At 45.5% G+C, this 71,353-nt stretch overlaps 3 protein-coding genes across 3 annotated transcripts; 1 reads left to right on the top strand and 2 right to left on the bottom strand.

Moving 5' to 3' along the window:
* Positions 1–20,691: 20,691 nt before the first annotated feature.
* On the bottom strand, positions 20,692–22,058 carry LOC128899477 (vesicular, overexpressed in cancer, prosurvival protein 1-like). Its single transcript, XM_054178784.1, is given in 3 exon segments — positions 20,692–20,965; positions 20,967–21,178; positions 21,909–22,058. Coding segments are annotated over 3 exon segments (636 nt in total).
* A 3,363-nt stretch (positions 22,059–25,421) lies between these two features.
* LOC128899476 (inositol 1,4,5-trisphosphate receptor-interacting protein-like 1) lies at positions 25,422–47,874 on the bottom strand. Its single transcript, XM_054178778.1, has 4 exons — positions 47,708–47,874; positions 27,296–27,320; positions 26,842–27,008; positions 25,422–26,703 (listed from the first exon to the last, which is right to left on the bottom strand). Exons 1-4 carry the CDS (start codon positions 47,872–47,874, stop codon positions 25,422–25,424), a joined length of 1,641 nt encoding a protein of 546 aa, XP_054034753.1.
* Positions 47,875–53,640: 5,766 nt separating this feature from the next.
* On the top strand, positions 53,641–55,224 carry LOC128899475 (inositol 1,4,5-trisphosphate receptor-interacting protein-like 1). The gene is made up of 2 exons (XM_054178772.1): positions 53,641–53,846; positions 53,943–55,224. The coding sequence occupies exons 1-2, from the start codon at positions 53,641–53,643 to the stop codon at positions 55,222–55,224; spliced, it is 1,488 nt and encodes a 495-aa protein (XP_054034747.1).
* Positions 55,225–71,353: the final 16,129 nt, after the last annotated feature.

The raw sequence follows: 71,353 nt of genomic DNA, 5'->3' as shown, positions 1-71,353 counted from the left end.
ATGCCCTTCTGGACAAAATAGCCAACACACAGATAGACAAGTCCAGAAACCCTTGGGTGATGATACTAACCAAGAAGGAGCTTTGGACTCTCCTCAGGGTACAGAGGCCTTACAGAGACATCCACTCAGACTGGAGAGCTGGTCAGTCACCAACGACATGAAATTTAATGAGTGCCATTTTCTCTACCTGGCACAGGGTAATCCTGATTGTACATACCAGCTGGGGGATGAGGGGCTAGAAAGCAGCCACATGGAAAGAGATCACAGTATCACAGTACATGAGAGGTTGGAAGGGACCTCAAGAGATCACTGAGTCCAACCCCCCTGCCAAAGCAGGACCACCCAGGGTAGTCCGCACAGGAATGCATCCAGGTGGGTTTGGAAAATCTCCATAAAAGGAGACTCCACAACCTCTCTGGGCAGCCTGCTCCAGGGCTCTGTCACCCTCACTGTAAAGAAGTTTCTCCTCGTGTCGAGGTGAAGTCCTCTATCTTCAAGCTTGAACCTGTTGTTCCTTGTCTTATTACTGCACACCACCGAAGAGAGCTTGGCCCCCTCCACTTGACACCCACCCTTCAGCTATTGATAGACATTGATCAGAACCCCTCTCAGTCTTCTCAAGACTAAACAGCCCCAAGGCTCTCAGTCTCTCTTCACAGGGCAGATGCTCAAGTCCCCTAACAATCCTTGTACCTCTCCACTGGATTCTTTCCAGCAGTTCTCTCTCTTGAATTGGGGAGCCCAAAACTGGACACAATACTCCAGGTGTGGTCTCAACAAGGCATAGTAGAGGGGGAGAGGAACCACCCTAGACCTGCCGGACACACTTTCCTTGATGCATCCCAGGATGCCATTGGATCTCCTGGCCGTAAGGGCACCTTGCTGACCCATGCAGAACTTTCTGTGCCACCAGCACTGCACGGTCTTTCTCCATCGAGCTGCTTTCCAGTAGGGCAGCCCCTAACCTGTGTTGATGCCTGTTTTTCCTCCCAGATGCAGGACCCTGTACTTGTCCTTATTGAACTTCATGAAGTTCACGTTCACCCAGCTCTCAGCCTGATCCAGATCTCACTGGATGGCTGCACAGCCTGAGGGGTGTCAGCCAACCCCCAGTTTTGTGTCACCAGTGAACTTGCTGAGGGTACTCTCAATCTCTTCATCCAGGACATTGATAAAGGCATTGAGCCAAACTGCAATCAGTACTGATCCCTGGGGAACACCACTGGCCACAAGCCTCCAAGATGACTCTGTGCCACTGATGGCAACCCTCTGAACTCTGTTGTGGAGCCAGTTTGCAATCCACCTCATGGACCAGCTGTCTGTGTCGCATTTCCCGAGCTTTTCTATGAGGATGTTATGGCAAACAGTATCAAAAGCCTTGCTGAAGTCAGGGTCTGGGGACTTGAGTTGATGGCCCTCCAAGAGGGCCTAGAGGCAGAGGTGTTGATCGCCACTCTCTGGTGAGCAGTGACAGGACATGAGAAAATGAAATTCAGGGGAAGATCTGAGTGGCCCTTAGGAAAAGGTTCTTCACTGAGAGGGTGTGAGAGGGTGGTCAGTTGCTGTAACAGGTGGAAGAGGTGCGTTGCAGAAGTGGTCATGGCAGCAAGCCTGTCCGAGTTCAAGAAGTGTCTGGACATTGCTGTCAGTGATATGGCTTAAATTTAGTTAGCTCTGCACTGAGAGGGGAGTTGGACTCAGTGATCCTCCTTATAGGTCTCTTCCAACCTGAGATATTCTAGAACTCTCTTTGTCTGCCCTGAGGATCGGGGAAAGGGAGCAAGCACTGAGGTGAGAGCACTCAGCCAGGATGACATCTGTGCTTCTCTGCTATCAATAATTCACATTCATGGTTGGGCAAGTTATTGTGAAGTCCTGTCTGGGCAGTCTGGATCTGTCAGCGGTGAAGAAAAGATTGTGAGGATCTTATTAGGGGCAACTTGGAGGCCTTGACTGTAGTGGGTTTTCATTTACAATGCCTTTTTCAGCCTATGTCTGTTAGACTGAGACCAGTCTAACGGTTTGTATTACCAGGACTTTGTTGGTCCATAAGAAATTCAATTTCTCTTGCCCCTAACACACAGCATGCCCTGTACACTATAGTGAGACTGTCTTTGGCAGCTCACTTCTGTCCTCATCTATAAAGACACCTAGAAAATCAGGCAGTTATAAAAGGGCCTCCCTTAGAGGACTACTAAATAAAGAAAATATATGAAAAGATGAAGAATTTATATCATTTCCTAGCCTGAAAACTCAAAGTCAGATCCTTTCAGCATTAAATTATCATTGTCTGTTTAGTCATCACTCCTACTACTCTTTACCAGAAGTCTGAATTTACTCCTTGAGCTTCCAGTTTTCCCATCTGATTCCTAAAAATGATTGCTAAACAATATTCTCATCATTCCATGCTGCTTATCTCAGTGGCATCATGTTATCAACTCCAAAACTTTATAAGCTATTCTTCACTTCAGTCAAACTATCTTTGTTGAAAATGGTTTTCTCAATACCTTCCTATCTGAGCTGTAAAATTACGTTCTCCCAAGGAGGATGTGGTAGGTTGAGAGAGGGCCTAGGCTACTGGAAGGAGACACTTCTGTGTTGTGGGACTTTGCCATCGGCTGTGAGAGCCTCTGCTCCGGGGATGCTGTTTAACTGTGTCTTACCTCATTATGTCTCTTGATTATGGCAAGGTTAGAAAGTCCTTTGCTTCCAATCAGATGAGCTGTTGAGGAGACCTCAGAGAATAAACACATCTTCAACCACCCAGATACAAAATGTCCAGCAGATAAGCTTTGAAACAGAAATCATCTAGAGCTCATCTTTGGAGGCCATGCAAAACATAGCTACACACACAGCACCAATTTTTTTCTGAAACAGGTCTAGAGATAACTGAGCTTTGAAATGTTTAAAACTTTCTATTTCATTTCACTTTAATTATTCTTTGTATTTTCTTCTTTTTCATTTTTTTTCCTTCTATTTCTTTTTTCCTTTTATTTTCTTTTTATTTTTTCCTTCTTCTTCCTCTTTTCCTTCTTCTTCCTATTTGCTTTCTTTTTCTTCTTTTTCTTTCTTCATCTTCTTCTTCTTCCTCTTCTTCATTCCCTTTTCCTTTTCCTTTTTTTCTTTTTTGCCCTCCGTTTCTAGAGGGACCTGGGCCGTGGAGGCCCGCATCACGGTGGCGTTCGTGGGTTTGGTGTCCCGGGTTCCGGTGTTCCGGCAGCGGGTCCGGCGCTGCGAAAGGACGTAGCATTTGTCTTGTGGTAACCGGGAGATCCTGGTGCTTTAGCGTCTAGTGGCTGGGAGCCGGCGTTTCCACCTGCCGCGGCTCGGAGCCAGCGCTTCACTGCCGCGGCTCGGTTTTGATCCCCGGGCAGTGATTAGTGATCAGGAGAATGGGACAAAAGAAAAGCAAGTCATCGGAACTCCCTCCCATTCCCCCCGCCCCGAGCGCCTTAGGGATGATGGTACAGTATTGCGATGATGAGGAGCTGAGAAAAGGAAAACCAAAGGAAAAAATGGTTTAGTACTGTGTGCAAGTATGGCCAAAAAACCCATTAAGACCTTACGTGTTTTGGCCCATACTTGGATCTTTTGATGATTGGATTTGCCGAGCTCTGAAGCATCATGTGAATTCTAAGAAGTGTTTTAGTAGGGAAGAAGCTGAATATGTTGCTGTTTGGATTAGGGCTTCATGCCCTACCCCTGTTCCCATATTTACATTAACAACTGAGGAGAAGGAGAAGGATAAGGACAAAGACAAGGAAAGGGAGAAGTGTGAATCTTTGGAGAACTCAGCACCACCTTCCCAGAACCTGAACAGGGGTCCCCTGCAACCAACAGCCCCCCTTCCTGCTCATTCACCACCTCAAAGAAGCAGGGTTAGGAATGAACAAGAAGAAGGTAATATAGGTTTGCATCCACTTAGGGAAGTGCCTATGGGGGGGGCATCGGGGAGGAATAGGATTTGTCACTCTCCCTCTGAATACATCAGATGTCCAGAGTTTCAAGAAAGAGACGGGCACCCTCTTAGATGATCCCCTAGGTGTAGCTGGGAGGCTGGACCAATTTTTTGATCCCAATATATATACCTGGAAAGAGATGCAGTCTATTTTGAGGATCCCATTCACTGCAGAGGAAAGAAACATGATCAGACAGGCTGGCATGAGAATATGGGAGAGGCAGAATCAAGGGGGGCCACCAGGAGACCAGAATCAAGATCCTCAGTGGCACCATCAGCAGCCCCGAGGGAGACAGAATATGGGAGACCTGAGAACTATAATAATACAAGGAATTAAAGAAGCTGTGCCCAGAAATTTTGATAAAGCCTCTAGTGAGCATCAGAGGAAGCCTCCTACAGAGTGGAGGGTAAGATTAAAGAGAAGCTTGCAGATGTATTCTGGAATAGATCCCCATTCTGCAGCTGGAGTGATAATTCTCAGGACACAGTTTGTGGCAAAACCATGGGAAGATATTAGAAAGAAGTTGGAAAAGATAGAGAATTGGCAAGACAGAGGTTTGGAGGAATGACTACGTGACGCTCAGAAGGGGTTTGTAAGGAGGGATGAAGAGCAACAGAAGGCAAAAGCTGGAATGTTGGTAACTGCTGTCAGGGAAAGTCAGAAACCAGGCAGCTGCTCGGATTTCTGGGGTACTGTCGATCATGGACAGAGAGGTTAGAGAAGGTAAAATTCCTATCTGAGAAATTAGCCCTCAATAATAACAACATTAAATGGTGTCCAGAAGATGATGAGTGATTGGATTAACTAAAAAGAATGTTGGTTGATGCCCTGTTTTAAATTTGTCTGACATGGACAAACCATTTGACCTTTTTGTAAGTACATCTAACCAAACAGCATATGGGGTGTTTACCCAGGACTGGGCTGGAAGTGAAAATCCTGTTGGGCATTGTTCCAAGTGATTAGATGCTGTAAGTAGGTGAGGGCCAATTTGTTTCTAAGCTTTAGTGGCAGCGGCCTTATTAGTAGAGGAGGCCCAGAAAGTAACGTTTTCTCTTTGTTCTTGTCCCAGATCCCACCTTCGGGATTCCCCATCCATGAAATTCAAGCTGGGGGTAAAGTGTTAATAAAAACTGGGAAAGGAGAGTCGCTAATTTCCCTCTGGGAAGGATCTTTTCTTGGTTTTGTTAACAACAGGTACAGCTCTCCGTACTGCAGAAAAAGGGGGGGACACATATTTCGTGAGTAGAAGGAAATGGGCCTCTGAACCTGACTGACTGCACAGAAAGAGCAAAACCTGCTTCAGCGTGAATTCCACACTACTTACGCAGATGGTCTGAAGGACCTCCGAGCCTGCAGTTAGTGCTGACAGATCAGACAGGTACTCAAATAAATGTAACAGCTCAGTCTGAAGGCTCTGGAGCTCACCAGACCAAGCCACCTTTTGAAATATCTGATATTGTGTGACATCGAATCTGCACTGCAAGAAACCATCAAGGAAAGCCCCCGTTTCGTTCTGTGTACGAAACATCCTGGGACTTGATGTCACTGGGGATGGGTACCTTGTAAATGTTTTAGATTGTTAGATTGTTGTAAGAAATGTTGTAAGAAATGGTCTTTGTTATAATCGAGGAGTATTTTACCCTGAGTGCTGGGAAGAGACTCCAACTGAAATCTGAAGTCTTAAAGGGATCTGTAGGCTTCCTGGAGAATGTAACTGCTGCCAAGAAGATCCCATACCCGGCTGCTGGTTGCAACCCGGTAGGCTGAGGAGGCAAAGTTAACATATACCGGTGGAGCCTAATCTTGATCCTAACCCTAGTTTTGTATAAGGAGTCCAATCAAAATCTAAGACCATGTCCCCAGGTGTGGATAAATTCTTCTCCAGCACTAGTAATGGTAAATGGGTTGAATTAGTAATTAGGCCTACTAAAACTTAGAAAAGCGATGGTAATTTTTTTCTGCTGCACTATGATTTTCTGCTATGTATTTTTGCTAGATTATAATGAAAGTAAGCATAGGTGTGAGAAAAGCTGAACAACTATTCACTCGAAACGGGTTAGCTTTAAATTTCTTACGTGCTGGGAGTGTGTGTGGCCATAAATGTAAGCTATTGTAGTTACATAAATAGGTTTTTTGGACGATGTTTCCTGTGGGTTCAAAAATGTTAACTTCTTGATTACCCCGCCCGAGCCCCGCGCTCCCCTGTGCCTCGCCTCGCCTCGCCGCGGCGCTGCCCGGCCGGCTCCGGCCGTTGCTGAGGGGATCGGAGGGGCTCGGCGGCTCAGCCCGCCCTCGCCCCGCTCCTGCGCGTCCCCGCCTCTGTTCCCTTTATTTACTCCGCCTCGCCCCTTTGCCCCTGGAGCTGGTTTTTCGCCGCCCCTGCCTCTGGGCTGCCTGTTCAGCTCGCCCTGCTCGCTGCCCCTCCGCGCCTGTGGCCGTGTCCCCTCTCGCTACCGGCGGGGATGGCGCCGGTGACAGCCTGAGCTGGCAGGGGCCAGCCCCCCGCCGCCGCGGGAAGAGGAGGAGGAGGAGGAGGAGGAGGAGAGAGGAACCGTTCCCAGCCCGGGATCGCGCTGCTGCTGTCGCTGCTGTGGGAGTGCACGGAGGCCAAAAAGCATTGCTGGTACTTTGAAGGATTCCATCCTACATGTTATATATGTCGCTCCTGTGAGGATTGCTGTGGCTCAAGATGCTGTGTAAGCTCTCTCTATCCAGCGGCTCTGGTATTTCTGGTTCCTTTTGATGATGGGAGTTCTGTTCTGCTGCGGAGCCGGTTTCTTCATCCGACGGCGGATGTACCCTCCTCCACTAGTAGAAGAACCTACTTTTAACGTGTCTTACACCAGACAACGAGTCAACGCTGCATCAGGGTCACAACAGCCTGGAGTGCCGTATTACACAGATCCAGGGGGCCCTGTGAGGAATCCCATGGCGATGGCTTTCCACGTCCAGACCAATAGAAAGAGAAGTTAGGATGTGTAAGTTGCTTTTTGGCAGAGACTGGAGGTATCTGTGGGGGGAAGTCTCCGCGGCCCAGCGCATTGTCTCGCTCTCCTTTCTTTCCCTGCTGCTTGCTCACTTCTTTTTTTCATAAACAGCTCTCAGAAGAAACTTGGAAATTTTCTTCTGCAGTCCGTAATCTCAAAGAACTAATTCTTGAGCTTATAAAGTCAGTTAACAGATGAAGACCCACAAAGATTCTAACAGTGGGGAAAAGACAAGCAAGGTAGGTTTATTCATTACTTCACCCAATGGAAGAAGGATGAACCACAAACTGTTACAAGACAGCTAACACTGAACAAATCCACGGGAATTTTCTTCTCCTTCCAGCCCTATCATCTACAGATGCAATGGAAGACTCTGCTCCAGGAGCTGCAGGGTCAAGAAATAGAAACAAGTTCAGAAAGTCATTATACAAAATCATGGAGAATAGATCTCCTGAACGCTATCATAAATAACAGCCCAGTGCAGCCAAGAAGACCCAAAACTCACTGTTGCTGGGAAAAGCATGACCTATTTCCCTTCTCATTCACTAACTGCTACCAGTAGGGATGGGCTACAGCTGAAATTGTTTTCATTGAACTGGTATGTTAATTCTTAGGAACTTTTCAGAGGTACTAACCACCTGCTGGTTTCAATTGTTTCTGTGGGGAAAAAAATGTTTTGGAAAAAGCACATTTTTAAAACCATAGGAATTCTCAGGTATTGTTTCATTTCTAAAGTGATCATGATTTAGTGTATCAGTACTGACAGAATGAAAGCTCTCACCACATGTCGCTCTGTCTGCTTTCTTGGGGTTTAAAACAAATCATTAATAGTTTCCAGCATGTATAATTGAGAATGAAAATTTGTAGACAGGCAGTCAAAACAATCAGGCATGCTGAGAATTTTGAAACCTTGAGAGGGCTGGCTTAACAACCAACAAACACTATGAAAAAAACCCCGAGATAATTACTGAAATCAAAGCTTGATGATCCAGAAAACTATTTACCGACCACATTAAAGAAGAATAAACATTCTTATTTAGTTGATAATGCAACAGTAAAATTGCACAAATCTGAAGTGGGTGTGGGTCATCAAAATGAATCAGTTGCTTGGGTTACCAGACATAACATTCAATCTTCCATTTGTTACATCTACTAGGAGAAAACAAACACTTGTGTAATAACAGCAGAACACCTTTTCCAGAAAACTACCTTCCCCTTTCTCCTTAGGAAGATGTTCCTGCATTGACCTACTTATATCCCAGCTGTAGTGGGTTTACCTTGGCTGACAGCCACTAGATCAGGTTGCTCAAGGCCTCACCCAACCTGGCCTGGAACACTCCCCCGGGAGGGGGCATCCACAGCCTCCCTGGGCAACTTGTTCCAGCATCTCACAGTTCTCACTGTAAAGAATTTCTTCCTGATATCTAATCTAAATCAACCCTTCTCAAGCTTCAATCCATTCCCTCTCATCCTTCTGATAAACTTGAATCTTTAGAATAGAATACATAGAATAAACCAGGTTGGAAGAGACCTTCAAGATCATCGCGTCCAACCCATCAACCAATCCAACACCGCCCAAGCAACTAACCCACGGCACCAAGCACCCCGTCAAGTCTTCTCCTAAAAACCTCCAGTGATGGCGACTCCACCACCTCCCCAGGCAGCCCATTCCATCCTATCACTATCCTATGTATTTGTTTAACATAAAGACCATTCCCCTCCCCGCCCTGCTTCATTTGTAGTTATTTTTTATAGTTAGGCTGAAATAAATCAGCTGCAGTTGGTCACACAGGGGACAGTTCAAGGACACTGACATCTCTTGACAGCTGAAGGATTCAGAAGGAGAAGTTGTGCAGAGTGCTTGCCCACATGCTGAGTATGTCAGATCCTAGATGTCAGTATCAGTTATGTTGCTGCTCTTTGTGCAACACTTGGCAAGCTATTTTGGTGCTATGTTTTATGCTAGTTTTAACTCCTGACTCTTTAAATTATAGATGTTTGGGCATATTCTATGCATAGATCTGCCACTCTGGATATTAAACAGCATTTCCATTCCCAGTTTTAAGGGCTTGTGCAGGAGAGACTGACAGATAGGAAGGCTCCTTACCTACTAGATTGTAAGGAAGTGATGCGTAAGCAAAGGAAAAAGGAGATTCGTACTCCACCTGAGGTGCATTTAAAGCTGTGTTGCTAACTTCTGCAACTACTTCCCAGTCATTCATTCCAGTATATGGTTGAACTGGAACGATAATTTTACCCTTTGTTGCAGTTTACCTGTCCCTCCAGGTAGTTTTGTGCCTACAGAACTGAGTCAACCTGAAATCACTGAAACCTCACTCATGGTCGCTCAGGCTGCTTGTCTACAGCGATGAGGAATCATACAGCCTTCTCCTCGTTAGATTATTAGCAGTTTTGTCAGTCAGCAATTGATGTCCATATTAAGTACAATGTACACAGGGAGTACAAGCTTGCTTTCAGATGATTCCTGAGTTTATGGTAAAAAATTCACAATTATAATGTGAATTTCCATGTCATTCTTAGTCTCCCTACTGTTCTGTTGAGCATATTGTGGTGGCAACAGGATCGTTCTCCTTTAAATCACCGCTTGTGGAATTCTAAGACCCTGCTCACTGTGCAGCGAGTGCATGTCACCTCATCCAGATAAAAAGGCAGCAATGTGGTTTATTGAGGCAGATTAATAATTAAAATATTTGTGTGAGTATAGAATCACAGCACCATAGAATCATAGACTAGTTTGGGTTAAAAGGGACCTTAATGATCATCTAATTCCAATTCTCCTGCCATTTGCAAGGACAACTCCTTCTGGACCAGATTTCTTAAGGCTTTGAACTTCCAGGGTCGGAACCTCCACAACTTTAGGCAACACTTTCCAGTGTCTTACCACCCTTGTGGGAAAGTATTTCTTATTAACTTCTAATCTGAATTAAGCTTTTTCCAGTTTGAAGCCATTCCCCCTTGTCCTGTCAGTACATACCCTTTCAAAAAGTCCCTCATCAGCTGTCCTGTAGCCCCCTTCAAACACTGGCAGACTGCTATGAGCTGTTGCCAGAGCCTTCTCTTCTCATGGCTGAACAGACTTAACTCTACCAGACTTGAGAGGAGAGGTGCACCAGCCCTCTGACCATTTTTGTGTCCCTCTTCTGGACACGCTCGAACAGTTCCATTTCCTTCTTTCTTTGGGGGCTGCAGAAGGGCAAACTGTAGTCCAGGTGGAGTGTCATAAGAATGGAGTAGAGGGGCAGAATCACCTCTCTGAATCATGCTGGCCATGTTTCTTTTGATGCAGTAGAGGATGCAGTTTGCTTTCCAGGATGCAAGTGCGCATTGCTGGCTCATGCTGAGCATCTCATTAACCAGCGCTCCCAAATCCTTCTCCTGATGACCATTCTCCACCCATTCTCCACTCTGCCTGTAGTTTTGCTTGGGATTATCGTGAACCAGGTGAAAAACCTTGCATTTGACTTTGTTGAACTTCAGGAGCTTGGCATTGGCCCACCTCTCCAGACTGTCAAGGTCCTTCTGTAGGGAATCTTTTCCTCTGATAACCAGCCCACACAGCTTGGTGTCATTGGCAGACTTGCTAAGAGTTGCATTCAACAAAGATATTAACCAGCACCAGTCCCCACTGCCAACCCCTGAGGAGCACCGCTCATCCCTTGTCTTCACTTAGCTATTGAGCCATTCATCATCACTCTTCGAGTACGATTATCAAGCCAGTTCCTTGTCCACAGAGTATTCTGCCTATCAATCCATGTCTTTCCATGTCTGTATGTTTATACAGAGTGGAAGTGATTTAAAATTGAGTGATTTTCATGGAGCTTGGGAGTAGAAGGGGGTAAGAGTGGCCCTCACATTGAGTTAGCAGGTTTTCAGAATTGACTCCCTTGCTCTCTAAAATTCTTCTTAAAGGGGACCCTCAGGGTGGCTAGATCAGTCTCAGACCATACCAGCTGTTTATGACTAAGAGTATCAGGAGAATCTGGAATATAAAATTCAAAGTAAATCCTTCTGTTTCTTAGGAGGTTCAGACTTCGGTCAGTTCAGACGTTGGTCAGTTCTAGAGCTGGTGCTTTTCACAGTGACCTTTAGTCTCCTCAGACATGATTCTTGTTTGGGGTGCTATCTTCCTTTGTTGGCACCTTTGTTGGTTGTTTCTTCCTCATGGATGCCAACCAACTGTAGTCATGATGCATGGCTTTGTGATATGTGGAACTGTAAATGCTGGCTAGAAAAGCAGGAAATAGCATAGCCTGGGCCCATTCAACTCTACTGCTAAGAGGTCACTGTGATGTAAAGCACATGTGGGAGAATGATAATTTTTACTCCGCTTTGGTGCACTGATGGAAGTAAACAGAGCCGTTCTGCTTACCAAGGGAAATGAGCACACTCCAGGACTTTTCAAATAAATGATGTGAATGAGACTCTGTTTTGCCAGAAAGCAGAATGAACGAACAACTGAACTATTCTCTTCTGTCATCTCCTTGGGTATTTTGCTGTTAAACCCCAGAAGCCTTACTCAGCTATTATGAAGAAGAATATGGAAATACCTCAGACAGCGGTTGCTGAATTTCTTGCTGTGTAGGGGAGAAGAGTAGAAGAGCTCTCATTTAAATAGAATCTTGGCCGTTCTTGCAATTTTCAGGTACTTTCAGCTGGAATCTTCCCCTTTATTTCTGTGCTATAAAGCTTTATTAAGCCTTTATAAATCGATTATTATTTCAATTGTTCTCAAAATTTCTGAATCTCCATTTTATGCTAATCCAATTCTAATACTTGTTGTAATGATAACAGTGAAATAGGAACCTTAGGAGCAGAAATGACTTTCTCCATCAAGCTTGCAAACTGAAGCAGAAAACTTCAGCAAACGAGTTAGGGCTGTGACATGTGTAGCACATACGTGCCAGAAGTGAGACTTCACCTGAAGTTCAAAGCCTCTTTAGGCGCCCTTCATTTTGTGGTGGGTTGAAATTAACGCCCCAAACATTCACTTTGCCAGACCAGCTCAGCTGGAAGCAAATGAAAGCTGTATTTCCAGGCCAACCTACAATCTCCAGTGGAATGCAATTAATATATACAAATATACAATATTTACAATATTTTACAGACATTTACAATTAACAAACAACACGAGAAGCCTGTGGTCAAGGGACCAGGGAAGCTGTCTCTCTGTCCCTCCCACCCCCTGTCCAAGAGAATAGAATAGAAAGTAGAATAGAATAAACCAGGTTGGAAGAGACCTTCAAGATCATCGCGTCCCACCCATCAACCAATCCAACACCACCTAAACGACTAAACCATGGCACCGAGCACCCCATCAAGTCTCCTCCTGAACACCTCCAATGATGGCGACTCCAGCACCTCCCCACGCAGCCCATTCCAATGGGCAATCACTCTCGCTGTATAGAACTTCTTCCTGACATCCAGCCTAAACCTCCCCTGGTGCAGCCTGAGACTGTGTCCTCTTCTTCTGGTGCTGGTTGCCTGGGAGAAGAGACCAACCTCCACCTGTCCACAACCTCCCTTCAGGTAGTTGTAGCTGAGCCTCCTCTTCTCCATGGTAAGCAACCCCAGCTCCCTCAGCATCTCCTCATAGGGTTTGCGTTCCAAGCCCCTCACCAACTTTGTTGCCCTTCTCTGGACACGTTCCAGCAAGTCAACATCCTTCCTAAACAGAGGGGCCCAGAACTGGACACAGGACTCAAGGTGGGGCCTAACCAGTGCAGAGTACAGGGGCACAATGACTTCCCTGCTCCTGCTGGCCACACTATTTCTGATATAGGCCAGGATGCCATTGGCCTTCTTGGCCACCTGGGCACACTACTGGCTCCTGTTCAGCCAGCTGTCAATCAGTACCCCCAGGTCCCTTTCTGCCAGGCTGCTTTCTGACCCCAGCCTGTAGCACTGCATGGGGTTGTGGCCAAAGTGCAGCACCCGCCACTTGGACTTACTGAATGTCACCCTGTTGAATTCTGCCCATCTGTCCAGCCTGTCAAGGTCCCTCTGCAGAGCTCTTCCACCCTCTAACAGATCAGCTCCTGCCCCCAGCTTGGTGTCATCTGCAAATTTACTGATGATGCACTCAATCCCCTCATCTAGATCATCAATAAAGATATTGAACAGGACGGGGCCCAGCACTGGTCCCCGGGGGACACCACTAGTGACTGGCCTCCAGCTGGATGTGGCACCATTCACCACTACTCTCTGGGCTCAGCCCTCCAGCCAGTACTATACACAGTTCTGAAATCTAGGAAAATTCATCTGAACAGGGTTTATATTTGTTTAGACTCCTTGGGACTGCATTCAACACTTTTCTGGCAAGCAATCTCCTGAACTCCTATGCTATTCATTAGAAAGACGAGAAGCCTGAGAGTATTCCAAATCATCACCAGGGTTACTACAAAAAATGACTGAAAGTTCAATCTACCCTGCCTGTAGTTCCAATGTCAGGCATCCATCCCAACGTGCTACAGGCAGATAAGTAGTAACAATTCCATGTGGGGGAGGGGCAAGCTTGGGGGGTGGTGGTCTCCTGATTCAGAGTCCGTTGGGTGATCAATGAAGGCATGAACCCCGTTGCAGCAGTGTTCCAGAAAAGCAGAGAGCAGAGAACCTGAGAAGTCCTCCCAGAAGACCTTTATTGCTGTGTTGTAGAATCCCTTGCATTACATATTCTTAGAGTCCCACTTACAGAAGTCCCAGAAGCCCTTAACAGATGAAGCAGCTAACAGAAGTCCTGAGTATACGCTTAGCAGCATCCTTACACCAAAGCCCTAGGCAGAAGAAGTAGCTAACAGAAACAGAAGCCCCCAGCAGCCCTACCCACCCCCCCCCCCGCCCAGCCCCCTTATATCTCAGAGTGGCTGTTTTTATAGTCTTTGCTATCAACCAAGCAGTAAAATCCAACCAGATATAGAAGCTAAAATCTTTTCCCAGTAAGAGGTGTCAGCACGTCAAGGAGGTGGCTTCTGCAGCATGTTCCAATGCAGGGGTGACAACGTGAGGATGCTGTTCTTGGCACACATGGGTGTTCTTGTTCTGCTCTAGGCAGCGTGCAATTGGTCAGCTAAGAACTCCTGCACTCTGCACATACCCAGCAGCTGCCCTCAGAACAGTGGCTTCAACAGGGTGGAAGGAACTCACAGCACCTTATAAATCATATGGCTTGAAAATGCAGGAACCCCATTTTTTCCCAGAACTGTGAACTCTGTTTATGGATCCCTGATAGTTTCTATTTAAATTTCTGCAGACTTCTCCACCTTTCTCATGCATTCTAAACCAGATTACAATTCTTTCTTGTTCTATTCAACCCTTTTTTTCTGGATGTGTGGTAGTTTTAGGCTATATCTTTACAATTATGTTACAGATTTTGATCAGAAAAGTAGGAAAATGTCAATAAATTGACAATTGAAAAGGGAAATAAAGATAATTCTAAATTTAAGAAGGACACTGAGACTCTTGAACGTTTCCAGAGAAGGGCAATGAGGCTGGGGAGAGGCCTCGAGCACAAGCCCTATGAGGAGAGGCTGAGGGAGCTGGGATGGTTTAGCCTGGAGAAGAGAAGGCTCAGGAGAGACCTTATTGCTCTCTACAACTACCTGAAGGGAGGTTGTAGCCCGGAGGGGGTGGGAGGGGCAGAGAGACAGCTTCCCTGGTCTCTTGACCACAGGCTTCTCGTGTTGTTTGTTAATTGTAAATGTCTGTAAAATATTGTAAATATTGTATATTTGTATATATTAATTGCATTCCGTGGGAGATTGTAGGTTGGCCTGGAAATACAGCTTTCATTTGCTTCCAGCTGAGCTGGTCTGGCAAAGTGAATGTTTGGGGCGTTAATTTCAACCCACCACAAAATGAAGGGCGCCTAAAGAGGCTTTGAACTTCAGGTGAAGTCTCACTTCTAGGCACATATGTGCTACACATGTCACAGCCCTAACTCGTTTGCTGAAGTTTTCTGCTTCATTTTGCAAGCTTGATGGAGAAAGTCATTTCTGCTCCTAAGGTTCCTATTTCACTGTTATCATTACAACAAGTATTAGAATTGGATTAGCATAAAATAGAGATTCAGAAATACTTTGGAAAGGTGCCAACAAAGGAAGATAGCACCCCAAACAAGAATCATGTCTGAGGAGACTAAAGGTCACTGTGAAAAGCACCAGCTCTAGAACTGACCAACGTCTGAACTGACCGAAGTCTGAACCTCCTAAGAAACAGAAGGATTTACTTTGAATTTTATATTCCAGATTCTCCTGATACTCTTAGTCATAAACAGCTGGTATGGTCTGAGAGTGATCTAGCCACCCTGAGGGTCCCCTTTAAGAAGAATTTTAGAGAGCAAGGGAGTCAATTCTGAAAACCTGCTAACTCAATGTGAGGGCCACTCTTACCCCCTTCTACTCCCAAGCTCCATGAAAATCACTCAATTTTAAATCACTTCCACTCTGTATAAGCATACAGACATGGAAAGACATGGATTGATAGGCAGAATACTCTGTGGACAAGGAACTGGCTAGATAATCATACTCGAAGAGTGATGATGAATGGCTCAATAGCTAAGTGAAGACAAGGGATGAGCGGTGCTCCTCAGGGGTTGGCAGTGGGGACTGGTACTGGTTAATATCTTTGTTGAATGCAACTCTTAGCAAGTCTGCCAATGACACCAAGCTGTGTGGGCTGGTTATCAGAGGAAAAGATTCCCTACAGAAGGACCTTGACAGTCTGGAGAGGTGGGCCAATGCCAAGCTCCTGAAGTTCAACAAAGTCAAATGCAAGGTTTTTCACCTGGTTCACGATAATCCCAAGCAAAACTACAGGCAGAGTGGAGAATGGGTGGAGAATGGTCATCAGGAGAAGGATTTGGGAGCGCTGGTTAATGAGATGCTCAGCATGAGCCAGCAATGCGCACTTGCATCCTGGAAAGCAAACTGCATCCTCTACTGCATCAAAAGAAACATGGCCAGCATGATTCAGAGAGGTGATTCTGCCCCTCTACTCCATTCTTATGACACTCCACCTGGACTACAGTTTGCCCTTCTGCAGCCCCCAAAGAAAGAAGGAAATGGAACTGTTCGAGCGTGTCCAGAGGAGGGACACAAAAATGGTCAGAGGGCTGGTGCACCTCTCCTCTCAAGTCTGGTAGAGTTAAGTCTGTTCAGCCATGAGAAGAGAAGGCTCTGGCAACAGCTCATAGCAGTCTGCCAGTGTTTGAAGGGGGTTACAGGACAGCTGATGAGGGACTTTTTGAAAGGGTATGTACTGACAGGACAAGGGGGAATGGCTTCAAACTGGAAAAAGCTTAATTCAGATTAGAAGTTAATAAGAAATACTTTCCCACAAGGGTGGTAAGACACTGGAAAGTGTTGCCTAAAGTTGTGGAGGTTCCGACCCTGGAAGTTCAAAGCCTTAAGAAACCTGGTCCAGAAGGAGTTGTCCTTGCAAATGGCAGGAGAATTGGAATTAGATGATCATTAAGGTCCCTTTTACATACATAGAATAGAATACATAGAATAAACCAGGTTGGAAGAGACCTTCAAGATCATCGCGTCCAACCCATCACCAATCCAACACCGCCCAAGCAACTAACCCACAGCACCAAGCACCCTGTCAAGTCTTCTCCTAAAAACCTCCAGTGATGGCGACTCCACCACCTCCCCAGGCAGCCCATTCCAATGTGCAATCACTCTTTCTGTATAGAACTTTTTTCTAACATCCAGCCTGAACCTCCCCTGGCGCAGCCTGAGACTGTGTCCTCTTGTTCTGGTACTGCTTGCCTGGGAGAAGAGACCAACATCTGTCTGTCTACAACCTCCCTTCAGGTAGTTGTAGAGAGTAATAAGGTCACCCCTGAGTCTCCTCTTCTCCAGGCTAAGCAACCCCAGCTCCCTCAGCCTCTCCTCGTAGGGCTTATGTTCCAAACCCCTCACCAACTTTGTTGCTCTTCTCTGGACTCGTTCCAGCAAGTCAACATCCTTCCTAAACTGAGGGGCCCAGAACTGGACACAGTACTCGAGGTGCGGCCTAACCAGTGCAGTGTACAGGGGCAGAATGACCTCCCTGCTCCTGCTGGCCACACTGTTCCTGATGCAGGCCAGGATGCCATTGGCCCTCTTAGCTGCCTGGGCACACTGCAGGCTCATGTTCAGTCTACCGTCGACCAGCACCCCCAGGTCCCTCTCAGCCTGACTGCTCTCCAGCCACTCCGACCCCAGCCTGTAGCTCTGCATGGGGTTGCTGTGGCCAATGTGCAGAACCCGGCACTTGGAGGTGTTAAATCTCATGCCGTTGGACTCTGCCCAACTGCCCAGCCTGTCGAGGTCCCTCTGCAGAGCCTCTCTACCCTCCAGCAGATCAACTCCTGCGCCCAGCTTGGTGTCGTCAGCAAATTTACTGATGATGGACTCGATGCCCTCGTCCAGATCATCAATAAAGATGTTAAAGAGCAAGGGGCCCAGCACTGATCCCTGGGGCACACCACTGGTGACTGGCTGCCAGCTGGATGTGGCACCATTCACTACCACTCTCTGGGCTCGGCCCTCCAGCCAGTTCCTAACCCATCGCAGTGTGGTCCCATCCAAGCCATGGGCTGACAGCTTGGCCAGGAGCTTGCTATGGGGAACGGTGTCAAAGGCCTTGCTGAGGTCCAGGTAGACTACATCCACAGGCCTCCCCACATCCACCAGGCGGGTCACCTGATCATAGAAGGAGATCAGGTTGGTCAGGCAGGACCTGCCCTTCCAAACTAGTCTATGATTCTATGATGCTGTGATTCTATACTCACACAAATATTTTAATCCAATCATGTTGATCACTTGCATTACAGTAAGTAATGCAGTGACCTTGTATCAAACTGAACCTCAATTAACCTTTGTTAATTTCTGCTAAATGCTACGAATTTCATTCAGAATTTGTCAAATTATTAATCTGCCTCAATAAACCACATTGCTGCCTTTTTATCTGGATGAGGTGACATGCACTCGCTCCACAGTGAGCAGGGTCTTAGAATTCCACAAGCGGTGATTTAAAGGAGAACGATCCTGTTGCCACCACAATATGCTCAACAGAACAGTAGGCAGACTAAGAACGAAATGGAAATTCACATTGTAATTGTGAATTTTTTACCATAAACTCAGGAATCATCTGAAAGCAAGCTTGTACTCCCTATGTACATTGTACTCAATACGGACATCAATTACTGACTGACAAAACTGCTAATAATCTAACTAGGAGGAGGCTGTATGATTCCTCATCGCTGTAGACAAGCAGCCTGAGCGACCATGAGTGAGGTTTCAGTGATTTCAGGTTGACTCAGTTCTGTAGGCACAAAACTACCTGGAGGGACAGGTAAACTGCAACAAAGGGTAAAATTACAGTTCCACTTCAACCATATACTGGAATGAATGACTGGGAAGTAGTTGCAGAAGTTAGCAACACAGCTTTAAATGCACCTCAGGTGGAGTACGAATCTCCTTTTTCCTTTGCTTCCACATCACTTCCTTACAATCTAGTAGGTAAGGAGCCTTCCTATCTGTCAGTCTCTCCTGCACAAGCCCTTAAAACTGGGAATGGAAATGCTGTGCTTCCTTCATGACTAATTACCTGACATTATATGTAATCCAAACTTTAACAGTCATGTTTTGTTGTTTTTATCCTTAAAACTGGGAATGGAAATGCTGTTTAATATCCAGAGTGGCAGATCTATGCATAGAATATGCCCAAACATCTATAATTTAAAGAGTCAGGAGTTAAAACTAGCATAAAACATAGCACCAAAATAGCTTGCCAAGTGTTGCACAAAGAGCAGCAACATAACTGATACTGACATCTAGGATCTGACATACTCAGCATGTGGGCAAGCACTCTGCACAACTTCTCCTTCTGAATCCTTCAGCTGTCAAGAGATGTCAGTGTCCTTGAACTGTCCCCTGTGTGACCAACTGCAGCTGATTTATTTCAGCCTAACTATAAAAAATAACTACAAATGAAGCAGGGCGGGGAGGGGAATGGTCTTTATGTTAAACAAATACATAGGATAGTGATAGGATGGAATGGGCTGCCTGGGGAGGTGGTGGAGTCGCCATCACTGGAGGTTTTTAGGAGAAGACTTGACGGGGTGCTTGGTGCCGTGGGTTAGTTGCTTGGGCGGTGTTGGATTGGTTGATGGGTTGGACGCGATGATCTTGAAGGTCTCTTCCAACCTGGTTTATTCTATGTATTCTATTCTAAAGATTCAAGTTTATCAGAAGGATGAGAGGGAATGGATTGAAGCTTGAGAAGGGTTGATTTAGATTAGATATCAGGAAGAAATTCTTTACAGTGAGAACTGTGAGATGCTGGAACAAGTTGCCCAGGGAGGCTGTGGATGCCCCCTCCCGGGGGAGTGTTCCAGGCCAGGTTGGGTGAGGCCTTGAGCAACCTGATCTAGTGGCTGTCAGCCAAGGTAAACCCACTACAGCTGGGATATAAGTAGGGCAATGCAGGAACATCTTCCTAAGGAGAAAGGGGAAGGTAGTTTTCTGGAAAAGGTGTTCTGCTGTTATTACACAAGTGTTTGTTTTCTCCTAGTAGATGTAACAAATGGAAGATTGAATGTTATGTCTGGTAACCCAAGCAACTGATTCATTTTGATGACCCACACCCACTTCAGATTTGTGCAATTTTACTGTTGCATTATCAACTAAATAAGAATGTTTATTCTTCTTTAATGTGGTCGGTAAATAGTTTTCTGGATCATCAAGCTTTGATTTCAGTAATTATCTCGGGGTTTTTTTCATAGTGTTTGTTGGTTGTTAAGCCAGCCCTCTCAAGGTTTCAAAATTCTCAGCATGCCTGATTGTTTTGACTGCCTGTCTACAAATTTTCATTCTCAATTATACATGCTGGAAACTATTAATGATTTGTTTTAAACCCCAAGAAAGCAGACAGAGCGACATGTGGTGAGAGCTTTCATTCTGTCAGTACTGATACACTAAATCATGATCACTTTAGAAATGAAACAATACCTGAGAATTCCTATGGTTTTAAAAATGTGCTTTTTCCAAAACATTTTTTTCCCCACAGAAACAATTGAAACCAGCAGGTGGTTAGTACCTCTGAAAAGTTCCTAAGAATTAACATACCAGTTCAATGAAAACAATTTCAGCTGTAGCCCATCCCTACTGGTAGCAGTTAGTGAATGAGAAGGGAAATAGGTCATGCTTTTCCCAGCAACAGTGAGTTTTGGGTCTTCTTGGCTGCACTGGGCTGTTATTTATGATAGCGTTCAGGAGATCTATTCTCCATGATTTTGTATAATGACTTTCTGAACTTGTTTCTATTTCTTGACCCTGCAGCTCCTGGAGCAGAGTCTTCCATTGCATCTGTAGATGATAGGGCTGGAAGGAGAAGAAAATTCCCGTGGATTTGTTCAGTGTTAGCTGTCTTGTAACAGTTTGTGGTTCATCCTTCTTCCATTGGGTGAAGTAATGAATAAACCTACCTTGCTTGTCTTTTCCCCACTGTTAGAATCTTTGTGGGTCTTCATCTGTTAACTGACTTTATAAGCTCAAGAATTAGTTCTTTGAGATTACGGACTGCAGAAGAAAATTTCCAAGTTTCTTCTGAGAGCTGTTTATGAAAAAAAGAAGTGAGCAAGCAGCAGGGAAAGAAAGGAGAGCGAGACAATGCGCTGGGCCGCGGAGACTTCCCCCCACAGATACCTCCAGTCTCTGCCAAAAAGCAACTTACACATCCTAACTTCTCTTTCTATTGGTCTGGACGTGGAAAGCCATCGCCATGGGATTCCTCACAGGGCCCCCTGGATCTGTGTAATACGGCACTCCAGGCTGTTGTGACCCTGATGCAGCGTTGACTCGTTGTCTGGTGTAAGACACGTTAAAAGTAGGTTCTTCTACTAGTGGAGGAGGGTACATCCGCCGTCGGATGAAGAAACCGGCTCCGCAGCAGAACAGAACTCCCATCATCAAAAGGAACCAGAAATACCAGAGCCGCTGGATAGAGAGAGCTTACACAGCATCTTGAGCCACAGCAATCCTCACAGGAGCGACATATATAACATGTAGGATGGAATCCTTCAAAGTACCAGCAATGCTTTTTGGCCTCCGTGCACTCCCACAGCAGCGACAGCAGCAGCGCGATCCCGGGCTGGGAACGGTTCCTCTCTCCTCCTCCTCCTCCTCCTCCTCTTCCCGCGGCGGCGGGGGGCTCGCCCCTGCCAGCTCAGGCTGTCACCGGCGCCATCCCCGCCGGTAGCGAGAGGGGACACGGCCACAGGCGCGGAGGGGCAGCGAGCAGGGCGAGCTGAACAGGCAGCCCAGAGGCAGGGGCGGCGAAAAACCAGCTCCAGGGGCAAAGGGGCGAGGCGGAGTAAATAAAGGGAACAGAGGCGGGGACGCGCAGGAGCGGGGCGAGGGCGGGCTGAGCCGCCGAGCCCCTCCGATCCCCTCAGCAACGGCCGGAGCCGGCCGGGCAGCGCCGCGGCGAGGCGAGGCGAGGCGAGGCACAGGGGAGCGCGGGGCTCGGGCGGGGTAATCAAGAAGTTAACATTTTTGAACCCACAGGAAACATCGTCCAAAAAACCTATTTATGTAACTACAATAGCTTACATTTATGGCCACACACACTCCCAGCACGTAAGAAATTTAAAGCTAACCCGTTTCGAGTGAATAGTTGTTCAGCTTTTCTCACACCTATGCTTACTTTCATTATAATCTAGCAAAAATACATAGCAGAAAATCATAGTGCAGCAGAAAAAAATTACCATCGCTTTTCTAAGTTTTAGTAGGCCTAATTACTAATTCAACCCATTTACCATTACTAGTGCTGGAGAAGAATTTATCCACACCTGGGGACATGGTCTTAGATTTTGATTGGACTCCTTATACAAAACTAGGGTTAGGATCAAGATTAGGCTCCACCGGTATATGTTAACTTTGCCTCCTCAGCCTACCGGGTTGCAACCAGCAGCCGGGTATGGGATCTTCTTGGCAGCAGTTACATTCTCCAGGAAGCCTACAGATCCCTTTAAGACTTCAGATTTCAGTTGGAGTCTCTTCCCAGCACTCAGGGTAAAATACTCCTCGATTATAACAAAGACCATTTCTTACAACATTTCTTACAACAATCTAACAATCTAAAACATTTACAAGGTACCCATCCCCAGTGACATCAAGTCCCAGGATGTTTCGTACACGGAACGAAACGGGGGCTTTCCTTGATGGTTTCTTGCAGTGCAGATTCGATGTCACACAATATCAGATATTTCAAAAGGTGGCTTGGTCTGGTGAGCTCCAGAGCCTTCAGACTGAGCTGTTACATTTATTTGAGTACCTGTCTGATCTGTCAGCACTAACTGCAGGCTCGGAGGTCCTTCAGACCATCTGCATAAGTAGTGTGGAATTCACGCTGAAGCAGGTTTTGCTCTTTCTGTGCAGTCAGTCAGGTTCAGAGGCCCATTTCCTTCTACTCACGAAATATGTGTCCCCCCTTTTTCTGCAGTACGGAGAGCTGTACCTGTTGTTAACAAAACCAAGAAAAGATCCTTCCCAGAGGGAAATTAGCGACTCTCCTTTCCCAGTTTTTATTAACACTTTACCCCCAGCTTGAATTTCATGGATGGGGAATCCCGAAGGTGGGATCTGGGACAAGAACAAAGAGAAAACGTTACTTTCTGGGCCTCCTCTACTAATAAGGCCGCTGCCACTAAAGCTTAGAAACAAATTGGCCCTCACCTACTTACAGCATCTAATCACTTGGAACAATGCCCAACAGGATTTTCACTTCCAGCCCAGTCCTGGGTAAACACCCCATATGCTGTTTGGTTAGATGTACTTACAAAAAGGTCAAATGGTTTGTCCATGTCAGACAAATTTAAAACAGGGCATCAACCAACATTCTTTTTAGTTAATCCAATCACTCATCATCTTCTGGACACCATTTAATGTTGTTATTATTGAGGGCTAATTTCTCAGATAGGAATTTTACCTTCTCTAACCTCTCTGTCCATGATCGACAGTACCCCAGAAATCCGAGCAGCTGCCTGGTTTCTGACTTTCCCTGACAGCAGTTACCAACATTCCAGCTTTTGCCTTCTGTTGCTCTTCATCCCTCCTTACAAACCCCTTCTGAGCGTCACGTAGTCATTCCTCCAAACCTCTGTCTTGCCAATTCTCTATCTTTTCCAACTTCTTTCTAATATCTTCCCATGGTTTTGCCACAAACTGTGTCCTGAGAATTATCACTCCAGCTGCAGAATGGGGATCTATTCCAGAATACATCTGCAAGCTTCTCTTTAATCTTACCCTCCACTCTGTAGGAGGCTTCCTCTGATGCTCACTAGAGGCTTTATCAAAATTTCTGGGCACAGCTTCTTTAATTCCTTGTATTATTATAGTTCTCAGGTCTCCCATATTCTGTCTCCCTCGGGGCTGCTGATGGTGCCACTGAGGATCTTGATTCTGGTCTCCTGGTGGCCCCCCTTGATTCTGCCTCTCCCATATTCTCATGCCAGCCTGTCTGATCATGTTTCTTCCCTCTGCAGTGAATAGGATCCTCAAAATAGACTGCATCTCTTTCCAGGTATATATATTGGGATCAAAAAATTGGTCCAGCCTCCCAGCTACACCTAGGGGATCATCTAAGAGGGTGCCCGTCTCTTTCTTGAAACTCTGGACATCTGATGTATTCAGAGGGAGAGTGACAAATCCTATTCCTCCCCGATGCCCCCCCCATAGGCACTTCCCTAAGTGGATGCAAACCTATATTACCTTCTTCTTGTTCATTCCTAACCCTGCTTCTTTGAGGTGGTGAATGAGCAGGAAGGGGGGCTGTTGGTTGCAGGGGACCCCTGTTCAGGTTCTGGGAAGGTGGTGCTGAGTTCTCCAAAGATTCACACTTCTCCCTTTCCTTGTCTTTGTCCTTATCCTTCTCCTTCTCCTCAGTTGTTAATGTAAATATGGGAACAGGGGTAGGGCATGAAGCCCTAATCCAAACAGCAACATATTCAGCTTCTTCCCTACTAAAACACTTCTTAGAATTCACATGATGCTTCAGAGCTCGGCAAATCCAATCATCAAAAGATCCAAGTATGGGCCAAAACACGTAAGGTCTTAATGGGTTTTTTGGCCATACTTGCACACAGTACTAAACCATTTTTTCCTTTGGTTTTCCTTTTCTCAGCTCCTCATCATCGCAATACTGTACCATCATCCCTAAGGCGCTCGGGGCGGGGGGAATGGGAGGGAGTTCCGATGACTTGCTTTTCTTTTGTCCCATTCTCCTGATCACTAATCACTGCCCGGGGATCAAAACCGAGCCGAGGCAGTGAAGCGCTGGCTCCGAGCCGCGGCAGGTGGAAACGCCGGCTCCCAGCCACTAGACGCTAAAGCACCAGCATCTCCCGGTTACCACAAGACAAATGCTGTTAGAATTTTTGTGGGCCTTTACCTGTTAACTGACTTTATAAGCCCAAGAATCACAGTTCTTTGAGGTTACAGACATAGAGGATATAGAGAGATAGAGATAGATAGAGATGCTGTTCCCACTTTCTGATCAACCCTTCTTCTCATAACATGAATAGCATGAACATACATTGGGATGTTAGGAACCCAGATGCCAGAAACCATGAAAGTATTTAACCAAATAGTCTACTTGTGTACAGGAACATAACTTCTTCATTATTTTAACAGCAAATTAAGAGAGAGTTAAGATCTGTGTTTTGTGGGTTTTATTCTGGGTTTTTATATTACTTCCTTCAGGGAAATACAATCTTGACTAATGTTTGAATACCACACTCATCCTCCTTCTGGAGCACTGCTGTGGGTCTGACCATGATGCCTCTAATGTTGCCTAAAAAAAATGACAAACAGGAGAAGAACCTGTAAGTACTCCCTGCGGTGCAGTCTTTTCAACAAACTGAGATTAACAATAAAATCCACCCATGGAACCACAAATTTATTTAATACTGCATACACCTCTATATTAATGGCAAGAGGAGGTGCAAGGATAACCACCACTCCTTAGTGGACATGGTGGGGAATATGGTAATTAAAGATGAGGAAAAGGCAGAGGTATTTAACACCTTCTTTGCCTCCATTTTTAATAGCAGGGCAGGTTGTGTTCCAGACAACTGGCCTCCTGAGCTGGCAGATTGAATCAGGGAGCAGTATAGTTCCCCTGTGATCCAGGAGGAAGTAGTTAGGGGTAGAATGTCTTGTGATTGCCCCATGGCAGAAGCCTTAGTACAAGAATCAGAGAAACCAAAGCCTACCACATCAGCTCTTCTGCCAAGGTGCTCATCCTGACTCTGGGGGAGGAGAGCAGTCAGCAAAACTATGGCCACGTTTCCCAACAAAGCAAAACACAGACACAGCTGAAGCACTTGCTCAAATAACAAGGACTTACCACTATGTACAGAGGGGAAAGTTCCCAGAAGACACTGAGGGCACGGAGGAGGAAAGGCTGCTCAGTCTCCAGGTGCTGACATACACCTCCTGAGGCACAGCTCCATGCACGCCTCTTCCTTTAGGATCCCTGGGATCACTCTCTCCAAAAGCTCCTCCTCAATCTCCTCAAACTGTCTCAATGCCTCTGTGTAGGCAGCCTGATCTTGCACCAGATGCGCAAAGAGGTTGGGTGGCTTAGATCTTCTGAAGTCTGGAGGCAAGATGATCTCCTTGGGCACCTTTGCATTGCCAAAGAAGAAGCTGTCGAGCTGCTTCTCTTCCAGAGCGTAGTGCAGGTACCTCATGACATCTGCCATGCGCATGAGGCAGTCCTCTCTGCTCCAGCCTGACACGGGGGTGGTGTTGAGGACGTGCATGAAAACTGTCTTGATCATATCAGGGGTAAAGACTGTGCCCTTCATTATGGTGGTGCAGAGGTGTAGGCACTTGAGGTGGTAGCTGCCATATGGAACCTCTTTGGCTATTTGGATGAAGAACTTCCTCTCTGCCACAAGGTAGCTCTCTGCCCAAATTGTGCTTGGGGTGTTGCTGTCTGCTCTAGGGGGGCTGCTGAAGAAGATATCTGAGGCACCTTGCTGTACCCCAAACAAGATGTCAAGCATGAAGGTGTCTCCGGAGTGACTTTTCAGCTGCATCAGGCAGGAGGTCTGGCTGTCGGGCAGCACCTTCATCTCGTAGCGACGTGACTCAGGCAGTGCCACCCAGGCTTTCTTCACCAAACCCTTGAACCAGCGGGTGAGTTTAGCCACATCAAGGTATGAGTTGGTGCAGAGGATGTCCAGGACCTTAGGCATCTGGTTCTCAGGACGGTGGAGGAAGCACAGCGCCTTCTGTCCCCCACAGGTGCATTCCAGCTCCACACGGATGGGGCAGTCCCTGCCTGGAATCTGCTGCCTGCTCCCTAGTGGCTCCAGGTGGAACCTGTGTCCAATGGGTGGCTTCAGGGGCAGAAGTAGGTGGTAGATAACACGATCAGCTTCATCAGGACTCCATCCTTCAAAGCCACTGCCCACACCAATGGCATTCTGCAGCTCTGGCCAGAAACTATTTGACAGGCGCATTCGCAAGTTGTGCAGCAGCTTATCCACCAGCCCCTTCACCACCAGTCTCCTGGAGAAGATTTTCTGCACAGGCCACTTGATGGACCTGTCAAAAATCATGTCTGATAACCTCTCCTCTTCCAGACCTTCTAGAGCTCTTCTTTCCTCATTTTCTTCATCCATGCTGATGGCCAAGATATCCTTCTTGGTTTGGGCTGAGTCTGCCTCATGGCATCTTTTCCTGAGCCACCAGGAGAGCCAAAACAGGAGGACTAGCACTCCAGCAATGGCAGCAAAGAGCACAGCTCCCCAGCTTGTGATGCTCTGCTCCTGAGGCCTCTGCTGCTGGATCATGGGCACCAGGCTCCACTGACGTTGCCTTCTCCTCTCCATCTCCTCCATCAGAGGAGTCATCTCCTGCTTCATCTCCTTCTCCCGCTCCTCCATGCGCTTCCATGCGGCCTCATCCGGCTTCTCATGAACCTTCACTGAGAACAGGATTAGGCCTTGCAGAAGCAAAGCTAGGAGCTTTGTAGCAGCCATGGCCTGCAGGAGAAAGGAGAGAAGGGGTTCAGTGGGGCTGGAATAATGGAATTGCTGGTGGAGACCGAGCAGAGAAACCGCAGATAATTAGGGACAGGTAGGACCTCAAGGGCTGCAGGCAGCTGGGATGCTGCAAGGGTCTGCATCCAGCCCCAGCATCAGCAGCACTGAGCTCAGGGTGCTCCTGGAACACCTGGTCTGCGAGTGCAAGTTGAGGCCTCCTATGCCCCAGGGAGCTACCCCTCTGCCTTGGCTCTCATCCACTCTCCCCTTCCTTCACCCACACTTACCGTTAGCCGAAGCTCTACTGAGGCACTGATACCCAGTGCCGCAGTTATAGCTGCTCACCCATTGTGATGTCACAAACCATGCCAGGTGGAGTTGCCACCACCCCTGGCCACATGCACTGGCCCAATTCAGTGACTCACAGCCACGCCCACTGGCTCTGTTCAGTGACTCACAGCCACCCAAGGCAGCCAAAGCCCTGACCCCTACAAAGTGCAAAGCCACCATGAAGGACGTGGGGCCCAGGGAATACACTTCCCAGGCAGAGAGACCTCAAAGAGCCTTACAGAAAGTCAGATCAGATGACATGATCCTGGGACCTGCTGTTGCTCCTTCAGATGCCATCCACAGAGCTGGAATCATCTCCCTTGGTGCTGGCCTCTCTCATGTGGTTGTGGCTGTGCTCTTGGTGCCTTCATAACACAAATGGTGGCATGCTGGTGGTGTGGCATGGGATGGCAGGATGGGGCCTGACAGCAGGAGGCAGCATGATCAAAGACCTTGGCAATCTTTGGCCTTACATTCTCATTGGATTTCCCCTTCAGGTGTCCCAAAATGCAGCTATGAGAGCACCTCTTCCACTGCACAATTGCTGTTAGTGCAGACACCCACCACAGAGGCACTGGTGTAGCACTAGGCAGTCTTAGGAGGTCAAGGCAGCACAGGGCTGCTTATCAGGCTCCTGTGTGACAAGTTCTATGGCAAGGGAGGGGCAAAATTCAAGCTGACATAACTATTACAGTAAAGTATGCAGAAAGACAAGGAGAATCCCATTAAAGACAGCAAGAGACAAAAGTCAGGACCGGGTGGAGTGAAGTTGACCCAGAAATGTCAAGAACTTGTCAATCTTCACAACTCCTTAGAAAATAGAGATTTTGGAGGACAGTAGGGGAATCTGATTTCATTTCACATGGGAGAAGTTACGCATTTCTTTGCTCATTAAGAAGAAGACATAGCAAAAAATGGAACTGGCTTTGAGTATCACTGTTTTCAAGTTTTACTAGCCAATGTACATTGTTTGGGAGAGGTTTTTAAGCATATTGAGGGTGCAAACTTGATATGGAAACAAACTATGCCATTAGAATTGATGCTATGCTAAAAAGTAAAAATTCTCAGCCTATCAGCATTGCTCTCACAAATAGTTCCTAGTGACTAGACTGCTAATTAGCATTACTTGCTGTCTCTAGACATGTGACTTCAAGCTGCTGAATCTGATTCTTCTCCTGCGGTCTGTAAAGTCTACTGCAGTAGATCCCACTGTCTTTCACTGCAGTGCTAGTTCCCCTGGGTTGAACTTCTTTTTCTTTTTTACCATGTATTTTTATTAATTCAGCTGACTTTAAGGTCAGTTACTGAACCATGGTGATATTCTTCTTTTTTGTATATTTTATGCCTAAACTCTGCCCACCTGTAGGCAATATTCTGATTAGTATCATGTAGGCCTTTCCTTTAAGTGCTGATGGGTATAGAGGCAATCATGGAAGAGCAGGGGGTAAGCAGTGAGACTGCTCAGTATTGCAATGCTGACTCCAGCATTCAGTTTTATATGATTTTGGGTTAATTAATTGTCTGTTTTTTTCCTGTGGAAAAGCATTATAAGAACATCCCAGGAGGGATGGTAAGCCTAATTAGTACTTGTAATGTGCTTTGAATATGAAGGAACGAAATATGATTTAGCATTGTCACTAAAATGAATGTATTTCCTTTTCAGATGCTTAGTCCTGTCACCATCAGCTCTCCACTGATGTTCTGAGAACTTCTCTTGGTGGGGAAAAGTTGAAGAAGAATATGAAAATTTGACTTTGAAAATTAAGCTTATGGTATTTTTAAAATCATTAAGCTGTTGAGGGAAGGTGCAAAATTAAAATGAAGCTGCCCAAACCAGAATAGTTACAGAAAACAGTTAGGTGTGAAATAGCATCATCAACGTCTGTTTGGCTTCTCACAGTGATACTGATTTCTACATCTTTGTGTCTAACAGAAAAATCTGGAGAATTTAGAGTTATCTGGTGTTGAAGTGGGGTTTATTTCTAGGAAACACCTTCCAAGAAAGTTTGGGTAATTTGGATAGGGTAAGAAAAGTGGGTTTGTAGGACTAGTTTTAAATCCACATAGTTTGATCTGAAGAAAGCTTATGTTTGGCATGACTAAGCCTCTGACTGATGAACACAAGGACCTTTGTAGAATGTCATCTGTTGTAAAGGCTTTCCATACCAAAAAATGAATTTGATTTCCCAGTCTAATACATTAGTAAAAGAAGGAAGATACCTGTGGGCTACAGATTCTGAGCTGCCACAAGAAGGTCGGGCCCATATTTTGGCGGCAGGTGTGTGGGATGGGATAAGGTGGCACAACTACAATTGAAAGGACCTGAAGATGCTCACATTTATTTAAATCTTATTGGAGTTACTCATACTTCAGAGTACATGGCTTGGTTTTGCTAGAAGATTTCTTGCAGATAACTGTGCTGCAGTGAACTACGCCAACTGCATTAAAAGAAGAGAAACTTCTGGAAAGGGCAAGTATTGTGCACCTCAGACTTACCTTGTGCACATCCACATAAATACATCAGCCAGCTCTTGTATTTCCATCATCCTGCCACAGACAGTGTTTCAAATAGGAAAACAAAGGAATGTCTGAATGCAAATTCCATTCTGAGTTGGATAAAGACTGGCTAGAGCCTGCTAAGTATTTTGGTGGGAGAGAAGTCTGGAAAGCAAAGTGGCAGGGCTTGATGAGCTGAAAGGTGTTTTTTGTTCTTGTGGTGTTTTGGGGGTTGGTTTGTTTGTTTGTTTGTTTGTTTGTTTTTTAACCAGTTCCATGATTCTGTGAGAGAGAAGTGAGGAACTTGGGGGAAATGCCAGGAGTGTAGGTGTCAAATACCAAGCAGCATAGAAAAGGTAGCTCTGTTTACTCCATCATTCCTAAACACCTGTGTTGAAAATCTGGTCCAGAAGCAAGGTTTTGCTGAAAGAATGAGAGTAAAGGGTAATTTATATTTCTTAGAATTCAGAAGTCAAATGACTAACAGGGTTGGGTAGTTGCTTTAGGTGAGTAAGAATTTGTTTCCGTTTGCTAAAATTCATAAGATTCATAGAATGCTTCAGGTTGGAAGGGGCCTTGAAGATTACCTAGTTCCTAACTTCTTCCATGGGCAGGGACGGGACACCTCCCACTAAACAAGGAGGCTCCATGCCTCATCCAACCTGACCTTCAACACCTCTGGGGAGGGGGCTTCCACAACCTCCCTGGGCAACTTGTTCCAGTGTCTCACCACCCTCCCGGTAAAGAATTTCTTGCCAGTATCCATTCTCAAACTCCCTTCCTCAAGCTTCAATCCATTTCCTCTTGTCCTATCACTACAAGGCCTTTTAAACAGTACCTTCCTGGCTTGCTTGTAAACCTTCAGGTACTGGAAGGAAGCTCTAAGGTCTGCCCAGAGTCTTCTCTTCTCCCGGTTGAACAGCCCCACCTCTCCCAAGCTCGTGTCATCCTATTAAACTCTCCTTATCCCAACCCATGGGGTTTTACTTTTTTCTCCCTAGTCTCCTCCCCATCCCATGGGGGAAGCAGGGAGGAGGGAGTGAGTGGCTGGGTGGTCCTTAGTTGCTGGCTGAGCCTAAACCACGACAGTAAGGAATAAGGACATTAATGTGAAGCATTATACATATTTCTAACATTCAAGCTGCAAGATGTCATGTCTCTTAAGTAAGTGTGCATCTGTCTGATAATTACAGCTTAAGGTGCTACTGCTGTTTACAGGCATCCCCCAGAGAGTTAGAGGAATGTTATTCAAGCAACATCAAAAAGAAGCAGTAGCTATCAAAGCTACTTCTTTTTTAAGTCTGAATCATTGTTACGTTTTTGCTTAGCAAGTCACTTGGTTGATAGATTCATAGAGCTTTGCTTAAAGAATTCAATAGGTTTAGGGAATCTAATGTCATATGTGATCTGGTTTAAGCACTGATAGGTTCTTGTTGATAGCACAAAAATATTTTACTCCATTACTGGATGAAATGACAGCTTTGCCTTTTAACAACCACGTAATCAGTATCTGAACAGAGCTCTAGACCCTGGGCTTAGCAGCCTGTGCTAGTGGTGTTTAACAGCGTTTCACAACACAGAGATTAACAAACAGCATGATCCAAGGCTTCTTAACCTGGAAACCTCCTCAGTTCTGTGTTGTGAAGCTGTATTGCAAATCTTACAGGATTTGTGGGAGGGAAAATAAGCTTGCCTTATTTTTTTTTTCATAGAGAGTTGGGCAAATGTTTAGCATAGCAGAAATAATCTGTGGAGAAGAACATGAGGTCTTTAAAGACAATTTCTGTTATACACTATGGGCAGAAAGCTGAAATCCATGTTATGTTTTCAAGACAGCATTTACAAGAGCTGAGTGAGGGTAAGAGATGAAAGATAATATTGACTACTTGATGATTTTGACAGTCCAGGCTGAAGATAGGATTGGTTTGTTTGTCGACAGCAAGTGAAAACTCACACTACAGCTGGATGCAGATAAAAAGACCTGGGAGTCCTAGGGCATCCTGGACAACAGGATGACTATGAGACAGCAAGACGCCCTTATGGCCAGGAAGACATCTTGGGATGCACCAGGAAGCAAGTCAAGGAAGTGCTCTTCTTCTTCTACTCCACCCTGATTAAGGCCTCATCTGGAGTACCATGTCCAGTTCTGGGCTTCTCAGTTCAAGAAGGACAGGGAATTGCTTGAGTGGGTAAAGCAAAAGACTACAGAGATGATCAGGGCATTAGAACATCTCTTTTGTGAAGAAAGGATGAGAGACCTGGAGCTTTTTAGCCTGGAGTAGAAAAGATCAAGGGGTGATCTTATCAGATGCTTCTAAATACTTAAAGGGTGGGTGTCAGAAGGATGAGGACAGTCTGGTTTCAGTGTTGCCCAGTGACAGGACAAGAGGTGCCAGGCACAACTTTAAACATAGTGAGTTCCATCTAAACATGAGGAGAAGCTTCTTTCTTTGAGGGTGAAGAGCACTGGAACAGGCTGTGCAGAGAGGTCACTGAATCTTCATCTCTGGAGTCATCCAGAACCCACCTGGACACTGTCCTGCGCAACCTGCTCTAAATGAACCTGCTCTGGCAGGGGAGTTGGACTAGATGATGTCCAGAGGTCCCTTCCAATCCCTATCATTCTGTGGTTCTGTGACAAAAGAAGGTACATTCCAGTTTTCCAAAGGGTAGGACAATAGTTACCACGTTTAAAAATCAGAATTTATATTGCTGCAGCTCTTCATTTTGATGCAGACTACTGCAGCTACTGGTCATCGGAATCGTATTTCTTGGATCTTAGCCTGTTTGAAGAACCTCTTCCTTTTGAAATAATAATGTTCTACTTCCTAGCATATCAGACTGTTTCCTGGAAACCTGTCTTAAAATAAATGTTAAAAGTTTGTTTGGAATTATTGTTACTTGTGTAAGTGTTCATGAAAGTAACTAATTCTGCAATGCCAAGTACTCACATATGAAGTATATTCTATTTTACATAGATATATTCTAATCTCAGTGAAAACTAGGAACTATGCAAAACTGATTTTTGGTACCAAAATGTAAGACAGCTCAGTACCTCTACCTCTGTACACCACTGAAGGTCAAATATATTTTACAGTGAAATTTCTGGTAACAACTTCAATGCACAACACCCATGAACATGTAACGAAACGTCCATGCAAGTCATTATTTTAGAAGACAAAATATGTTGCTGTTGTTGCAGTATAATTCTTACGTAATATATTTTGAGAGACCTGATTCAACACTTCATTAGTCCAATTTTTTCCATTTCTAGCTCTACTGACATTAATAGAATTAAACTGACGTCCACCTGGAATAATGCAAAACTAAACCAGAGGTTCTATTTTAATTTTCTTCTTTAGTTTTACAGTTATCTAAATTCCTTTTCAGTTAACTTCAGAAGCCTGCTGGGAGCAGAAGCATATTAGAGACTCATTTCACTGGAACTGTCAGCTTCAGCACAAAGCTAATCTGCAGAGAGAAAGCAATGCTTAAGAACTAGTCTTCAGACTGTTCCTCTTCCCCTGTAATGTTTTTGTATGTGTGTGGGGTTTTTTCCATTGTGTATCACATGCATTTGAATTTGAGTATAAAAACACAGGGGGGGGGGGGGGAAGTGCTACTAAAATGTAAGCTTTAAAAGAAGAGACTTGGGTATAACATCTTAGCATTATGGGTAGACTTTCCATTTCGTGAAAACACTTTGTACTGTGCCTCCAATACGCTCTTTATGTATTCCCAGAGCTATTTGTTGTCTGTGGTGTGTCAGCAATTTACTCTTTGCTAGGTGTTATACTCTAGTTTCTATGGAAAGTTTGGGCCTGTTCAGAGGAAATTGCAGTATGTGATGGCCGAGTCTCAAGAAGATTGCTTTGGCATAGGAGGTGGGGAAGCTTAGCTATAAATGGGGTGGTGGGGGAGGGAAGGCAGCTGGACTACTCTAGCATGAGAGAGAAGAGTATAAAAATAAACCCGGTTATTTTGAAACTTTTTACAGAGAAAGGTGAAGGAAAGGCAACTGGGATTCTCTGGCAAGAGAGACAATGTTATAAAAATAAATAAATTCTGAAACTTTTTAAAGATAAAGGGCACTTTCTGCTGTCTGTTAAGGAATTATGAAGAGAAGCCTCCAAGGAGACCTAATTGTGGCCTTCCAGTATCTGAAGGGGGCTACAAGAGAGCTGGGGAGGGACTTTTTAGGGTGTCAGGCAGTGATAGGACTAGGGGGGATGGAGCAAAACTAGAAATGGGTAGATTCAGATTGGATGTTGGGAAGAAGTTCTTCAGCATGAGGGTGGGGAGATGCTGGAACAGGTTGCCCAGGAAGATGGTGGAGGCCTCAACCCTGGAGGTTTTTAAGGCCAGGCTGGATGTGGCTGTGAGCAACATGACCTAGTATGAGGTGTCCCTGTTCATAGCAGGGGTTTTGGAACTAGATGATCCTTGAGGTCCCTTCCAACCCTAACACTTCCATGGTTTTACAATTCGGTGACTCTATGTCTTCCAGAACGCCATCTGAAATCACTGGGTTGTTAGCATTGTAGCTCTGTAAGGAGAGAAGTGTATTTAGTCCAGACATACACATTGGAATTAATTCAACTCCAAAATTTAGAACACAGTTTTAATATTCTAGGTAAAGCCATGATTTATTCACTGCCTTGGTTTGTAGAAAGAAAAGTGTTTGAAAGAATAGGCATTGTGCTGAGAATTCAGTGGACAAAAATCAAGAAACCCTTAAAAGAATGTTAAACTCAAAAGTGACATTAGGATCTACTGAAAAAGCCCTGAAAGCTTCTGAGTGGAAAGACATAAGCTGGGAAAGGTTAAGAACGTAGCTGGAAAGAGACTTTAGCAGAAGGATGAAGCTCTGGACTTTTCCCTTACTAGGTTTGGCATTTCATCAAGTTAGAAGGCAGATGCAGCAAGTGAATGAGACTTCACAACCAGCTGAAGTTCAAGATCACTGAAGGACCACCTGTGTAGGCTTTATTCCCTGGGGAAGTTATTTTTACGAGGCAAAGCATGGAGGTTACATCCTTCTTTTTTATGCATACATTTTAAGGGAGTGGAACAGAAGCCAGCTAAGGAAATCAAAAGAGATTGTTATGGTCATTGGGTAATGTATTTGTTCAGTGCACTACTGACTGGGAATGAAAAGGTTAGACAAAGAGTTGAGACTTATTAGTCCAACTCAGCACCTGCAAATCAGAGGATGATTGAGGTCCACCTCTCTCCTTCATGGTACATGTTACATGCATGGAAAAGATCTCAGAGATCATCAAGTCCAACCTGTCACCCAACATCTCATGACTAACTAAATCATGGCTTCAAGTGCCACATCCAATCCCTTTCTGAATACCTCCAGGGATGGGGACTCCACCACCTCCCTGGGCAGCACATTCCAATGGCCAGCAACTCCCTCTGTGAAGAACTTTCTCCTCACCTCGAGCCTAAACTTCCCCTGGCACAGCTCAAGACTGTGTCCTCTTGTTCTGCTCCTGCTTGCCTGGGAGAAGAGACCAACCCCCACCTGGCTACAACCTTCCTTCAGGTAGTTGTAGACAGCAAGAAGGTCTCCCCTGAGCCTTCTCTTCTCCAGGCTAAACAACCCCAGCTCCCTCAGCCTCTCCTCACAGGGCTGTGCTCCAGACCCCTCCCCAGCTTTGTTGCCCTTCTCTGGACACCTTCCAGCAAGTCAACATCTTTCCTGAAGTGAGGAGCCCAGAACTGGACACAGGACTCAAGGGGTGGCCTAACCACTGCAGTGTACAGGGGCACAATGACTTCCCTGCTCCTGCTGGCCACACTATCCTTGATGCAGGCCAGGATGCCATTGGCCTTCTTGGCCACCTGGGCACACTGCTGGCTCATGTTCAGCCAGCTGTCAACCAGTACCCCCAGGTCCCTCTCTGCCTGGCTGCTCCAGGCTGCTCCTGTAGCACTGCGTGGGGTTGTTGTGGCCAAAGTGCAGCACCAGCACTCGGGCATGTTTGAATGCCATCCTGTTGGACCCTGCCCATCTGTCCAGCCTGTCAAGGTCCCTCTGCAGAGCCCTTCTACAGATCAACACCTGTCCCCACCTTGCTGTTTTCTGCAAATTTACTGATGATGGACTCAATGCCCTCATCCAGATCATCAGTGAAGATGTTTAAGAGGATGGGGCCCAGCATGGATCCCTGGGGGACACCACTAGTGACTGGTCTCAGCTGGATGTGGCACCATTCACCACCACTCTCTGGGCTCGGCCCTCCAGCCAGTTCCTAACCCAGCACAGTGCTGCTGTCCAAGCCACGAGCTGACAGCTCAGCCAGCAGTGTGCTGTGGGGGACGGTGTCAAAGGCCTTGCTGAGGTCCAGGTAGACTACATCCACAGCCTCCCCACATCCACCAGGCGGGTCACCTGATCATAGAAGGAGATCAGGTTGGTCAGGCAGGACCTGCCCTTCCTAAATCCATGCTGGCTGGGCCTGATCCCTTGGCCATCTTTCAGGTGTGCTGTGATTGCCGCCAAGATGATTTGCTCCATCATCTTGCCTGGCACTGAGCTCAGGCTGACAGGCCTGGAGTTGCCAGGTTCCTCCATCTGGCCCTTCTTGTGGATGGGCATGATGTTGGCCAGTTTCCAGACATCTGGGACCTCTCCAGTGAGCCAGGACTTTCGATAAATGATGGAGGCTGGCTTGGCCAGCTCGTCTGCCAGCTCTCTCAGCACCCCAGGATGGATCCCATCCGGTCCCATGGACTTGTGAGTATCCAATGAATGATGGCATAAGGAGTGAGTTTTTTAACAGCTCAGCTGCATTGAACATATATTCTATTTGATGTCATATTTGTGATTAGGGACAGAGACAAAAATCTGGAGCAAAACTGAAGAGAGAAATGTGAGGTCTTGGGGGACTTGTAAGAGTTGGCAGGATGGTTACGTGTCTCAGCATGCATTAGCCCAGGGCACAGAGACAGGGCATTCAAGACCAAGGCCAGAGAACAGAGTAGACACCACCTCATGGAGCCTCCTTCTCTGGAGATATTTAAGACCCACCTGGATGTATTCCTGTGTGATGTGGTACAGGTCATCCTGCTCTGGCAGGGGAGTTGGACTGGATGATCTCTCAAGGTGCCTTCCAGCCCCTGCCATTCTGTGATTCCATGAAAGCCATCGCTCTGCTGTGAGAGTGGGGAACATCAAATCAGTCTGACATCAACCAGCTCTGACGTGGAGCTGCTTTCACTGAACAGGTGTTCTGAAGAGTTCAATATGAAAATGCTAGAAGAAACCTGGGAATAAAGAAAGGAGACAGTGGAATGATCCAGGACAAGGAGAAAGGAAAACCTTCCTAACTGAAGCACAATGCTGACAGCCCTTAAGAACTTCTCATACAGAAAACATGCTGTCAGATCCATTCCTGAAAAAGGAATTAGTCACAGAACAGAGATTTCTTGTAACATAAACAAAGGCCATAATTCTGACAGTGTCTCTCCTTGTGACTTTGAGATGACCGGTCTGTTTTCAGAGTAGAAAGACTCATGTGAACGTTGGAGCATTTTCTGACTGCATTACAGGCAAGGGAAAAGCAGCAGCCAAAGTAGAAAAGTCAGACCTGAACAACAAAGTTCATTAAGTGAGAAATGGACGAAAAATGAATGGGACTATGGTGATAAAGTAGCATAGTGGGCCAAGTACCACTAACCTTGCATTCCTAGTGTAAGATACAGCATTAAATGATAAATACTTATCAATGACTTTAGATTAAGAAAATTGATTACATCATAATGATTTCCTCTCTTCATTTGAATGTGAAGATCGTGATCTGCGTTTGCAGATGGATTGCCCTGCTTGTGTGTAATCTGATTCAGCTTTACTTGGTTGCACTAATACCTTGGTTTAGGTATTATTTCTTTCATAGTCTTATTTTAGGAGAGGTGGATCCTGCTTCTTGTTTCTGTGACTCAGTTTACAACCTTTCCTTTCTATTTGCTGTACCTGCCTTTCCTGGGACTGACAATAGAGCTGCCATTTGTTCACCATGACTCTTTTAGCCTTGTTGCTCACAGGAAACATAAAAACAACTTGATTGAGTTACTTGTCTAGCTAGGACACCGGTATTGTTAAAAGCAGTAAAAGAAACCATCACTCAGGAAAAAAATGTTGCATTTCCCTAGGGCAGAAATTTGAAAGGCTTCAGTTGCGATTTCATTTCTGGACAAGGAAGTGGAGACAGGAATTGTTCCTCAGGTTTCAGTTTGGCATCACAACACTCTCTCTGGCCATTTCATTAGAAAGCTGGAGGCAAGATTTTACTCATTTATAAGGAAGGGGCCTCTGTAAAGCTTATGAAGTTGAATAAGGCCAAGTGCAAGGATCTACACCTGGTTTGGGTCAAAGCCCAATACCAATACAGGATGGGAGATGCAGGGATTGAGAGTGGCCCTGTGCAGGAGGACTTAGGAATATTGGTTGGTTAAAAACTGGGAATAAGCTGGCAACCTGGGCTTGCAGCCCAGGAGGCCAAATGTATCCTTGGCTGCATAAGAGTGAACAGAATGTTGAGGGAGGTCAGTCTCCTGTCTTGTGTACTCTCATAGAACTCCACTTGAAGTACTGTGTCCAGCTGTGTGGTTCCCCGCACAAGAAAGATGTGGCTCGTTTAAAGTAGGTCCAGAGGAGGGTCAAGAAATTATTGATCAGAGGTCTAGATCACATCTCTTATGAAGAAAGTCTGGGAAAGCCAGCATCATGAAGCCTGGTGATGGCTCCTGAAGACTTTATTGAAGGCTTTTTAGTTCTTCAAGTGATATAGGAGGATGGAGGAACCTGGAAACTCCAGGCCAGTCAGCCTGACCTCAGTGCCAGGGAAAATGATGGAACAGATTATCCTGGCGGTGATAACTGCGCACCTGAAGGATGGCCAAGGGCTCAGGTCCAGCCAACATGGATTTAGGAAGGGCAGGTCCTGCCTTGATGCACTGAATTTAGGGAATAATCTCAAGCAATGGTCAGCTGATAGAAGGAAAAGTTTTTACTCTTGCAGGCCACAAACCCTGTGAGCAAACCGCAATTATGTAGAAGAGAAAAAAACATTTAGCTCATTACCAACGGCCATTGTGACTCAGGAAAGCACACAACTACCTGTTAATGAGCGCGGGTAAACATGGCAAGAAAGTCTTTTGTTCTTTCTCTGGCCTTAGACAAGAGACGCTGATAGTTTGCCTTTGGTCTAACACCTGTCTGAGCCTTGCTCAGGAATGTGTGTTCCCTGGCATTTCCTCGGCAGCCAACCACGATTCTGCAACTGTCCCACGGACACATCTAATTACCAATCACAAGTAGCCTTCTGAACATGTTAGCCTATATAAAGAAAAGACTTTGTACAATAAAGTAGACACTTTGCTTGCATCAAGCTTCGTCTCCATCTCTCAATCGCGGTACTGCCTCTCCAACCCGATCTCCTATGATCAGGTGCCCCGTCTGGTGGACGTGGGGAGGCCTGTGGATGTGGTCTACCCAGACTTTGCAAGGCCTTTGACACCATCCCCCACAGCAAACTGCTGGCTAAGCTGTCAGCTCGTGGCTTGGACAGCAACACTCTGTGCTGGGTTAAGAATTGGCTGGAGGGCCGAGCCCAGAGAGTGGTGGTGAATGGTGCCACATCCAGCTGGCGGCCAGTCACCAGTGGCGTCCCCCAGGGATCAGTGTTGGGCCCCATCCTCTTTAACATCTTCACTGATTATCTGGATGAGGGGATTGAGTCAGTCATCAGCAAATTTGCAGATGACACCAAGCTGGGAGAAGATGTTGGTCAGTTAGACGGTAGAAAGCCTCTGCAGAGGGACCTCAACCGACTGGACAGATGGGCAGAGCCCAACGGGATGGCATTTAACAAGTCCAAGTGCCAGGTGCTGCACTTTGGCCACGGCAACCCCATGCAGAGCTACAGGCTGGGGTCAGAGTGGCTGGAGAGCTGCCAAACAGAGAGGGACCTGGGGGTGCTGATTGACAGCCGCCTAAACATGAGCCAACAGTGTGCCCAGGTGGCCAAGAAGGCCAATGACATCCTGGCCTGCATTAGGAATAATGTGGCCAGCAGGAGCAGGGAAGTCATTCTGCCCCTGTACTCTGCACTGGTTAGGCCACACGCTGAGTACTGTGTCTAGTTCTGGGCCACTCCGTTTAAGAAGCACATTGAGACACTTGAACGTGTCCAGAGAAGGGCAACAAGGCTGGGGAGAGGCCTTGGGCACAAGCCCTATGAGGAGAGGCTAAGGGAGCTGGGATTGTTTAGCCTGGAGAAGAGGAGGCTCAGGGGTGACCTCATTGCCCTCTACAACTACCTGAAAGGTGGTTGTAGACAGGAGGGGGTTGGTCTCTTCTCCCAGGCAACCAGCACCAGAACAAAGGGACACAGTCTCAAGCTGTGCCAGGGGAGGTTTAGACTCGAGGTGAGGAGAAAGTTCTTCACCGAGCGAGTTGGTCATCATTGGAATGGGCTGCCCAGGGAGGTGGTGGAGTCACCGTCCATGGAGGTGTTCAAGAGGAGACTGGACGTGGCACTTGGTGCCATGGTCTAGTCATGAGGTCTGTGGGGCCAGGTTGGACTCCATGATCCTCCAGGTCTCTTCCAACCTTAGTTACACTGTGATACTGTGATGTAACAAAAAGGTAGATACACTTTACCAAGGCCTGTAGAGACAGGGCAGGAGGCAACAGTTTCAGATATGTAGATTTGGATTGGACATAGGAAATAAATATTTTTACAATGATGGTTGTATTACCCTAGAACAGGTTGTGTATCATTGGTGGTGTTCAAAGGCAAGCTGGATATGGCTCTGAGTAACCTGACCTAGTGAAAGATGCCCTGGCCCACTGAAGGGGGTTTGGATTAGGCGATCTTTGAAGGTCCCTTCCAACTCAACCCATTCTCTAATTCTGTCTAAAAGGAGACATTCTCATTCTGTTTTACTATTTTGTAACCTAAAATTGGAGAAAGACATCTTCCTTTAATACATCTTTCTGGTACTACACTGTATTTTCCACTAAAATTTTAATTTTACTCCTTTGCATGTTGATGTTTTTGCACATAGTTATAGCACTTTGTTGGAGTGAATACCTTCTTAGCTTTTCTCACACATTGTATAGTGAAATTCAAAGAAACTTCAAACAAAACAAAACAACCAAAAAAGTGTCATTCTAATCTTACCTATATCTTTTCACACACTAAACCCATACAAACGTCAGGCTATAGTCTAATGTTAATGATTCAGTTTCCCATTTATCTAGGCTGATTATCCTCATTAATACTTTCAAAAAGCAGAAAAGAATCAGATTCACTCTTCCAGGAGTTAATTAAAAAATACCCCAAACCCAAAACCCAGAAATGCTTAGATTACAAAAATTTAATATATGCAAAATATGGATTAAGTAGGAAAGCTGCTAATTGTACATGCTTTTGTTTACTGCCTGTGAGCAGCTACAGCTATTATTTACTGTCTTTCCTGTTCATGTTTCTCAAGTATGAGTCACCTGTTGGTTGAGGTACTCCATCACTATTCCAGATTTTTGGGTTCGAGTACTGGTCCAGTATTTCTGAAAAGCCAAACCCAAATTTCAGACCAAATATTCAGAAAGCTTTTGAACTCTAGTACAAGTGGTTTGAGGCAGTTTGAGAGTGGACAAAACTTCTCCTGTGGATATAGCAGCAGGAGCTGTAGTGAAAAAAATGCAGAAGCAGCAAGCATGCACTATGAAAGCTGTAGTAGAGAATAACATATAAATACTGTTATAGTTATTCATATTAAACTATTACATGTTACCATGTCTAATCACTTTCATTTCTGGCCTTTTCTTCTGTGGCATGTTTGTTCTCTTATGATGCCTATAGTTAGCTAGGCAGAAGTCACCTTGCTTGGATACACAAAACTGTATTAGGTAAGCCAACAGGTCCTTACTTTGTTTTGCATCTTTATTGGTCCATGTATTTCAATCTCTGAAACACTGAATGCAGCATTGAAACAACTATGAAGATGACGTGATCAGAAATGGCTGACAAGCCTTGTACAGAGAGTGAAGAGAACTAAGGACTATTTCAAGGAGGTTACTGTTGAAATCAACAAGGTATTGTGCTCAGGAAGATCTGTGGGATGCTCAAAGTTTCATGTAACAACTAGTGGAAATTTCTTTAGGGATACAGTTTGCATTTGATTCTTGCTGATTAGATTGTGAAATCCAAACACCTGTGTTTTGAGATAAACAATCTAAAAAATCTACTGGAAGGGTGAAGGTTAAAGCAGAAATGCGCAGAAATCACACAATTTGCTAAGGGACTGTTTAAGAGTAACATATTACAGGCACAGACGGTTTGCACACCTCTGAACAAAAACATAAACCATGATGCAGAGTTAAGTGGAGGTAAAATAGATTCTCTTTTGAAAGGTGAACTGTGGCCATGCCAAGTGTCATGAAAATATGGCATGCTGTAAGTGAAACTAATAGTGAGTGATCAGAGAAGATACCCAGTTACTTAGAAATTCTGATACAGGCTGTAATTATGATTTGATGGCTGGATGTAGGCTTCCTATGTATGAGAGAATGAAAAGGAAATCAAACAAAATGATAACTGACCTGCTACAGTACGCTGGTTCCATCCTGCTCTATGGTCACATGAAATACCATAAGTCCATTGAGATTTCTTTATTTGCCCTCAAAGTTAAGATCCCACACTTCCTAAGGTCTTCTCCTCGAACAATACTTCTGATTACTCCTTCAACAGACAACACGAAGTCACTGTTAAAATCAAATTTTCTTGGACTGGCAGAAATAATTTGTTTCTATAAAGAGAAAATGTTTCTCCAAGCACACTGTGATACAGTTCACAACCCAAATTTCAAAAGCACCTGAAACCATTGGACTTTCATCCCCCACTGCTGCAGATTTATTGTGCTGGAGTACTTTTCTCAGCAGGTCACTATGGCAGAATGGCTGTATTTATATGCTTAATATAGTCCATAAATCACAATGTTTAATTCTGTTAAATGGTGGCTTCTTGAGATACCGTTACATTGTATGAAATGAAAAATCTAAGTACTCTACAGCCTAATCACGACTAACCAAGTGACTTTCAAACTGGAGGTGTCATCTGAGACTGCTCCAAATGTTTCCCTTCTAAAAGAGCTTCCAGGCTGTGTACTTTATTAAGCCTGAAATGGGTATAATTCTAGAGTACGATCTTGGGAGTTTGAGATGTGTGCACTCCTTAGAACTCTGCAAAAACACAAAAGAATTCTATATTCGTATTCTATTTCCTAAATGATTTAAAGTGGAACTTGGAAAGTAAGCTATGTGAACACCCATGGTTACAAGCAAGTTGTCTTCTCTTGCTTGGTTTTTGTTTGGTTTGGGTGTTTTGGTTGTGGCTTGGTATTTTGGTTATTTTTTGTGGTTGGATGGCTTGGACTTTAGTGGTTTGGTTTGGTTTTAATTTGTTGTGGTTGTTTATTTGGTTGGGGGGGGCTTTCATTTTGCGTAGTTTTTGTTGTTGTTCTTGGGTTGTTTGGGTTTTTTTTCCTTGTGGTTTTTGGTTGGTTGGGTTTGTTTGCTGTAGAGCTTTTTTTTGTGTCTGTTTTTTTCCCCTGCAGTTTTCAAGTTTTCTTGTCATAAAAACCAAACTCATCCAATAGACAGCCAGGACTTCTGCTTGCCTGCACAGATTTTGACTGTGATCTAAGTCTCCAGCTATTAATTTGGTATGACTGCTTTGGCGAGCGGCTAAGCTTCTGGGTTGCATCTAGACAGAAGAGACTATGATATCTATACTCAGCATATGAAGAGGGAGGAACTACAAAGTTTGGATGACATAGACAACTGTTGAACATGTACCAATGTGTTCTACTTGTTTTCAAATGGTAGAGTGTGACTATTGAAAAGGAATTGGATATTGGTGAGCTACAACTAAGTCATGAATAAATTATTTTCTAGTAGCTTCAGCTGTTGTATGAATTCTGAAGTCAGTCACGTGAAATGTGAAAGAAATCCCGCACATTTTAAACTCTTCCATGACGTAATCTCTAGTGCTGTGCCTATAGCTTCTAAATAGAATAGAATAGAATAGAATAGAATAGAATAGAATAGAATAGAATAGAATAGAATAGAATAGAATAGAATAGAATAGAATAGAATAGACCAGGTTGGAAGAGACCTTCAAGATCATTGTGTCCAACCTATCATCCAACACCACCCAACCAACTAATCCATGAAACCAAGCACCCTGTCAAGTCTCCTCCTGAACACCTCCAGTGATGGTGACTCCACCAGCTCCCCAGGCAGCCCATTCCAATGGGCAATCACTCTCTCTGTGTAAAACTTCCTCCTAACCTCCAGCCTAAACCTCCCCTGGCACAGCCTGAGACTGTGTCCTCTTGTTCTGGTACTAGTTGCCTGGGTGAAGAGATATAATAAGAATAATATATGTATACAACAAATCTTCTAACTTTTCAGTTCAGATGTGTCTGTGCACATCCAGCTGGTAAACACAGATTTGCAAAGGATCTATTTGACTGGGTGAAGAGCACCTCTCAGGCTTGCAAGAGGGGAAAAAAGTTGACTTTCAGGAATATTCTGTTGCCAGCTGGCTAGCAGAGATCAGTGTGTCCTGCTCCAATTTTTGGGTGCAATTTCAGAAAACCTTACAGAAGGAAGTCAAAATTTCAGTGGTTACACAGCTAACATGTCAGAGATGAGTCAGCAAATAAATTTCAGAGGGCTTGAAAAAGCTTCCTAAGGGCTCAGCTTTGCAAGGAAAAACATAAAGCACTTTTTAATGGAATGTAAGTTAACAATATTATTTTCTCTACAGTCATATTTATATTATTTCATATTCCTTTTATAAACAAGTCAAAGGTTTAAGTCAATTGTAAGTTAAACATACTACAGTTCCAAGACTGGAACTATGTCTCCATGAATGGAGAATTAGAATCCTCTTGACTGCTGAACACATCACATGAATTGAGATTGTGCTAAAGCTGTTGGAACTGAAAGATGGGGGAAATGCTTTCTTGCTATGAGAGAAATTAGAACAAGTTAAATGAAAGGAAATGTCAATCTGCATAATAGCCCTGAATAAGTGAGGAGGTTCTGAATTTACATGTGAAAATCTGCATTCAGAAGTTAAGATTTGGACCACTATTTCTTTTGGGAATAAAGTATTCTTCATAAAATTAACTTCCTCCAAAAGAAGCACAACATAAACCAGACATTTAATTCCTTGGATCTGTATTTAACCTCTGGCAATATGTTTTTCTATGGGTATGGTCAGCATTCTCTCTGTTATATTTTACAAGATTTGCTCGAAAGTTAATGAGACAGATTAATTTCCTTCTTCTATCCTGTCTGTTTTCAGTTAACCATTCCATTATTTTAGCAACTGTAATAAAATAATTAGGAAAGAGCCCAACAGAAAGCCAAAATGACTTTCAACTTTACTGGCCAACATAAATGAAGAAATGGGAATCACTTTTCCTTGCATAGGAAAAATCTTTTTTTTTTTAAGTAACTCTTTAGTTTATTATTATTAGTTTATTATTGCTCTCTACAACTACCTGAAGGGAGGTTGTAGCCGGGGGGGGTTGGTCTCTTCTCCCAGGCAACCACCAACAGAACAAGAGGACACAGTCTCAAACTGTACCAAGGGAAGTTTAGGCTTGAGGTGAGCAGAAATTTCATCACAGAAAGAGTTGTTGGCCATTAGAATGTGCTGCCCAGGGAGGTGGTGGAGTCACCATCACTGGAGGTGTTTAAGAGGAGACTGGATGAGGCACTTGATGCCATGGTTTAGTTGATTAGATGGTGTTGGGTGATAGGTTGGAATTGATAATCTTGAAGGTCTTTTCCAACATGATTGATTCTATGCTCCTATTATTAAAGCATTTTTGTTAAATTTTGTGTATATAATGTGTAAACTTGTTTTTAATTACAAAAATTTTGAGGCATTATTTGAAAGACTACTGCGACAAAAATATTTGGGGGAAGTACGGAAGTGATGTGAATGGAAAAGACTTAATTTATAGCCAGAAACATACTTTAAACTCAAAATAAAGCTATAGACAGATACATACACATACACACATCCATATACATAGAATACATAGAATACATAGAATAAACCAGGTTGGAAGAGACCTTCAAGATCATCACGTCCAACCCATCAACCAATCCAACACCGCCCAAGCAACTAACCCACGGCACCAAGTACCCCGTCAAGTCTTCTCCTAAAAACCTCCAGTGATGGCGACTCCACCACCTCCCCAGGCAGCCCATTCCGATGTGCAATCACTCTTTCTGTATAGAACTTTTTTCTAACATCCAGCCTGAATCTCCCCTGGTGCAGCCTGAGACTGTGTCCTCTTGTTCTGGTACTGCTTGCCTGGGAGAAGAGACCAACATCCGTCTGTCTACAACCTCCCTTCAGGTAGTTGTAGAGAGTAATAAGGTCATATATATATAATATAGTTATGTCATCTGAACTTGCTTAAAAAATGGGTTTTGTTCTGTTCTCCAAGGTGCCTTTTGCTCTTTCAGAACTGAACATAAAGTCTGTAACAAATTACCAGCAAATCTATCTGTCTACCTAGTTATCTATATTGTTATTTGACTGTTGATGTTAACCAGCTGGAGCAAATGGAACAAAAAGGAAAAGTGCTAGTGACCTAAGTTCAATCTAACTACTAAAAAACTACTTCCAAATTATGCAAAGTGAGAATCTGAGTGACTGCAGGAGCAAACTAATCTAAAATAAAATGTTTGTGACAGTATCAAATATAGAAAAAACAAGTTTAGTGCAACCTATTTTCAAAGCAAGGAAATGGCCATTGAACACAGAATTATGCAATCATCATGAAATACCTTGTTGTATGAAATGTGCCACAGTATAGGTGGCAGACAAACCTAAGGGATCACTAACAGTCACTGCCCTGTGATTGATCCATATCATGACTCACATACTAAAGATAAGCCCTGTAGACTTTGCACTGATCTCAATTTGATGAGATCCAGAACGATGGAATATAGGAAAGAATCATGGAATGCCTTGGGTTGGAAGGGACCTTTTGAGGTCATCTAGTCCAACCCCCGCTGCAGTAAGCAGGGCCATCCCCAATTAGATCAGGTTGCTCAGCCCCTCATCAAGTCTGACACATGGCCATTTTAGGCAGGGGTCTGAAAGAACACAGTAGTGTATGCTTTTTGAGTGTGCACGTGGCAGTGTTTCCAGACATCCAAAGTATAAAGAAACTACTTTGCTGGTGTGATTTTATTCGCAATTAAAGCAAGGTCAAATCAATCAACCACAGGCACCTTCTGAGGTTCAGAATAGCTTTGGGTAACTTTCCACGTTATTTAGAAATCCAAGTAACTGAGAACTCGGTAAAAGAAAAAAAAAGTTCCATGATATCATAGGTTAAGCTTGAGACAACAAAGCGACCGGGATCTCACAGGGACTCGTGGTGTACGACCGGCTGCCCGAGAGCCAGCAACATGTCCTCGCAACTAATACGGCCAGGGGCATTCTGGGCTACATTCATTAGTGTGACCAGCCAGTCTAGGGAGAGCCTCTTCCCCTGCTAGTCTGCCCTGGCAAGGCCTCATCTGATATACTGCATCCAGTTCCCAGTTCAAGGACAAGGAGCTACTCGAGAGATCCCAGCACAGGGACACAGAGATGACGAGGAAGATGGAGTCTCTCTCTACTGAGGAAAGGGTAAGACTGGGTGGTGTGGAGTCTCTGCCTCTGGAGGCATTCAAAACCTACCCGGATGTGCTGCTGTGTGGTTTACTGTAGGCGATCCGCTGTAGGTGACCCGCGGCCGGCGGCGTGGCTCAGACCCACCGCAACAGCGCCACCGAAACGCCCACGCGCACGCTGCCGCCGCACAGCTCCGGCAGCTCAGTCCCCGCGCCGCAAGGGCTGATGGGGGAGCGGCAACTTGCGGGCGGCCACGTGTGAGCGAGGCGCGGGGCGGCTCGGCTCGGCAAGGCCGGCAGAGCGGGCCCCATCGCGCTGTTCCCTCTGCTGCGCACCGCTCGGCACCGCCCACCAGCTCCGCACTCTCTGCCCCCCACCCACCCCTCCTCCCCTCTGCTCCTGTCCCGCTGCGCCCTGCCCACACGGCCCGGACTGCCCTCTTGCCCGTGCTGCTCTGCTTGCTCGGGTTTGGACTGCTCGCACTGCTCCGTTTTCGTTGATGCAGCCGTGTCCGCCTGCCACAAAGAATTTGGGACTGTTCCTGTGCTAATCCTACCATCTGAATCTAGGGAAATGATGAGATCTCTTCCTTCGCTCCTTGATTCGTTTTCTCACTGCCCGTTTCTACTGTTCCCTCTCCTTCGTTTTCCCGTTCTCACCGTCCTCCGGACCCATCTAATAAACGCAGTTCATCAGCCATTTGGCGTCGCTTGGCCTTTATTTACTCCGAGGGGGATTCTTTGACCTAGCACGAGCCGCCTTGCTGGCCAGAGTTGGTACAGGATAACCGGGTAGTAACAGTGCCAAGTCTTTCTCTCCAGAGCTGCTCTCCAGCAGAGCAGCCCCCAGCCAGTACTAGTGGATGGGGTTCTTGCCCAGGTGCGGGCCATTATGCTTGCCCTTAGGTTTCTCCCTGCCCACTTCTCCAGGTCGTGCTGAATTGTAGCACAGCCATTAGTGGTAGTCTGCCTGAGGATGTACTGACTGACTGAAAGTTTTCTATCTATTTGAGGTAGAGGGAAAGTTATTCTGAGGAGCTTCTTTTCTGGACTATCCACTGCAATACGAGGTGAGAAGCGACTGTTTTGTGACCTCGTGTGACCATACAAGCCCGGCTAAAGTTTGCTGGGACTCTGATGCCATGGAGTCAAGAGAACCCATTTGGGATCTGTAGGCCATTTGTGGATGGACAGTGGGTGGAATATGAGTTGTACATCGAAAACTGATAACTGAAGTTCTGGGAAGCCAGTGGCATCCTTTCACCGCTAAAAGTGTGTGACACTTTTAGTAGCAGGATTGCTCACGTGTGTGTGCTTTATTTTCTCTGATAACAGTTATAAAACATTCCTGCCAGAACAATTTCCCTCACATGGATTCCTAAAGCAGCTATAAAACTTTGCAATATATAATTAATGCTACTTAAAATTAGTTTTCTTTTATTTGATTCTTTTTCTTTCAGTAGTGGTCTAAGGAATCAAAAGAACTCAAAACACAAAAGGCACATGCCTGCATTAGTAGAGACAACAAAAATGGTCTAATATTGGAACAAAGAAACACTATTTATCTTCCTCTCAGCAGAGAGGTTACTTGGTTTCATCTTGGATGGGGATTTTACTACAGCAAAGCTATTTGACTCACTCTCCAGTGTAACTAAAATTAACTTGGCAGTAAAGTCTGAAGGTCTCCCTTTCCTGTGAAGGTTCCTAATTTTTGTTTATGTTGTAGGGTCTCAGCTGGGAGACATCTGTCACATTTTGTTTCACTGGGTCAATAGGATCAACTTTACCAGCTTAGATGGAGAGGAAGAAATACAATGTGTTGAGTTCACCTCACTTCATCACGAGTTGTCTAGATGTAGTTGCCCCTGATATCTGTTCAGTCAACACAGACAGCTGCTTTCCGGAGCAAGGTTCAACTTTCAGAAACTTCAACAAGGACAATTTTAAGAACCTTCCAGCACAAATATATTTTCAAAACTTTGACCTTATCCTGGATTTAACTTAGTATAAGCCAAATATAAAAATGAGAAGAATGAAATGAAGTTACACCTTATTTTGTGTTCATCACATTAATCACTTTGTTCTACACTGTTTGTGTGAATTGACATAAGAGACACCAATGTGCAGGACAGTAGCCAGACTTGATGCATTACAATAGTTTTAAATCAGAAAGGCTCAGGCTAAAACTCATTAATACTTCTGTTCCTATTCAGTGCACCAACATAATTCAGTGCTTCTCCCTCCTCATCTCCATGTGCACATCACAGATTTATCACCCAATTTTTAAGCCTCTACTCCAGTTACTATAGAGTCCTGAATGCTATTGAATATAGAAGACTACAAAACCAGGAAAACATTGAATCTGATGCGCCTGTTGGTTTGCAGGCTTGTGCATTGCTTTGTTTAGTTTTGTTTTCCTCTCAGCTGCAATGCAAATTTTAGGGTGTTCCTAACATCTAATTTAAAATGTCTACATTTCTGCTCTTCACAAAATAGAAACTCTTGGCAGTCAAGAGAGACATCACTGAAGTAGAAGCTTAAGTAAGTCATCAGTGTAAGCTGAAGCACAACCATCAGCAAAAGTAGAAGCAAAGAGGAGAAATACAACTTTTTAACTGTATTAGCCTTTAGATAGAGGCATATAGTGACCAGAATTCAGTAACTCAACAGTGATAATTGCAAAATGCTGTTTATTACAGGAAGTTTCAAGGCTAAAGAACAACAACTAATATGTGAGAGAATTTGCCTTGGTTTACCCATCTGTTTAGAATAGAATAGAATAGAATAGAATAGAATAGAATAGAATAGAATAGAATAGAATAGAATAGAATAGAATAGAATAGACCAGGTTGGAAGAGACCTTTGAGATTATCGTATCCAACCTATTATCCAACACCACCCAATCAACTAAACCATGCAACCAAGCATCCTATCAAGTCTCCTCCTAAACACCTCCAATGATGGTGTCTCCACCACCTCCATGGGCAGCCCATTCCAATGGGCAATCACTCTCTCTGTGTAGAAGTTCTTCCTAACCTCCAACCTACACCTGCCCTGGTGCAGCTTGAGACTGTGTCCTCTTGTTCTGGTGCTGGTTGCCTGGGAGAAGAGACCAACCTCCACCTGTCTAGAACCTTCCTTCAGGTAGTTGTGGAGAGTCTGTTTGGTCATAACAAGCCCATGCAGTGCAACAGGCTAGGGTTAAAGTGGTTGGAGAGCAGCCAGGCAGAAAGGGACCTGGGGGTACTGGTTGACAGCTGACTGAAGATGAGCCAGCAGTGTGCCCAGGCGGCCAAAAAGGCCAATGGCATCCTGGCCTGTATCAGGAACAGTGTGGCCAGCAAGAGCAGGGAAGTCATTGTGCCCCTGTACACTGCACTGGTTAGCCCACACCTTGAGCACTGTGCCCAGTTCTGGGCCCCTCATTTTAAGAAGGACATTGAGACACTTGAATGTGTCCAGAGAAGGGCAACGAGGCTGGGGAGAGGTCTCGAGCACAAGCCCTATGAGGAGAGGCTAAGGGAGCTGGGATTGTTTAGCCTGGAGAAGAGGAGGCTCAGGGGAGACCTTTCTGCTGTCTACAACTACCTGATGGGATTGGACGTGACGCTTGGTGCCATGGTCTAGTCATGAGGTCTTGGGTGACAGGTTGGATTTGATGATCTTTGAGGTCTCTTCCAATCTTGGTGATTCTGTGATTCTGAAAAGGAATGGGCATGGAAGCGAAATGTGAAAGATATTATGGAACAAGTGCTTCTAATCCAGACAATCTGTCCAGTGAATTTGTTTAGAATAATCTTTTGTTTTCCATTTCACACCCAATAGTGAATTATTTATGTTTTTCTACTTTTCTGCTGGAAATCTGCAGCTAAATTTTAAATGTGTAGCCTGAAACTGCCACAGGTTGCTGACTGCTCACTCATACCTATTTTTTTTCTTACTGCTTCTAGCCTGATATAAACTGTTAGTCAGTCCACACAAGCTCTCCAATCAAGCCTGGAATGTTTCCTTTCTCTTGTCTCACTATGGCCCTTTTTGTGGCAAGAATCTCCACAAGTGGCTTAAGAGTAGCAGGGGTCAGGAAAAAAATGCTCTTTTCCATGAGGGTCTGTGGTTTAACTTGCATCTCTTCTGAAGTGACAGAAGCATCTTCAGGGACACCACTAAAGGAGCCATCTGAACCCTCAAGAAAATCAGCTGATTATCCAGGGCTAGTACTGACAGAATTCTGGACTGATGCTGCGGAAGAGGCCATTGTTAGGAGGCTTGTGAGAGAGACTCCAGTCATCACCTGGACACTGACCACCCCAGCCTCTTCCAGGCCTTCCACTCCTTCCTCTGTGCACAGCTGTAAGTTAACGTTGTGCTTGTGCTTTGTTTTAGTGGGAAACATGGGCATAGGTTGCTGACTGCTCAGCTGCCACAGAGGCAGGCTGAGCACGCTGCAGAAGAGCTGAGGTGGTGGGCTCATGCTTCACCAGTTCTGAGACATGTAAGGTTCCCTGCCCGGCCTATGCATCTGCCATGGGGCAATCCCAAGAACTTCTGTCCTTCCACAGCTTTACCACCATTGCCTGTGCAGGCAGAAAGTGTGAAGTGGGTTCCGAGGTGGGGAGTCATAGGCAAAGCAAGGCCTTGGAGCCCTACAGCCTGACCCTTGGGCAAGGCCAGTGAGGTGGCAAGATCTTCCATGAGTGTGGTTGCAATTCAAGGCGCACACTCACTCTGTCTCTGCCATGCTTTGGAGAAGCAGGGCACTAACAGCAGTTGTGCAGTGGAAGAGGTGCTCTCATAGCTGCATTTTGGGACACCTGAAGGGGAAATCCAATGAGAATGTAAGGCCAAAGACTGCCAAGGTCTTTGATCATGCTGCCTCCTGCTGCCAGGCCCCATCCTGCCATCCCATGCCACACCACCAGCATGCCACCATTTGTGTTATGAAGGCACCAAGAGCACAGCCACAACCACATGAGAGAGGCCAGCACCAAGGGAGATGATTCCAGCTCTGTGGATGGCATCTGAAGGAGCAACAGCAGGTCCCAGGATCATGTCATCTGATCTGACTTTCTGTAAGGCTCTTTGAGGTCTCTCTGCCTGGGAAGAGGAGACCCTGGGCACCACAACCTCCATGTTGGCTTTGCACTTTGTAGGGGTCAGGGCTTTGGCTGCCTTGGGTGGCTGTGAGTCACTGAACAGAGCCAGTGGGCGTGGCCAGTGGGCGTGGCTGCCTTGGATGGCTGTGAGTCACTGGACTGGGCCAGTGCATGTGGCCAGTGGTCCTGGCAACTCCATCCTGTGTGGTTTGTGACATCACAATGGGTGAGCAGCTATAACTGCGGCACTGGGCAGCAGTGCCTCAGTAGAGCTTCGGCTAACGGTAAGTGTGGGTGTAGGGAGGGGAGGGTGGATGAGAGCCAAGGCAGAGGGGTAGCTCCCTGGGGCATAGGAGGCCTCACCCTGCACTAAGGTGTCGGGACGATGGCAAGGGAAGACAAGTGGCAATCAATATGATTGATAAGCAAGCTCCAACTTTATTGTTCAAATGCACACCTTACAGAGCATCTCAGCTAAATATGCACAGATGTCATTATTCCATTGGCTATTGGTTCAGGGTTACAATATAATATCCAGCCTCCTTGCGGTTAGGTCTACGTGCAATTTCACAACCTCCTCTCTAACTAGTTCTTTGTTTCACATACACTTTGTTTCACATGCTGTTATCCTGTGCACAGCTGCAAGCACATTCACAAAGCTATGGTGACCTTGCTGCATCAGCACATCATCCAACTGTGAGCAGTAAACAACAAGATGGAGAACGGCCTACACACTTTGCTCAAACACTTGTTCCGTAGAACCATGTCCCTGAGATTCAAGCCATTCCTCAACACTAAGGCACCAGGTGCTCAGAGTAGCACCCTGAAGCTGGGGCTGGATGCAGACCCTTGCAGCATCCCAGCTGCCTGCCTCCCTTGAGGTCTTACCTGACCCTAATTATCTGCTATTTCCGTGCTTGGTCTCCACCACTAATTCCATTATTCCAGCCCCACTGAATCCCTTCTCTCCTTTCTCCTGCAGGCCATGGCTGCTACAAAGCTCCTAGCTTTGCTTCTGCAAGGCCTAATCCTGTTCTCAGTGAAGGTTCATGAGAAGCCGGATGAGGCCGCATGGAAGCGCATGGAGGAGCGGGAGAAGGAGATGAAGCAGGAGATGACTCCTCTGATGGAGGAGATGGAGAGGAGAAGCCGACCTCAGTGGAGCCTGGTGCCCATGATCCAGCAGCAGAGGCCTCAGGAGCAGAGCATCACAAGCTGGGGAGCTGTGCTCTTTGCTGCCATTGCTGGAGTGCTAGTCCTCCTGTTTTGGCTCTCCTGGTGGCTCAGGAAAAGATGCCATGAGGCAGACTCAGCCCAAACCAAGAAGGATATCTTGGCCATCAGCATGGATGAAGAAAATGAGGAAAGAAGAGCTCTAGAAGGTCTGGAAGAGGAGAAGTTATCAGACATGATTTTTGACAGGTCCATCAAGTGGCCTGTGCAGAAAATCATCTCCAGGAGACTGGTGGTGAAGGGGCTGGTGGATAAGCTGCTGCACAACTTGCGAATGCGCCTGTCAAATAGTTTCTGGCCAGAGCTGCAGAATGCCATTGGTGTGGGCAGTGGCTTTGAGGGATGGAGTCCCGATGAAGCTGATCGTGTTATCTACCACCTACTTCTGCCCCTGAAGCCACCCACTGGACACAGGTTCCACCTGGAGCCACTAGGGAGCAGGCAGCAGATTCCAGGCAGGGACTGCCCCATCCGTGTGGAGCTGGAATGCACCTGTGGGGGACAGAAGGCGCTGTGCTTCCTCCACCGTCCTGAGAACCAGATGCCTAAGGTCCTGGACATCCTCTGCACCAACTCATACCTTGATGTGGCTAAACTCGCCCGCTGGTTCAAGGGTTTGGTGAAGAAAGCCTGGGTGGCATTGCCTGAGTCACGTCGCTACGAGATGAAGGTGCTGCCCGACAGCCAGACCTCCTGCCTGATGCAGCTGAAAAGTCACTCCGGAGACACCTTCATGCTTGACATCTTGTTTGGGGTACAGCAAGGTGCCTCAGATATCTTCTTCAGCAGCCCCCCTAGAGCAGACAGCAACACCCCAAGCACAATTTGGGCAGAGAGCTACCTTGTGGCAGAGAGGAAGTTCTTCATCCAAATAGCCGAAGAGGTTCCATATGGCAGCTACCACCTCAAGTGCCTACACCTCTGCACCACCATAATGAAGGGCACAGTCTTTACCCCTGATATGATCAAGACAGTTTTCATGCACGTCCTCAACACCACCCCCGTGTCAGGCTGGAGCAGAGAGGACTGCCTCATGCGCATGGCAGATGTCATGAGGTACCTGCACTACGCTCTGGAAGAGAAGCAGCTCGACAGCTTCTTCTTTGGCAGTGCAAAGGTGCCCAAGGAGATCATCTTGCCTCCAGACTTCAGAAGATCTAAGCCACCCAACCTCTTTGCGCATCTGGTGCAAGATCAGGCTGCCTACACAGAGGCATTGAGACAGTTTGAGGAGATTGAGGAGGAGCTTTTGGAGAGAGTGATCCCAGGGATCCTAAAGGAAGAGGCGTGCATGGAGCTGTGCCTCAGGAGGTGTATGTCAGCACCTGGAGACTGAGCAGCCTTTCCTCCTCCGTGCCCTCAGTGTCTTCTGGGAACTTTCCCCTCTGTACATAGTGGTAAGTCCTTGTTATTTGAGCAAGTGCTTCAGCTGTGTCTGTGTTTTGCTTTGTTGGGAAACGTGGCCATAGTTTTGCTGACTGCTCTCCTCCCCCAGAGTCAGGATGAGCACCTTGGCAGAAGAGCTGATGTGGTAGGCTTTGGTTTCTCTGATTCTTGTACTAAGGCTTCTGCCATGGGGCAATCACAAGAAATTCTACCCCTAACTACTTCCTCCTGGATCACAGGGGAACTATACTGCTCCCTGATTCAATCTGCCAGCTCAGGAGGCCAGTTGTCTGGAACACAACCTGCCCTGCTATTAAAAATGGAGGCAAAGAAGGTGTTAAATACCTCTGCCTTTTCCTCATCTTTAATTACCATATTCCCCACCATGTCCACTAAGGAGTGGAGGTTATCCTTGCCCCTCCTCTTGCCATAAATATAGAGGTGTATGCAGTATTAAATAAATTTGTGGTTCCATGGGTGGATTTTATTGTTAATCTCAGTTTGTTGAAAAGACTGCACCGCAGGGAGTACTTACAGGTTCTTCTCCTGTTTGTCATTTTTTTTAGGCAACATTAGAGGCATCATGGTCAGACCCACAGCAGTGCTCCAGAAGGAGGATGAGTGTGGTATTCAAACATTAGTCAAGATTGTATTTCCCTGAAGGAAGTAATATAAAAACCCAGAATAAAACCCACAAAACACAGATCTTAACTCTCTCTTAATTTGCTGTTAAAATAATGAAGAAGTTATGTTCCTGTACACAAGTAGACTATTTGGTTAAATACTTTCATGGTTTCTGGCATCTGGGTTCCTAACATCCCAATGTATGTTCATGCTATTCATGTTATGAGAAGAAGGGTTGATCAGAAAGTGGGAACAGCATCTCTATCTATCTCTATCTCTCTATATCCTCTATGTCTGTAACCTCAAAGAACTGTGATTCTTGGGCTTATAAAGTCAGTTAACAGGTAAAGGCCCACAAAAATTCTAACAGTGGGGAAAAGACAAGCAAGGTAGGTTTATTCATTACTTCACCCAATGGAAGAAGGATGAACCACAAACTATTACAAGACAGCTAACACTGAACAAATCCACGGGAATTTTCTTCTCCTTCCAGCCCTATCATCTACAGATGCAATGGAAGACTCTGCTCCAGGAGCTGCAGGGTCAAGAAATAGAAACAAGTTCAGAAAGTCATTATACAAAATCATGGAGAATAGATCTCCTGAATGCTATCATAAATAACAGCCCAGTGCAGCCAAGAAGACCCAAAACTCACTGTTGCTGGGAAAAGCATGACCTATTTCCCTTCTCATTCACTAACTGCTACCAGTAGGGATGGGCTACAGCTGAAATTGTTTTCATTGAACTGGTATGTTAATTCTTAGGAACTTTTCAGAGGTACTAACCACCTGCTGGTTTCAATTGTTTCTGTGGGGAAAAAAATGTTTTGGAAAAAGCACATTTTTAAAACCATAGGAATTCTCAGGTATTGTTTCATTTCTAAAGTGATCATGATTTAGTGTATCAGTACTGACGGAATGAAAGCTCTCACCACATGTCGCTCTGTCTGCTTTCTTGGGGTTTAAAACAAATCATTAATAGTTTCCAGCATGAATAATTGAGAATGAAAATTTGTAGACAGGCAGTCAAAACAATCAGGCATGCTGAGAATTTTGAAACCTTGAGAGGGCTGGCTTAACAACCAACAAACACTATGAAAAAAAACCCCTAGATAATTACTGAAATCAAAGCTTGATGATCCAGAAAACTATTTACCGACCACATTAAAGAAGAATAAACATTCTTATTTAGTTGATAATGCAACAGTAAAATTGCACAAATCTGAAGTGGGTGTGGGTCATCAAAATGAATCAGTTGCTTGGGTTACCAGACATAACATTCAATCTTCCATTTGTTACATCTACTAGGAGAAAACAAACACTTGTGTAAGAACAGCAGAACACCTTTTCCAGAAAACTACCTTCCCCTTTCTCCTTAGGAAGATGTTCCTGCATTGCCCTACTTATATCCCAGCTGTAGTGGGTTTACCTTGGCTGACAGCCACTAGATCAGGTTGCTCAAGGCCTCATCCAACCTGGCCTGGAACACTCCCCCGGGAGGGGGCATCCACAGCCTCCCTGGGCAACTTGTTCCAGCATCTCACAGTTCTCACTGTAAAGACTTTCTTCCTGATATCTAATCTAAATCAACCCTTCTCAAGCTTCAAGCCATTCCCTCTCATCCTATCACTATCCTATGTATTTGTTTAACATAAAGACCATTCCCCTCCCCACCCTGCTTCATTTGTAGTTATTTTTTATAGTTAGGCTGAAATAAATCAACTGCAGTTGGTCACACTGGGGACAGTTCAAGGACACTGACATCTCTTGACAGCTGAAGGATTCAGAAGGAGAAGTTGTGCAGAGTGCTTGCCCACATGCTGAGTATGTCAGATCCTAGATGTCAGTATCAGTTATGTTGCTGGTCATTGTGCAACACTTGGCAAGCTATTTTGGTGCTATGTTTTCCGCTAGTTTTAACTCCTGACTCTTTAAATTGTAGATGTTTGGGCATATTCTATGCATAGATCTGCCACTCTGGATATTAAACACATTTCCATTCCCAGTTTTAAGGGCTTGTGCAGGAGAGACTGACAGATAGGAAGGCTCCTTACCTACTAGATTGTAAGGAAGTGATGTGTAAGCAAAGGAAAAAGGAGATTCGTACTCCACCTGAGGTGCATTTAAAGCTGTGTTGCTAACTTCTGCAACTACTTCCCAGTCATTCATTCCAGTATATGGTTGAAGTGGAACTGTAATTTTACCCTTTGTTGCAGTTTACCTGTCCCTCCAGGTAGTTTTGTGCCTACAGAACTGAGTCAACCTGAAATCACTGAAACCTCACTCATGGTCGCTCAGGCTGCTTGTCTACAGCGATGAGGAATCATACAGCCTTCTCCTAGTTAGATTATTAGCAGTTTTGTCAGTCAGTAATTGGTGTCCGTATTGAGTACAATGTACATAGGGAGTACAAGCTTGCTTTCAGATGATTCCTGAGTTTATGGTAAAAAATTCACAATTATAATGTGAATTTCCATTTCATTCTTAGTCTCCCTACTGTTCTGTTGAGCATATTGTGGTGGCAACAGGATCGTTCTCCTTTAAATCACCGCTTGTGGAATTCTAAGACCCTGCTCACTGTGGAGCGAGTGCATGTCACCTCATCCAGATAAAAAGGCAGCAATGTGGTTTATTGAGGCAGATTAATAATTTGACAAATTCTGAATGAAATTCGTAGCATTTAGCAGAAATTAACAAAGGTTAATTGAGGTTCAGTTTGATACAAGGTCACTGCATTACTTACTGTAATGCAAGTGATTAACGTGATTGGATTAAAATATTTGTGTGAGTATAGAATCACAGCACCATAGAATCATAGACTAGTTTGGGTTAAAAGGGACCTTAATGATCATCTAATTCCAATTCTCCTGCCATTTGCAAGGACAACTCCTTCTGGACCAGGTTTCTTAAGGCTTTGAACTTCCAGGGTCGGAACCTCCACAACTTTAGGCAACACTTTCCAGTGTCTTACCACCCTTGTGGGAAAGTATTTCTTATTAACTTCTAATCTGAATTAAGCTTTTTCCAGTTTGAAGCCATTCCCCCTTGTCCTGTCAGTACATACCCTTTCAAAAAGTCCCTCATCAGCTGTCCTGTAGCCCCCTTCAAACACTGGCAGACTGCTATGAGCTGTTGCCAGAGCCTTCTCTTCTCATGGCTGAACAGACTTAACTCTACCAGACTTGAGAGGAGAGGTGCACCAGCCCTCTGACCATTTTTGTGTCCCTCCTCTGGACACGCTCGAACAGTTCCATTTCCTTCTTTCTTTGGGGGCTGCAGAAGGGCAAACAGTAGTCCAGGTGGAGTGTCTTAAGAATGGAGTAGAGGGGCAGAATCACCTCTCTGAATCATGCTGGCCATGTTTCTTTTGATGCAGTAGAGGATGCAGTTTGCTTTCCAGGATGCAAGTGCGCATTGCTGGCTCATGCTGAGCATCTCATTAACCAGCTCTCCCAAATCCTTCTCCTGATGACCATTCTCCACCCATTCTCCACTCTGCCTGTAGTTTTGCTTGGGATTATCGTGAACCAGGTGAAAAACCTTGCATTTGACTTTGTTGAACTTCAGGAGCTTGGCATTGGCCCACCTCTCCAGACTGTCAAGGTCCTTCTGTAGGGAATCTTTTCCTCTGATAACCAGCCCACACAGCTTGGTGTCATTGGCAGACTTGCTAAGAGTTGCATTCAACAAAGACATTAACCAGCACCAGTCCCCACTGCCAACCCCTGAGGAGCACCGCTCATCCCTTGTCTTCACTTAGCTATTGAGCCATTCATCATCACTCTTCGAGTATGATTATCAAGCCAGTTCCTTGTCCACAGAGTATTCTGCCTATCAATCCATGTCTTTCCATGTCTATATGTTTATACAGAGTGGAAGTGATTTAACATTGAGTGATTTTCATGGAGCTTGGGAGTAGAAGGGGGTAAGAGTGGCCCTCACATTGAGTTAGCAGGTTTTCAGAATTGACTCCCTTGCTCTCTAAAATTCTTCTTAAAGGGGACCCTCAGGGTGGCTAGATCAGTCTCAGACCATACCAGCTGTTTATGACTAAGAGTATCAGGAGAATTTGGAATATAAAATTCAAAGTAAATCCTTCTGTTTCTTAGGAGGTTCAGACTTCGGTCAGTTCAGACGTTGGTCAGTTCTAGAGCTGGTGCTTTTCACAGTGACCTTTAGTCTCCTCAGACATGATTCTTGTTTGGGGTGCTATCTTCCTTTGTTGGCACCTTTCCAAAGTATTCAGCATCTATAGGTATGGTTGGGGGCTTCCCAGGTGTCTCGACTCATTGAATATGTCTCTGGGATGTGTGAGAATCAAATTGTTTGACTTGCCCTCACTAAGAGAGTGGGAAAGTATCAAGTTCTCCCCCCCTTTATGTCTTTGAAGACACAAACTTGCACAGCCATCAGTAAGTATTCCTCCTTCTCCACCAGCAAGCAGTCACTATTCCACATGTTCAACACCTGAATTCTTTTTTATGAGATTCTATTTATTTATTTCTTAGGGGTGTTAACCAAGCATATTTGTTTGTTGGTTGTTTCTTCCTCATGGATGCCAACCAACTGTAGTCATGATGCATGGGTTTGTGATATGTGGAACTGTAAATGCTGGCTAGAAAAGTAGGAAGTAGCATAGCCTGGGCCCATTCAACTATACTGCTAAGAGGTCACTGTGATGTAAAGCACATGTGGGAGAATGATAATTTTTACTCCGCTTTGGTGCACTGATGGAAGTAAACAGAGCCGTTCTGCTTAACAAGGGAAATGAGCACACTCCAGGACTTTTCAGATAAATGATGTGAATGAGACTCTGTGTTGCCAGAAAGCAGAATGAAAGAACAACTGAACTATTCTGTTCTGTCATCTCCTTGGGTATTTTGCTATTAAACCCCAGAAGCCTTACTCGGCTATTATGAAGAAGAATATGGAAATACCTCAGACAGCGGTTGCTGAATTTCTTGCTGTGTAGGGGAGAAGAGTAGAAGAGCTCTCATTTAAATAGAATCTTGGCCGTTCTTGCAATTTTCAGGTACTTTCAGCTGGAATCTTCCCCTTTATTTCTGTGCTATAAAGCTTTATTAAGCCTTTATAAAGTGATTATTATTTCAATTGTTCTCAAAATTTCTGAATCTCCATTTTATGCTAATCCAATTCTAATACTTGTTGTAATGATAACAGTGAAATAGGAACCTTAGGAGCAGAAATTACTTTCTCCATCAAGCTTGCAAACTGAAGCAGAAAACTTCAGCAAACGAGTTAGGGCTGTGACATGTGTAGCACATACGTGCCAGAAGTGAGACTTCACCTGAAGTTCAAAGCCTCTTTAGGCGCCCTTCATTTTGTGGTGGGTTGAAATTAACGCCCCAAACATTCACTTTGCCAGACCAGCTCAGCTGGAAGCAAATGAAAGCTGTATTTCCAGGCCAACCTACAATCTCCCGTGGAATGCAATTAATATATACAAATATACAATATTTACAATATTTTACAGACATTTACAATTAACAAACAACACGAGAAGCCTGTGGTCAAGAGACCAGGGAAGCTGTCTCTCTGCCCCTCCCACCCCCTGTCCAAGAGAATAGAATAGAAAGTAGAATAGAATAAACCAGGTTGGAAGAGACCTTCAAGATCATCGCGTCCCACCCATCAACCAATCCAACACCACCTAAACGACTAAACCGTGGCACCGAGCACCCCATCAAGTCTCCTCCTGAACACCTCCAATGATGGCGACTCCACCACCTCCCCACACAGCCCATTCCAATGGGCAATCACTCTCTCTGTATAGAACTTCTTCCTGACATCCAGCCTAAACCTCCCCTGGTGCAGCCTGAGACTGTGTCCTCTTGTTCTGGTGCTGGCTGTCTGGGAGAAGAGACCACCATCTGCCTGTCTACAACCTCCCTTCAGGTAGTTGTAGAGAGCAATAAGGTCACCCCTGAGTCTCCTCCTCTCCAAGAGGGAGAAAGGAGCGGAGAAAGTTGCTGGTAGACTTAACTAAAACAATGCAGCCAAGGTCAAGCAGAAGCAGGATAGTATCTCTCCAGAGCAACAAAGCAAGAAGAAACCAGAAGCCCAAGAATTGTTTTGATACGAGCAGTCCTATGGTAGGTATCTCTCCAATGGAATCATTTCTCAGAGAATCATAGAATCAATAAGGGTGGAAAAGACCTCAATGATCATCAAGTCCAACCTGTCAGCCAAGATCTCATGACTACTAAACCATGGCAGCAAGTGTCACAGCCAATCCCCTCTTGAACACCTCCAGGGACAGTGACTCCACCACCTCCCTGGGCAGCCCATCCCAATGGCCAACTCCTTCTGTGAACAACTTTCTCCTCACCTTGAGTCTAAACTTCCCCTGGTGCAGCTTGAGACTGTGTCCTCTTGTTCTGGTGCTGGTTGCTGGAGAAGTCTGCAGAAATTTAAATAGAAACTATCAGGGATCCATAAACAGAGTTCACAGTTCTGGGAAAAAATGGGGTTTCTGCATTTTCAAGCCATATGATTTATAAGGTGCTGTGAGTTCCTTCCACCCTGTTGAAGCCACTGTTCTGAGGGCAGCTGCTGGGTATGTGCAGAGTGCAGGAGTTCTTAGCTGACCAATTGCACGCTGCCTAGAGCAGAACAAGAACACCCATGTGTGCCAAGAACAGCATCCTCACGTTGTCACCCCTGCATTGGAACATGCTGCAGAAGCCACCTCCTTGACGTGCTGACACCTCTTACTGGGAAAAGATTTTAGCTTCTATATCTGGTTGGATTTTACTGCTTGGTTGATAGCAAAGACTATAAAAACAGCCACTCTGAGATACAAGGGGGCTGGGGGGGTGGGGGGGAGGGTAGGGCTGCTGGGGGCTTCTGTTTCTGTTAGCTACTTCTTCTGCCTAGGACTTTGGTGTAAGGATGCTGCTAAGCGTATACTCAGGACTTCTGTTAGCTGCTTCATCTGTTAAGGGCTTCTGGGACTTCTGTAAGTGGGACTCTAAGAATATGTAATGCAAGGGATTCTACAACACAGCAATAAAGGTCTTCTGGGAGGACTTCTCAGGTTCTCTGCTCTCTGCTTTTCTGGAACACTGCTGCAACGGGGTTCATGCCTTCATTGATCACCCAACGGACTCTGCATCAGGAGACCACCACCCCCCAACCTTGCCCCTCCCCCACATGGAATTGTTACTACTTATCTGCCTGTAGCACGTTGGGATGGATGCCTGACATTGGAACTACAGGCAGGGTATATTGAACTTTCAGTCATTTTTTGTAGTAACCCTGGTGATGATTTGGAATACTCTCAGGCTTCTCGTCTTTCTAATGAATAGCATAGGAGTTCGGGAGATTGCTTGCCAGAAAAGTGTTGAATGCAGTCCCAAGGAGTCTAAACAAATATAAACCCTGTTCAGATGAATTTTCCTAGATTTCAGAACTGTGTATAGTACTGGCTGGAGGGCTGAGCCCAGAGAGTAGTGGTGAATGGTGCCACATCCAGCTGGAGGCCAGTCACTAGTGGTGTCCCCCAGGGACCAGTGCTGGGCCCCGTCCTGTTCAATATCTTTATTGATGATCTGGATGAGGGGATTGAGTGCATCATCAGTAAATTTGCAGATGACACCAAGCTGGGGACAGGAGCTGATCTGTTAGAGGGTAGGAGAGCTCTGCAGAGGGACCTTGACAGGCTGGACAGATGGGCAGAATTCAACAGGATGACATTCAGTAAGTCCAAGTGGCGGGTGCTGCACTTTGGCCAAAATCCCATGCAGTGCTACAGGCTGGGGTCAGAAAGCAGCCAGGCTTTTTTTTTTGTGGTGACACAAAACTGGGGGTTGGCTGACACCCCTCAGGCTGTGCAGCCATCCAGTGAGATCTGGACAGGCTGAGAGCTGGGTGAACATGCTGTGTGTTAGGGGCAAGAGAAATTGAATTTGTTATGGACCAACAAAGTCCTGGTAATACAAACCGTTAGCCTGGTCTCAGTCTAACAGACATAGGATGAAAAAGGCATTGTAAATGAAAACCCACTACAGTCAAGGCCTCCAAGTTGCCCCTAATAAGATCCTCACAATCTTTTCTTCACCGCTGACAGATCCAGACTGCCCAGACAGGACTTCACAATAACTTGCCCAACCATGAATGTGAATTATTGATAGCAGAGAAGCACAGATGTCATCCTTGCAATAATGTGGGCTCAGTGCTCTCACCTCAGTGCTTGCTCCCTTTCCCCGACCCCCAGGGCAGACAAAGAGAGTTCTAGAATATCTCAGGTTGGAAGAGACCTATAAGGAGGATCACTGAGTCCAACTCCCCTCTCACTGCAGAGCTAACTAAATTTAAGCCATATCACTGACAGCAATGTCCAGACACTTCTTGAACTCGGACAGGCTTGCTGCCATGACCACTTCTGCAACGCACCTCTTCCACCTGTTACTGCAACTGACCACCCTCTCACACCCTCTCAGTGAAGAACCTTTTCCTAAGGGCCACTCAGATCTTCCCCTGAATTTCATTTTCTCATGTCCTGTCACTGCTCACCAGAGAGTGGCGATCAACACCTCTGCCTCTAGGCCCTCTTGGAGGAAGCTGTAGACTGTGATGTGGTCACATCTCAATCTTGGCGCTGAACAAATTAAGTGACCTCAGCCAGTCCTCGCAAGCTTTGTCCTCGAAGCATGTCACCATTTTGGTCATCCTCCTCTGATCACATTCTAATAGCCTGATGTCCTTTATATGTTGAGGTGCCCAAAACTGCACAAAGGACTTGAAGTGGGGCCAGTGCAATGCAGAGTGGGAGAGTCACCTTCCCTGACCAGCCAGCTATGCTACACACTTTAGATGATTGGCTCTTTTGGTTGCTAGGGCACAATGCTGACTCACATTCAGTTGCCATCAACTCAAGCCCCCAGACCTTGACTTCAGCAAGGCTTTTGATACTGTTTGCCATAACATCCTCATAGAAAAGCTCGGGAAATGCGACACAGACAGCTGGTCCATGAGGTGGATTGCAAACTGGCTCCACAACAGAGTTCAGAGGGTTGCCATCAGTGGCACAGAGTCATCTTGGAGGCTTGTGGCCAGTGGTGTTCCCCAGGGATCAGTACTGATTGCAGTTTTGCTCAATGCCTTTATCAATGTCCTGGATGAAGAGATTGAGAGTACCCTCAGCAAGTTCACTGGTGACACAAAACTGGGGGTTGGCTGACACCCCTCAGGCTGTGCAGCCATCCAGTGAGATCTGGATCAGGCTGAGAGCTGGGTGAACGTGAACTTCATGAAGTTCAATAAGGACAAGTACAGGGTCCTGCATCTGGGAGGAAAAACAGGCATCAATACAGGTTAGGGGCTGCCCTACTGGAAAGCAGCTCGATGGAGAAAGACCGTGCAGTGCTGGTGGCACAGAAAGTTCTGCATGGGTCAGCAAGGTGCCCTTACGGCCAGGAGATCCAATGGCATCCTGGGATGCATCAAGGAAAGTGTGTCTGGCAGGTCTAGGGTGGTTCCTCTCCCCCTCTACTATGCCTTGTTGAGACCACACCTGGAGTATTGTGTCCAGTTTTGGGCTCCCCAATTCAAGAGAGAGAACTGCTGGAAAGAATCCAGTGGAGAGGTACAAGGATTGTTAGGGGACTTGAGCATCTGCCCTGTGAAGAGAGACTGAGAGCCTTGGGGCTGTTTAGTCTTGAGAAGACTGAGAGGGGTTCTGATCAATGTCTATCAATAGCTGAAGGGTGGGTGTCAAGTGGAGGGGGCCAAGCTCTCTTCGGTGGTGTGCAGTAATAAGACAAGGAACAACAGGTTCAAGCTTGAAGATAGAGGACTTCACCTCGACACGAGGGGAAACTTCTTTACAGTGAGGGTGACAGAGCCCTGGAGCAGGCTGCCCAGAGAGGTTGTGGAGTCTCCTTTTATGGAGATTTTCCAAACCCACCTGGATGCATTCCTGTGCGGACTACCCTGGGTGGTCCTGCTTTGGCAGGGGGGTTGGACTCCGTGATCTCTTGAGGTCCCTTCCAACCTCTCATGTACTGTGATACTGTGATCTCTTTCCATGTGGCTGCTTTCTAGCCCCTCATCCCCCAGCTGGTATGTACAATCAGGATTACCCTGTGCCAGGTAGAGAAAATGGCACTCATTAAATTTCATGTCGTTGGTGACTGACCAGCTCTCCAGTCTGAGTGGATGTCTCTGTAAGGCCTCTGTACCCTGAGGAGAGTCCAAAGCTCCTTCTTGGTTAGTATCATCACCCAAGGGTTTCTGGACTTGTCTATCTGTGTGTTGGCTATTTTGTCCAGAAGGGCATTTCAAGAGACACTGCAAAAGATTTTGCTAAAATCTGAAAACCCCACATCTACTGGCTTGTCTTGGTGAAACAGAGGGGTGACTTTGTCATAAAAGGCAATTGGTTTGGATGAAAAGGAGTTTCCCCTCCTGAACCCATGCTTAGTATGACCAGTAACTTCATTGCCTCTCAAGTGTTCTTCAGTAACTCCCAGAGTAACCTTCTCCATAATTGTATCAGGCTCTGAAGTGAGATTGACAGGCCTGTAATTACCTTACCCTTCCTGAAAACTAGGAAAGTATTTGCCAACTTCCAGTCCACTGTGACCTCTGCAGGCTCTCGACCATTGAAAAATAATGAAAAGAGGTCCTGTGGTAATATCAAGCAGCTCTTTCAGTACCTTGGGAGGAATCCCATCACATCCCGTAGATCTGTGAACATCCAGGTGCAGCAGCAAGCATTGAGCACCTTCAGAGGTAGCCAGGACCGTATCATGGCATGTGGCAATAGGGCAGGTGGCAATGGTCCTAAACTAGAGCAGGGTAGATTTAGATTGGACATTATGAAAGTGTTGTTTACTGTGAGGGTGCTGAGACACTGGAAAGGGTTGCCCAGAGAAGCTGTGCCTGTATCATCCCTGGAAGTGTTTAAGACTAGGCTGGATGAGGCTTTGAGCAACCTGGTATGGTGAGAGGTGTCCCAGCCTATAGCAGGGGGGTTGGAAGTAGATCTTGAAGGTCTCTTCCAGTGCAAGCAATTCTGTGATTCCACAATTCTGTCATCATCATCTCAGCCAAGAGTCTTCCTGCACACGACTCCAGGGCTCTCAGAGTCCATCATCGGTGTGGAACACAGAAACAAAGAAGATATTGAATATCTCTGCTTTGTGTTTGTCTGTTTGTGGGGTGGCAGACCTCGTTGAGTAACGAACCAGTGTTACTTAGGACTTTTCTATTGCTGTTAACATTTACAAAACCCTTTTTGTTGTTATTCACAGTGCTAACCCACTTGAACTTCAACGGAGCATTAGCCACACAAACTTGCTTGCTACAGTGGCAAAGAGCATCTCTCTAGTGCTCCTGTCTGACCTATTGGTGAGTTGGATCTAGATGTTCATCAGTGGCATGTTGGCTCTCCCATCACAGGGCAGATGGGACAAGAAGAATTGCTTCAACATTTGTATTCAGCAGATGTCTCTTGGAAAACAAAGTGCTTGTTACATCTGGACCACTGCTTAAAGGCAATTTTTCCTCATAATAAGAAACATTTGTCAGTGATTTGACAGTCTTTGCCTTTTATTGTCCTGCTTTCTTTCTTTTCTCTTATTTCCCCCCCTCCTCCTAGAGGACTTGCTTGATCACAAACTCCTAGAAACGTTGGTGTATGTTCACTGTTCCACTGCTGGTGAAGCCAGTGAACCTCTGCACTCACACAGCCAAGGGCTCACACAGAGAATGCACTTTTTCCCATTTTGAGCCTCTTTTTGCCTTACAGCAGACAGTGACTTGCTGCCTTTTGCCAATGCTTTTTTGATCTCTCTGAGGCTTTCTGCCTCTTCTGTGTCTGTTTATGTTCCTTGTCATTCTTATTCTGTCAGTGTTTGTTCAAATTGTTCCCCTGCAGGACCTGTCATCTCTTCTGCAGAGGATGTGCACTCTTCCCTTAAGTGGCAAGTTAATTTGTTGTAAAAAAAAAAAGAGTGTTTCTATATGGACAATTATAGCAGAAATGGAAATGGACTACTCTTTGTGTTTTAAAGAGAGATGAATGGATTAAGAATGAATCCCTTGCTATTTTCCATAGAGACCTGGTAACAGCCTTCCAGTACCTGAAGGTCAGTGCTTTTAGGTACCTTTTCCCACTCTGCAGGGAGATAAAACATAAGGATTTGTTTTCACACAGAGAAATACAGATGTCTGAAATCTAAATAACATATGAGTTGCATGTGGCAGCACAATATATAGTGTGAAATTGTGAGTAATTTTCATTCTACTTTTGTTTTTGTTTGGTTTTTTGGTTTTTTAATGGAGAAGAGGAGGAGAAGTGGAGGAGAGAGAGGTCCTGAAACACTGTGGAGCAAAGGGACGAATATCTGACTTCCTTCAAGAGATACTGACATGGAGTGCTCAGCCATTATCATTTTAGGAACAGGGCTGTTGCTAAGCAGCATTTCACATAATCTTGCTCAGCTTTTGTATCTGAAGAAAATTGAGGCAAGGAGAAGTTTGGAAAGCTACTGAGGTAAAAATAGCTTCAGTGCAGAGCAATCAATGGCGCACCTGACCAGAAAATAAACTATCAATGGGGACAGAGATACCAAAGGTACTTATAGATACTTAAAAGCAAATTTATTATTGCCAGGTATGTTTAATTGGTTTCACACTGGTTTCCCTATATCTCTGTGTGTTTTAAGGAAGGCAGCACTGCCTCCTTGGCTCTGATTGCTATCACAGTATCACAGTATAACTAAGGTTGGAAGAGACCCCAAGGATCATCAAGTCCAACCTGTCCCAACAGATCTCACAACTATAATATGCACAATCCTCCCTGCTCAGTAAGTTTTAACAGTAGAGTAAATAAAAGTATTTCCTTTCCTTTATATGATTTAAGTAATCAATAAACTCCACACAGCCTGCAGAAGCACTGAGAAAATGAGTGCTATCACTTTGCAATTTTGCACGGGTGCCTACAATAAAAGCTTAAAGCAGGGAATAATTCCCAGATACCTTTTAAAGTCAATAACCATGTATTGACTTAAATACATACTGCTGTGTCTGGTGTACTATGTACACTGTGTCTGCCAAAGTACATGCAGTCACCATATTATTTTCCTCTTCTTCTCTAATTCAGTGATAACAGTATCGAGCCTGATACTCTATCATCATATTACTCTTACTCAGGTGTAATAATCTAAAGAATCCAGCCTGGCATAGTACAAAAGCAGGAAACGTGTTTTTGTGTTGTGAAAAATCACAGGTCAGATGAGTGACTGCAGTTATTGGCGCTATCAATCGTAACTGTAATGTCAGCTCCTGGTGTTTTTTATTGATCTTACAGTGAGAGTAGTGTTTTAGATGCTACTCAGATGGCTATATTCTTTCTGCTGACTTACATCAACTGGACTTCAGCAAGGCCTTTGACACCGTCCGCCACGGCAAACCTCTGGCTAAGCTGTCAGCTCGTGGCTTGGACAGCAACACTCTGTGCTGGGTTAGGAACTGGCTGGAGGGCCGAGCCCAGAGAGTGGTGGTGAATGGTGCCACATCCAGCTGGCGGCCAGTCACCAGTGGCGTCCCCCAGGGATCGGTGCTGGGCCCCATCCTCTTTAACATCTTCACTGATAATCAGGATGAGGGGATTGAGTCAGTCATCAGCAAATTTGCCGATGACACCCAGGTGGGAGCACATGTTGATCTGTTAGAAGGCAGAAGGGCTCTGCAGAGGGACCTCAACCGACTGGACAGATGGGCAGAGTCCAACGGGATGGCATTCAACAAATCCAAGTTCCAGGTGCTGCACCTTGGCCACAACAACCCCATGCAGAGCTACAGGCTGGGGTGGGAGCGGCTGGAGAGCTGCCAAACAGAGAGGGACCTGGGGGTGCTGATTGACAGCCGCCTAAACATGAGCCAGCAGCGTGCCCAGGTGGCCAAGAAGGCCAATGGCATCCTGGCCTGCATGAAGAATAGTGTGGCCAGCAGGAGCAGGGTAGTCATTGTGCCTCTGTACTCTGCACTGGTTAGGCCACACGCTGAGTACTGTGTCCAGTTCTGGGCTCCTCAGTTTAAGAAGGACATCGAGGCACTTGAACGTGTCCAGAGAAGGGCAATGAGGCTGGGGAGAGGCCTTGAGCACAAGCCCTGTGAGGAGAGGCTGAGGGAGCTGGGGTTGTTTAGCCTGGAGGAGGCTCAGGGGAGACCTCATTGCTCTCTACAACTACCTGAAAGGTGGTTGTAGCCAGGAAGGGGTCGGTCTCTTCCCTCTAGCAACCAGCACCAGAACAAGAGGACACAGTCTCAAGCTGCACTAGGGGAAGTTTAGGCTCCAGGTGAGGAGAAAGTTCTTCACTGAGAGAGTCGTTCGCTATTGGAATGGGCTGTCCTGGGAGGTGGTGGAGTCACCGTCCCTGGAGGTGTTCAAGAGGGGACTGAACGTGGCCCTTGGTGCCATGGTCTAGTCATGAGGTCTGTGGTGACGGGTTGGACTCGGTGATCTTTGAGGTCTCTTCCAACCTTGGTGATACTGTGATAAAGTAGCTTTCAATAAAGGAAAATTAAAAAGCCCTTGGCCACAGGAGAAATTTGTAATGGATCTAACATTACGTAGAAGACTTAGACATCTTTGACCAAGTCAAGTGAAAACTTTTCTCAACTTTCAATTTTGTGATGGTAACAACACCTTAGAAATAGCCTATTGCCATCACAATGTCATTTGCTTGAGCAGGCATATGGAGGGAAATAGACCTGTAATTGTTTTTCCTCCTCAGAATTGTAGACTACATGTTACTCTTCTTTATACTAACATATTGAGGAAAGGTGACTTCAGCTTCCAGGTTACCTTCCTTCTTTTCAAACACTGCTCAGCATAAGAGAAAGAGAAACAGTTCTCTGCTCACTCAAATGCTGCTCCATCACTCCTCTGTGACAAGCCACGTAGATGCCTTCTCCTTGCAGATACATCCAAAAGGCTGACTAGTACCAGTTCCTTGCATGCCAGCTGTATCTAGAACAAAAAAACCCCCAAACCCAACCAAACAAGAACATCACGCAGAATACCCCAAACAAACAAAACAAAGTGTTGGCTGTCTGTACATTTAAACCAATCTGTTTGCCGTTACAAGACCTTCACCTTCAGGAACAGTAGATTAGTGGCACACTTTCAGACAGTTTTCACAAGCTATTTCAGGAAAGAAGTCAAAATGTCCTGATGAATCTGAGCTTCTTTCTCTCAAAGTATTGGGCTCATTGCCACCTGCAGCACTCGTGGCTGCAGACTTGATTTCCAGCTGCCACTGTGACTATTGTCTACATACATAAGAGATGAGATGTAATGCAGTATATACAGCGGGTTCCCTGAGTAAAGACTCGGCACCAAGATGTGAGTGTCTGCCCTTTACATGGAGACTGAAAGCTTCAAAGCTCACTGCTACAGGGAAGGGCCCAAAGCATTGTAACCCA

Source organism: Dryobates pubescens, chromosome Z, assembly GCF_014839835.1.
Source record: "Dryobates pubescens isolate bDryPub1 chromosome Z, bDryPub1.pri, whole genome shotgun sequence".
Classification (NCBI taxonomy): domain Eukaryota; kingdom Metazoa; phylum Chordata; class Aves; order Piciformes; family Picidae; genus Dryobates; species Dryobates pubescens.
The sequence above is the reverse complement of the archived record's forward strand: the minus strand, read 5'-3'. Positions and strand labels throughout refer to the sequence as shown.

What these genes read in the sequence shown, in the direction of transcription:
- LOC128899476 (XM_054178778.1), bottom strand. Translation starts at nt 47,874, where the DNA reads ATGGGGCCCGCTCTGCCGGCCTTGCCGAGCCGAGCCGCCCCGCGCCTC. An exon ending in GTTTCGGTGGCGCTGTTGCG is followed by an intron (nt 27,321 to 47,707) that starts GTGGGTCTGAGC and finishes ACTGGGTATCAG; the next exon opens with TGCCTCAGTAGAGCTTCGGC. An exon ending in CAGTAGAGCTTCGGCTAACG is followed by an intron (nt 27,009 to 27,295) that starts GTAAGTGTGGGT and finishes TTTCTCCTGCAG; the next exon opens with GCCATGGCTGCTACAAAGCT.
- LOC128899475 (XM_054178772.1), top strand. Translation starts at nt 53,641, where the DNA reads ATGGCTGCTACAAAGCTCCTAGCTTTGCTTCTGCAAGGCCTAATCCTG. An exon ending in CCCATGATCCAGCAGCAGAG is followed by an intron (nt 53,847 to 53,942) that starts GCCTCAGGAGCA and finishes CTGGTGGCTCAG; the next exon opens with GAAAAGATGCCATGAGGCAG.